Genomic DNA, 72,089 nt, shown 5'->3' with positions numbered 1-72,089 from the left:
CGTTGTGTACAGGTCCCCCTTTCTTTCTCTGTGTGATGTGAGCACACATTGTGTACAGGTCTCCCTGTCTTTCTCTGTGTGATGTGTGCACATGTTGTGTACAGGTCTCCCTCTCTCTGTGTGATGTGTGCACATGTTGTGTACAGGTCTCCCTATCTCTCTGTGTGTGATGTGTGCACACGTTGTGTACAGTTCCCCCCCTCTCTCTCTGTGTGTGATGTGTGCACACGTTGTGTACAGGTCTCCCTCTCTCTGTGTGATGTGTGCACACGTTGTGTACAGGTCTCCCTCTCTCTGTGTGATGTGTGCACATGTTGTGTACAGGTCTCCCTCTTTCTCTGTGTGATGTGTGCACATGTTGTGTACAGGTCTCCCTCTCTCTGTGTGATGTGTACACATGTTGTGTACAGGTCTCCCTATCTCTGTGTGATGTGTGCACACATGTTGTGTACAGGTCTCCCTCTCTCTCTCTGTGTGATGTGTGCACACGTTGTGTACAGGTCTCCCTCTCTCTGTGTGATGTGTGCACACGTTGTGTACAGGTCTCCCCCTCTCTGTGTGATGTGTGCACATGTTGTGTACAGGTCTCCCTCTCTCTGTGTGATGTGTGCACATGTTGTGTACAGGTCTCCCTCTCTCTGTGTGATGTGTGCACATGTTGTGTACAGGTCTCCCTATCTCTCTGTGTGTGATGTGTGCACACGTTGTGTACAGGTCTCCCTCTCTCTGTGTGATGTGTGCACATGTTGTGTACAGGTCTCCCTCTCTCTGTGTGATGTGTGCACATGTTGTGTACAGGTCTCCCTATCTCTCTGTGTGTGATGTGTGCACACGTTGTGTACAGTTCCCCCCCTCTCTCTCTCTGTGTGATGTGTGCACACGTTGTGTACAGGTCTCCCTCTCTCTGTGTGATGTGTGCACACGTTGTGTACAGGTCTCCCTCTCTCTGTGTGATGTGTGCACATGTTGTGTACAGGTCTCCCTCTCTCTGTGTGATGTGTACACATGTTGTGTACAGGTCTCCCTCTCTCTGTGTGATGTGTGCACACATGTTGTGTACAGGTCTCCCTCTCTCTGTGTGATGTGTGCACACATGTTGTGTACAGGTCTCCCTCTCTCTCTGTGTGTGATGTGTGCACACATGTTGTGTACAGGTCTCCCGCTGTCTGTGTGATGTGTGCACACGTTGTGTACAGGTCTCCCTCTCTCTGTGTGATGTGTGCACACGTTGTGCACAGGTCTCCCCCTCTCTCTGTGTGTGATGTGTGCACACGTTGTGTACAGGTCTCCCTCTCTCTGTGTGATGTGTGCACACGTTGTGTACAGGTCTCCCCCTCTCTCTGTGTGTGATGTGTGCACACGTTGTGTACAGGTCTCCCTCTCTCTGTGTGATGTGTGCACACGTTGTGTACAGGTCTCCCCCTCTCTCTGTGTGTGATGTGTGCACACGTTGTGTACAGGTCTCCCTCTGTCTGTGTGATGTGTGCACATGTTGTGTACAGGTCTCCCTCTCTCTGTGTGATGTGTGCACACGTTGTGTACAGGTCTCCCCCTCTCTCTGTGTGTGATGTGTGCACACGTTGTGTACAGTTCCCCCCCTCTCTCTCTGTGTGTGATGTGTGCACACGTTGTGTACAGGTCTCCCTCTGTCTGTGTGATGTGTGCACATGTTGTGTACAGGTCTCCCTCTCTCTGTGTGATGTGTGCACACGTTGTGTACAGGTCTCCCTCTCTCTGTGTGATGTGTGCACATGTTGTGTACAGGTCTCCCTCTTTCTCTGTGTGATGTGTGCACATGTTGTGTACAGGTCTTCTCCTCTGCTTTTCCTACCCATCAGAAAATATGGTGCCAAGAGCACCCTGATTTTCCATCTTACTATCTGGGAACCCAATGTGAGTCTGACTTCTTTTTTTCAATTTCAGTGTCAGAATTCCCACAGAAGGACTGGAACTGGCCTAGGTTATACCAGATGTCCAGGCTTCCCGGGTGGTCCAGTGGTAAAGAATCCGCCCGCCAATGCAGTAGATGCAGGAGACACGAGACACGGGTTCAATCTCTGGGTCAGGAGGATCCCCTAGAGGAGGAAATGGCACCCCATTTCAGTATTCCTGCCTGGAGAATCCCATGGGCAGAGAAGTCTGGAGGGCTACGGTCAGGCCATGCGGTCACAAAGAATGGGACGTGACTGACCCACTGAGCCCGCACGCTGAGCACTCAGTCCACAGAGAGCACTCTGCTGAGGATGGGGCAGTGCGTGTTTGCACCAGCTTGGGTGGGGCTCCGGTGCGTAAGGCAAGGTAACGTAACCACATTGGGGCAAACGGGAAGAGGTTAACGGCGCTGCCTCTCCTGGAGCCTGTGGATGAAGGAAGGGGTACATCCTGGGGGCAAACGGGTCCTAAGAGGTCAGTTCTGTAGGCCCCCACTTCACCATGGGCTCAGCTCTCGAATGACAGGGACATGTGGCCAGCCACAGGGAGGGATGTCGTGGTCTGACCTCATCTGCTCCCGAGACAGAGGGAACAACTCAGTTTGAATTAATTACAACTTTATTACTAGGAAGTCCCTCTTTACATTTCACCTGCTGTTGACCGAATTTTCTTTTGAGAACATGAAATATTCACCTCCTGACCATAGACTCAAAGACAGCTCCTAAGTGAGCCTATAATTTGTCCTCCATAATCAGGTGACTGTTGGTAGCAAGCATCCTGCTTAGTGATAGGGTTTTAGCAGAGAAGGAGACCCAGCCTGAGCTGACAAGGAGCGTGAAGTCTGGTCTCCAGGACAACAATAAAGAAAAATCAATGCCGTCCCCCAGTTCCCCAGGCCAGTTAGCATGAGGGCATCTGGGTATGTCTCTCTGTCCCCTTCTGGAGACCCCACTTTGTGGGAAGAACTCATACACACCCCACTCCTATTTCCACCCCACCATCCAGCAGCTGATATGCGGGTCCAGGGATTGAACCACACGTGGTCAGCCTGGACAAAGACCCTCTCTGCTTGCTGCCGTTCAGGTCGATGCCCAGGGGAGCCCTCTTTAGCTCCAAGCTTCCCAATCCTGGAAGTGGGAGCAGATGACAGAGAGTCTAGCAGGCTCCATATAAGTCCCTCTGCCCAGCAAGAGACTGAGTCTGCATTGCCCTTGACTGACCCTCAGCACTTCCTGAAAGGGTGCGCAGCCTGAAAACTAGGACACCGTGGGCCCCAGTCACGGGAATGGAAAGAGGCAGACAGACACTCCTGGTGATCAGAGGACCAGGCTTAGAAGGTCCTAAGCCAAACCTTGGGACCATCAGAAGTTTGGCTCCATCAGAAGCCAAACCACCAGAGCTCGGCAGCAGCTGCAACTGTTGAAAACCAGGACCAAGAAAGAAAAGTCCTGAGCATCTGGGGGGACCAGGGCACATGCGGGTGCCCCAGGCTTGAGGATCCGACGCTCTACTGTGGCCCAGCGACTCTGCCAGCGCTGGCAGTGACACAGGTCCAGAGACAGTTCCTAGCACCTAACCTAAACCATAACCCTAAACTCTCAGCTGGGTTGAAAACAAAATCTTTACTTTCTGGAGGGATGAAGAATGGAGGTGGGAGCTGGTATTATTTTTTTCACTCTCCTTGGAGTCTGAAACACTCCCCCCGGTGGCTCAGATGGTAAAGAATCTGCCTGCAATGCAGGAGACCGGGGTTCGATCCCTGGATTGGAAAGATCCCTTGAAGAAGGGAATGACAACTCAATCCAGTACTGTTGCCTGGAGAATTCCATGGATAGAGGTGCCTGGAGTGCTACAGTCCCTGGGGTCACAAAGAGTCAGACAACTAGGTTTTCAGTTCAGTTCAGTTGCTCAGTCTTGTCCGACTCTTTGCAAACCCATGGACTGCAGCACGCCAGGCTTCCCTGTCCATCACCAACTCTCAGAGTTTACGCAAACTCATGTCCGTTGAATCAGCGATGGCATCCAACATCTCATCCTCTGTCGTCGCCTTCTCCTCCTGCCTTCAATCTTTTCCAGCATCAGGGTCTTTTCCAATGAGTCAGTTGTTTGCATCAGGTGGGCAAAGTATTGGAGTTTCAGTTTCAGCATCAGTCCTTGCAATGAATATTCAGGACGGATTTCCTTTAGGATGGACTGGTTGGATCTCCTTGCAGTCCAAGAGATTCTCAAGAGTCTTCTCCAACACCACAGTTCAAAAGCATCAATTCTTCAGCACTTTCTTTATAGTCCAACTCTCACATCCATATGCAACTACTGGAAAAACCACAGCTTTGACTAGAGGGACCTTTGTTGGCAAAATAATGTCTCTGCTTTTCAATATGCTCTCTAGGTTGGTCATAACTTTTCTTCCAAGGAGCAAGCGACTTATAATTTCATGGCTGCAGTCGCCATCTGCAGTGATTTTAGAGCCCCAAAAATAAAGTCTGCCATTGTTTTTACTGTTTCCCCATTTATTTGCCAGGAAGTGATGGGACCGGATGCCACGATCTTAGTTTTCTGAATGTTGAATTTTAAGCCAGCTTTTTCACTGCCCTGTTTCACTTTCATCAAGAGGCTCTTTAGTTCTTCTTCGCTTTCTGCCATAGGGTGGTGTCGTCTGCGTACCTGAGGCTATGTTAGCGGGGACCGATCCCCAGAACCGCGGCCTGGCTGGGTTGGGGGCCGCGCCTGGGCCTTGCTCATAGTGAGCTCGGCGCGCCCTCTGGCGGCCACTGCGCTCACCGCGGCCCCGGGAAGCCGCTGGCCACTACATACAAATGGACTTCGCGTAGTTAAGCTGTCAGGTCTAATGTATTTATTTGACTCTGCTGTTAAAATGATTTCTCTACAGCACCGCGGTTATTTACGACTATTGTCAGTACAAGGCGATGAGAAGGCAGCCGCAGAACAAAACAGCAACAGCTGAAGGAAAGGTTCCGTCTGGGAGGGCGAGGGGGCTTGGTCGCAGCCTTCCTGCGGCTGCAGCGGCTGTGTGTGTTTCCTTAATCTGCAGTGGGGGGCCCGGGGGGCTCACTCACTCACCATGCAGGACACACTGCCCGCGGCCCGCAGCAGCCCCAGCGAGCGCTGGCGGAGGACCCTGGCCCAGAGAGGGCTGCCCTCCTGTCCGCCACAGGAGACGCGGTCGTAGAGACCGGCTGAATGGGGGCCAGACCGTCCCAGATTTTCTAAGCTCCTTGTTCAAACGAGGGTGAGTTTTTCGAGGGCTGCTGCGGGGGCCTGGATACCATGGGGTTTAGCATTTCCCACTGTCCGGGACCGTGTTTCTCCAAATGCGGTCCCCGAATCAGCTGCATCCATGTCACCTGGAAACTTATGAGCGATGCCAGTTCTCAGGTCCCACCCTTGACCTGTAGAATGGAAATTGTGGAGGAGGAGGCCGCCCTCTGTGCGGCCACGGGCCCTCTGGGTGGCTCTGATGGTGTTCAAGGCTGACCGCCACAGCCTTGGACACCTACCCCCTAGATAACTCTTGCAGTGTGTCCACAGAGGCACCTGGCCAGGGCACCCCACCCCAGGGCCTCCTCCTCACCCCGCTTTTAAAGGTCTCTAGCAGCCAGTCGGGTACTTCCCTGGTGGCTCAGATGATAAAGCGTCTGCCTACAACGCCGGAGACCTGGGTTCAGTCCCTGAGTCGGGAAGATCTCCTGGAGAAGGAAATGGCAACCCACTCCAGTATTCTTGCCTGGAAAATCCCATGGACAGAGGAGCCTGGTGGGCTACAGTCCATGGGGTCACAAAGAGTCGGACACGACTGAGCAACTTCACTCACTCACAGCCAGTTGGGCCCCCTCCTATCCTGGAGCTGATTTGGAAAAAAAGTCTGCTCCAACCTGCGCTAACCAGCCCTGCAACACGTGTGGTCGTAGAACGGCAGGGGAGGGTGTGTGAGTTAGTCTGCACTCAGATTCAGCTTTGTGATCTTAAAGAAATGAGTTATGTATGATAAAATGAGCATCATAATAATAGTCTTATAGAGTTACTATAAGGTTTGAATGAGTTAAGACAGTAATATTCTTAGAAGAGTAGCTGGCCCATAGAAAGTGTTCATAAATGCTAACTATTAATAAATATTTTTAATATCATCCTTCAGTTCCATCCATCTAAGCCTCAGACATCATTCAGGGCGAGCTGCGGTTCACAGATAGATCACTTGTTGTCAGAAGCCCTGTGTTTATATATGGCCTTTGCAGCGTATAAGCTGCAGCTCTTGGAGCAATGCACTTAGGTTCTCTGTGCCTCAAATTTCTCATCTAAAAATCAATACCTACCTCAAGTTTTCATATAAATTATCCTATTTACTTCTCGCACAAGCCTTTGCTCTAGAAAGAACAAATCTGTTACCATGCCAATTGTACGAATGAAACTGACCAGGACTCAGAGAGGTCAAGCCACGTGCCCAAGGTCACACAGGAAGTAGAAGATGGAATCAAGACAGGAATCCGTTTCCTCTGACTCTGAATTTTTATGAGGTAATGCACGTGAGAGTACTATACGCGTGAAAGTTATTATTATGGTTTTTTGGAAGCGCAATCAGAAGAAAAGCATCCCATTTTCTGAATATGAATTCAGGAAATTAAAATAACAAACCATAAAGTCCTTCTGGGAAAAAAAAATCAATAATACCAAAAAGAAATAAAACTGAAAAAAAAAAAAACAGAGCACAACATTCTGATATCAAGATTGAGCGTAAGCAGCAGACATAAATGGAGAAGAGACACCAGCATATTTCCCTTCTTGGCGAGATATGTCTGTGTTCATGAAAGGAGAGGGATTGACGGCGGGAGCTGAAGGTCTATTTATCCTGGGGACAGGCGGCCGTCTGTTTAGCATTTATATGGCACGTGTCTCTCAGCAGCATCTGGAACATGGGAGAATGGGTCATTGCTGGGTAGCAGAGGAGCAGCAAGGATGCTGACGGCGGAGCAGGAGGGGTCCTGGGGACGCCAGGAGGGTCTCAGCCCCACCCCTCCTCGGGAGTCCTCAGGCTCCCCGGCCACTGTGCTCTTAGCGGGGATGCCCACAGCTGCAGCCCTGGAGGAGGCAGCCCTCTAAACTCTCCTGCCGGGAGGAAAGAGCCCTCCCTGGGTGGTGATGGAAAGAGACCTGGGCAGCCCACGCTCAGGCGGACCACCTTACACACTCCTTCTCTCCATCCCTCCTTCCTCTCCTGCCCCGGACCTCCCACCAATTCCGTCTTCTCCCCCATCCTTTCTCAGTTTCTCGGCCTGGTTTCCAGCCCTGCTCCTCCTCTCCAGTCGTATTTCCCTGGGTTATCAACCACAGTCTCCACTTGGGGTATGCTGGGAACAGGTTGTGAGCCCAGGAGATGTTCAGCCCTGGCCTTGGATGCTAGCTCTGTTCCAGCTCTGAACTTGCAGAGTGTCCAACTCTTTGCAACCCCATTGACTGTAGCCTGCCAGGCCCCTCTGTCCATGGGATTCTCCAGGCAAGAATACTGGAGCGAGTTGCCATTTCCTCTTCCAGGGGATCTTCCCAACCCAGGGATCGAACCTGGGTCTCCTGTATTGGTAGGTGGATTCTTTACCATATGAGCCTCCAGGAAGCAAGTCTCTTAACTTTCCCACACCTGGGTTCCATCTCCAGCAGAACAGTGCAGGGCTCCTTGGAAGACAGAAATTTGTGAAATAACACTTTTGATAGATACATCTCCATGTTTTTAACTTTTCCAGAAATTTAAGGAATCTGTCTGTCTGGGGCAAAGACCAGGATTTTTTTTTTTTTAATAGAAAGAATGCAAAGAAAGAGTGAAGAATCTGCTCTTGTTATCAGAAGCAAGAATTTCCATCCCAACCAGTAAAGTGATTGTCCTGACAAATGAGTTTCAGAGATTTCTTGATGTCACGTTATAGCTAGAGTTCAGCCCAGGAGTCCAAGCCCTTAGAATTCTCCCCTAGCATGGAGGAAGCAACCCACTGACCTAAGGCAGCTAAGCCACGAGACTCCCTGCTCTCTGGAAGAAGGAGGTTATTTTCTAGAGGATCCGGGAAGGGATAAGAGAAAGAAGGTGGAGGGAGGACAGACGCGGGGAGGGAGGCAGGCTTGGGGTGCATCTGCCATCACGGTCTTGCGCCCTTATCTGCGGAGGGTTCTGGCCCTGGGAGATGAATCACAGGCTGGCCCCTTGGCTGGTGTTCAGTCGCTAAGTCATGTCTGACTCTTTTGCGACCCCGTGGGCTGTAGCTCGCCAGGCTCCTCTGCCCACACAGCCATATAAACGCAGACTTAGTAATGCAAAGGGGTGGGGGGCCATGAGCACCCCCTGCAGCTTAGCTTTTCCAGGACTCGTTGAGTTGCACTGATTATAGGAGGGATGCAGAAGCTCCCATAACGCCCCGTCCTCAGTCTCGCCAATGAGGCAGAGAAGACGGCCGAGCTGACACCCAGTGGGCGCCATAAGGCTCACTGTGATGAGCGGGGAGGGGAGCCTGGAGCAGAGACTGGCTGATGGGGAGATGTAGCTGAGAGAGAGACCAAGCTCTACGGTGCTAACCAGAGCTCGGGGTGGGGTGGGGGTCAGCTCTGAAGGGCTACTGGCCGTGATCAAACCCAGGCAATGACCTCAGCACCAGAGCCCGGCTCTGAGGTCACCAGGACCACATAAGTGCTTCTGTGCTCTGCCCCCCAATTGCCAAGCAAGCCTCTCCTCCTCACCCTCCAGGCGCCGTCTCAGAGAAGAGCAGCTGAGAATAAGGGATGAGGAATTGCAGCCCCTCCACACACCCCCAGTTCTGAGCATTCCCTTCAGGAAGTATTTCAATTAACAAAACAAAGCGCGTTTAACCATGGTAGCTGAAACAGCAATCTCTTTGTCACCGCTCAGGGGACAGGGGCTTGTAAGGATACAGACCACATTTTCTGGGTAGATGGGTCACAGCTGGGAGATCAGGATTCATCAGGCCACTCTACCTTTCCCCCATCGAGGCTGACTTCTCTGCTTTCGTGGTTTTACGGCGCCGGAGAGCCTTCATCTCGTCCGTCTAAGTCCCACCCAGCCTCAGTGTCCCAATCACAGCTCTCCTTCTCCAGGAGGACTCTCTGAGTCCTCCATCCCTCCTAGGGCGCCCCTTTAGTTTTTCCTTCTTTTACCTGCATCTCCATTTGCAGAGCCCAGACCAAATTCTCCTACACACCGGGCACTCAAGGATACCCATATGGCTAAGGCACACGGTGTTTGCTTCGAGGAGAAGTACGCCCAAAGTCTCATGGCACTTCGATAATGAGAGTTTAGGTTAACACAGTTGCTGAAGCTGTGTGCAAGATCGATCTTTAATAAAATACCGGTTGAATGAAAGAAGGACAGACAGCCTGATCGTGGATTCCTGTCCATCTCCTTTCCCTGTTTGTTCTCCCTGGCACGCACGCTCAGGGTTTCGGAAGCTCGCGCTCCCAGTGGAAGGGGGATGCCAAGCCTCTAAATTGCTTCTCAGGTTGCAGTGGGCATCGCCGAGTACACACCTACAAGGCCACCTTTCAGCCGCCCAGGGTCACGTTGGTCGGGGAGGCTGCCGGCCGGGGCGTGACCACAGCATATAATAACAGGTGCTATGGTTCGCAACCTCTGCCTTTCAGCTAAAGTTTTTTTTTTGTTGTTTTGTTTTTTATTGCTACTAAGCTCAAGATAACGATAAAGACTCATTTCACACGACTCCTCCCTGGTCTTTTAAAAATAAGTCCATCAGACCACCAGTAAGACCTGTTGGTTCTTTGGGAGAAAAAAAATCTCCTGGTTTCTTTTCTTCCCCTTTATCCTATAGTCATCACACAGGTCCATCTGTCCACCCTCAGAAGCATCTGTCAGGGTCCCCCAGCCTCCTGTTTAGATAAGACTCCTCCAACCCCAACATACGATCCTCCCTTTCAGTTCACTGGATATTTTTAATCACTTTTATCCCAATGGGCAGAATGGTGCCTCACCCCGAGTAAGCACGTAACAAATAGTTATTGAATAATAGCCTGAGTATTCATTGGAAAGACATACTGAAACTGAAACTCCAGTACTTTGGCCACCTGATGCCAAGAACTGACTCATTAGAAAAGACCCTGTTGCTGGGAAAGATTGAAGGTGGGAGGAGAAGGGGACGACAGAGGATGAGATAGTTGGATGGCATCACTGACTCAATGGACATGAGTTTGAGCCAACTCCAGGAGTTGGTGATGGACAGGGAGGCCTGGCGTGCTGTAGTTCATGGGGTCACAAAGAGTCGGACACGACTGAGCAACTGAACCGAACTTAATTTGGCACATTTTACCTAACATGTCAGGTGTAAATTACTCCACTGGAATTCAAGCCCTCTGAACCCATGTCCATCACCCCCATCCCATCCCCAACCTCCAATCTTCCTGCTCTGGAGCCAAACCCTAACCCAGGGCTCTGGATCTCTCATTGCTGAGAGAGGCAGGGGTTATTCTGAACTTAGGTGGGGGACCCCTTCATCCTGGCATCCGCTATGTTTGCGCCCAGGCTCCCTTTCTTCGACCCTCTTAATTTCGCATGCATGCATGCTAAGTTGCTTTAGTTCTTTCCGACTCTTTGCAACCCCGTGGACTGTAGCCCGCCAGGCTCCTCTGTCTATAGGATTCTCCAGGCAAGAATACTGGATTGGGTTGCCATTCCCTTCTCCAGGGGATCTTCCCAACCCAGGGATCAAACCCAGGTCTCCTGCATTGCAGACAGATTCTTTATCATCTGAGCCACCGGGGAACCAGAAGAGACACCCAAGGCGGAAGCCCTCTGACTGCCCGTCCCAGGCTGGCTCCTGCCTGCCTACAGAGCTCTCCACTCCACAGGTTTGCTGTGTTCTCTTGCCATTTCGTGTGCTACTCAATCGTGTTATCCTGATGACTGTGAAGGTTTCCTGAAGCCAGGGACTAGTTTGGGCTTTTTACAAATCCTCTTTTAAAATCCCTAATGCCTGTTTCACCCTCATCACAAGTCACAAGACAGCCACGCTTGCACCCACCCCCACAGCTGGTACACTCCATGCACACAGCAAGCGCTCAATAATTACTGAGGCCTGGGTGGCCTCTCTCTTGCTGTCTCCTGCGGTCAGTCCCCAGTGAATTTTCCAAAGTTCTTGCTAACTCCTTTCTGTGCCAGACTCAGGGTATTTAGTGAATATGGACAGGCAGAGGGCTAAGTTCAATGACCTTTTAGAAAGAACCTTCTCCATCCATGCTAATCAAATTGCCTTTAAATTTCTAGCAAGAAGACCCGAGGAAGGACGAGGAAAGGAGAGGAGAGCATTCTGGGGAACTCTGGCCTTCCGGCTGAAGCCCAAGGACAAATGCCCTTTGCCGCTTGCGATGCTCATTTTCTGCCATTGTCATACCAACGTGCTTGGGAGGCAGTGATGTTTGTCAGGAAATCTGTCCCTCTGAGAAACACTGGGCCAGCCTGTGGTGTGGAGGGGCCCAGATAGGAAAGAAACTGACTCCATCTGGGCCCTCATTATTAAGCTGGGGAAGCAAAATTTCCCCAGGTGAAAATGACCCAAGAACCTTCCTAACATAAAGCTTAAACTCTATTTAAAGTGTTGGTATCCGGATTTTTTTTTTTCACAATTCCAGAGAGTTAAAGTTAGTGTAAAAGTTGTATTGTGAAGGTAGGGGAGTGAATGTGAGCCTGGGTTTTTAAAATTCAGTGGAGTCTGTCTCTGGGATGGACCCCAGCTCTCTGCTTCACTCATCTCTCTCCCCACTTGGCAGCATCTTTGCAGGAATCTTTCTAGTCTCTGAGCTTCAGACTCCTCCTTGTCAAAAGAAAACATAGGATGAACTTCAAGAAAGTGCCTCCCAGGTCTGACCATGAATCTACGACTCCTTGACCTCCGAACAACCACAGTTTTATTCTCTGGGCAGCCTTTCCAGTCACACGCGGGACAAATGCTTCATCACACATCTCTCTGCTGGGGGATGGTTTTCATTCACAGAGAACGTGTTTCACACCTCCGGGAAAGGAAGCCGTAAAGGTGGGAACTCAGGCAGCAGCCAGGCAGACTGAAGAGCAATCTTTGGGGGCAGGGAGTCTTCCGAAGGGTCCGAAACCTCTGGTCACCTTCCGCCCTGCCCAGTGGGAGGGCTGTCCCCTGACTCGGGGATCAGGACAACTCCTAGAGCTCAGCTCTGAACCTCATTGGATGCTCTTAGTCCTCACATGTGTAAGTTCATGGTTACCACCTGCAAAGCTGGGCGGGTCACACAGGGTCCGCATCGGGGGTAGGTCTTGCTATGAAAAAGCACAGCTGTAACACAGACATAGGAGTGATGGTCATAATAGCTGTGGTGGAATCCTTCCTGGTGCCCAACGGGAAAGACTCCACGCTTCCAACGCCAGGGGCCCAAGTTAAATCCCTTGGGCCCAGGTTAAATCAGGAAACGAGATCCCACAAGCCACAAGGCAGATCAAAGATCCTGTGTATTGCACAGCCAAATAAATAAAATAAATTTTTTAAAAGTACCTATTGCGTCTGCAGACAGAGCAACCAGGTTCTCATGTATCAGACTTCAAGCAAATGTTGCTAACTTAATTGCTATACATCCAGTAGAGAGAGGGATCCTTAGTCTCCATTTAGAGATGAGGAAAGGGAGGCTCCGGAAGGGTAAGGAATTTTCCAAGGTCATTTGGGGGGGGAGGGCACCAGGATTGTTATTTGTCTATTGCCTGCAAATCCTGGGCTCCCCCGGAGCTCTCTGGCCAGGGGAGACCCTTGCAGAGGGAGGAGCGGGAGAAGGCTAGAAGTCCGAGGTGGCGGCCAGCGTGTGCAACCTGCATGTGCAACCTGCATGTGCAACCTGCAGCTTCTCTGTTCCCGCCGAATTGTCCTCTTCTCCGAGCAGGAAGGCTCGGGCCCCCGGACAGGCTCTTCCCAGCGAAGGAGTGCAGGCTAAGATGATTTTTTTTGTTAACGCGCGTGTATATTTTTGGAAATGTTCTGGCGTGTGAGTGTATAAAAGGCCGGGTCAGACAGCGCCCGGGGCTGCGGGGTCGGGAGGAGACCCGGCTCGTCAAAGAAAGCGGAGCAGCAGCTTCAGAGAGCGGTTTGATATGTCTCCCCCCTGATTTTGATCTTAAGAATGTCTGGAGCGCAGACAGCCACCAGCAGCTTGGGCCGACGGGGGCTCTAACCCGCAGGACCTCACTGCAAAGGCTTCTAGTTAACAGAAGGCTTTTGTGTGACGGGAAGTGAGGGAGCGCGTGAAAGACGGAAAAACACTGGGGTTGCGGGAGACAGCGGGTCGCAGTGGCCAGGCTTCGGAGTCGTCAGCGGAGAGACCCAGAGGGGCAGCGAGGTCTGTGTGACGCCGCCGGGAAGCTCGCTCCTCCGGCCGGCCGCGCACCGAGAGGGGCCCGGCGGCGCCCGGCCGGGTTTCTCCCTCCTGGACTGAGAAAGCAGAGGATGGAGCCACGCACCTCCCGATCTCTCAGCCCTTCCATCTTTGACCAGTGACCGGAGGGCCCTGGCGGGCTCCCAAAGGAGCCTGCTTCCCCAGGGCGGTCCTCACCCCCCGTTTCCCGCTTGCCCTGTCTGAGCAGTCTTTCATGAGTGCAGACAACAGAAATAGACATCAGGGTTCTCCAGACATCGTTTGCTCAGGCCGTGCACATAGGAGTGAGGTCGGAGGACACAGGTTAAGCTGAGTGACGCTGTTGGCACTCCCCCGCCCAGAAGAGCGCTCAGTCCCAGCCTCTTGGGGGGGAGTGGGGAGTGGCAGGTGGGGGTGGGGGGCCCTGGGGGGTGGGGGTTGGGGGGTTAGAGCTGCAGCAGCCCCACCTGCGTGGGACTTCCAGGGTGCTGAGTTTTGAGGCCTCTCTCCTCCCAAATCTTACCTTCCCTCTGCCTCTCCCACCCCTGCACACACACACACACACACACACACACACACACACACGAAAATCACATACACAAATATAAATGCACAGGGCCAAACACTCATTCAACAGCCCTGAAATTCAGCTCCAAACTCTCCTAGTCAAACATCTTCATAAAAGAAGAACATTTAAAAAAAAAGATACATTAAGAAAGGGACTTGAAGGAAACTATCACTAAAATATTAAGAATGGTTGTCTCTGGATGAAAGAAAAAAATGATTTTTCTTCTATTAATTTTGTTGTCATAAAATATTCATCACGAGAATATGTTTCTTTTCCAATCAATGGAGAATACTTAGAATTTTTTTAAAATGCAGCACATCTAACAAGGGTAATATGTGAAGAGCTTATCAAGTGTCTTGTATTTGAGAACTGTTTGAGAGAAAGGTCATATAAAATGATAAAGGTCTTATGCTCATAGGGCAGTAGAAATGTCCAGAAAGCTTAGAAGGTGCTGGAAAAGGTTCTAGAAGGACCACAAGGATAAATCTGTCTTTTTAAAATAAGTATCCTGGAGCCAATCCCTGTGCTTTAGTTTCTTGATCTGTAAAATGAAAGCATTGCATTGCAGGATGGTGAAGATCCTCTCCAGTTTGTCATGTGCCATAACTGTATTTCTTTTTTTTTTTTTTTGCCATAACTGTATTTCATCAGCCTTTCACGTCCCTGGAGTTCCCGCCTTCCCTTACCCCCTCTCTTCTCGCCTCCCTTCTACTTGGAGCTTGGAGGGCAGGGCTAAGTTCTTTAGATCCAAATCACAGCTCTCCTAGAACCATGGGCATCACAAGGAGAGAAGGGTTTATTTTTAATGATGCTGTGGATCTAGATGAAGTATCCAAAACTCATCCAGGCTACTTGCCTGCCCCTCTCTGATAAGGAGCCGAGACAATGGCAACACCTGTATTTCCTTCCCTTCTGTCATTCAGATACCTACACTAGCAGGTCTCTTACCAAAGGTTCATAATCTTTTTCTGATCTTAGAACCTAAAGAACCAAAACTATATTGATGAAATCCTAGATTTTAATATGGTTCGAAACAGGTTTCTAGCATGTTTTTTTTTTTTTCTGAGTTGTGTGATTCAAACCATGTTATTCAATCTCCTTGACCCTCCATTTTCTCTTATTGACAAATATAGATACTGATGACCTCAATGAAAATGTTGAACATGCGCTAAGAAGGCTAAAAAGGGTACTTTTTTTTTTTTTGCGTATGAAAGTTGTGAGATAGTCCCTCTTCCTAGTGACTTAATTCCCTCTTGGTTCCATAAAACCCCATTTCCTCTTGTCCTCACTTAGGCAGATGCTGAAACAGTGCACAGTCTCCCAGGCAAAAATCCTTTTATTTTTCCCGGGTTCAAGTCCCATGCATCAACATTAACACTCAGAACTAAGATTCCTGCAACCCCAAGAAACATCGCCCTAGAGATCTTTATCCTACCACTTAGTTACTTGTCTCTGTAAACTATCACACACACACACACACACACACACACACACAGCCCAGCCCTCAATCAAATCTACTCCTCTGGTGCAAGGTTGACTAAATATCTAAAGATGCGCCCTGACCTTTCACCACCAGCTAAGTGTCTTCCGATGTTGCCACTTTGATTATGATCCCTGCCTTCTCTTCCCATTATCTCAGATGCCAGCCCCATGAGACACATTAAATACATAATGCATTCTGACTTGCATCTGGGCTTCGCTGTCTGGTGTGGGGAGGTTACAGCAGAAGCATATGCCTCCTTCTTAAAATTCAATTATTCAAATTCAATTTCTTCCTCTGCTCCCAGTCCTCACCAGCACATAGTCTGGGACTTTTCATCAGATCACTCAAACTGCCAGCACCAAAGCCAGGAGTTTTTGGCTTCCATTCAATTTGATTCCACAGCCACGAATTATTGTTTTTTTACAATGCACCATTCTGGGCACTGCAGGTCCAAAGATGTAGAAAATGTAGTCAAAGAAGTAGATAAAGGGACTTACATGCATGTAACCCCATCAGTGCTTGACAAGGGCAATTATAGCATAAAAGATGAAGCAATGTAAGGGTGCAGAGGAGAAAGCAATTAATTATTTCTGTTTCTACAATGGGAGGAAGGGATCAGTCAGATAAGATCTGTTATCTACAATACGGGTGATGAAACACTATATTCTCATAAGAAAAAGAGATTAGAGTCAACCAAAGCAGAATTAGGGTGCCAAGCGTTGTTCTAAGCTCAGGGATGGGGTGGGGCGTGGGGGTGCCCCTAGTGAAAATAGAAAGAGAAACCGCTGCCTGCAAATAGCTGAGTCCTTTCTCCGTTTACGTTGCTTTCCTTGCCCCATGGCCATTGGTCTCACCCGTTTTACCGTCTGAAACCCCATTCAGCCTTCAAAGCTCCAATCCCACCTCTTTTGTGGATTCTCACTCCTAACAATTACTCCTCCAGTGTTATTTTGTTTTTGAATCTGCTATTTGCTCACATTATTTGGGATCCAGCTCTAATCAGTGACTTCCCGACACTGTAGCATGTCTGTCTTGAGAGCTGAAAGTCTATCTTAGTCATACTTGTATCCTTGTAATAACTCACAAATGCTTAGTGTCGTAGATGCTGTATAAATGTTCTTGGTGGTGAAAAGTCAAGTGGCAAATATAAACCCAGTGGAAAATATATAACAAAACATTAAGTATGCGTGTTTTTGGCTGGATTAAAATGGGAAGAATTTACTGTGATAAATACATGACCTGGTCAGGGAACTGAGGTCCCAGGGACTGCAGAGTGTAGGCTTCATTCTTTTACTTCATAGAACTCATCATAGTTTGTAAACACGTATACAGCAGTGTGTGGCTGCTGAGTGTCTGGCTCATCTCTTTGGCTTTAAGTAGCAGGAAGGCAAGTCCCATCTCTCTCATCACTGGCCCAGTACCTTCCTAATACAGATTGAGGTTGCAGTATTAAGGTGAAAATTGTAAATCACCACTTTCTGAAGAGCAGTGTGTCTCTATAGTGACTCGTAAACATGCACATTGCTTGACTTAGCAACTCTTTCTTGTAATTTACTTAAGGAAAAAACCATTAAGTTTTATGTACAGAGATTTTCACCACACCATGATAATCAACTAATTGTAAACACATTGTATGCCTCTAAAGATCCTCAGAATAATAACAGAGAAGTTAAATAAATTCATCAATTGTAACTATTTACTATGCAGCTGTTAGTAATAATCTTTTAAATCATATTTAATGGTTTGAAAAAATCATAATATATGGTTTAGTCAGGGCTGGATACATAATTTGCACAGCCTAGAATAATGAAAACGTGCGATCAATAAGCAGGATAAAAGTACCTTTTCTTTCTACCATGGTCTCTTGCTTGACTTGACATAGCATTTTTTTTTTTTTTTTTTGCTATTTAATGGTGTTCTAAAAGAAAAATTAAAAATCTAAATTATTAGCATAAATCTCACCATTCATCTTTCCATTACACAGTGCAAGTTTAAAATGATAATAATAAAACTGTTTAACTCACTTGCAGAATTACCAAAACCATACAATCTATATTCCGAAGTTTATACACACGTGTGTTTCTTTCTTGCCAGAACTGTGGCAGTGCTGCACAAAATGAGCTCACTTGTGTTTATTTCACTTCTTGGTACACGCACAGCCTACCCACATTCTCTGCTTTCGGCTCACTGGTGAGTCAGGAAGGACCGAAAGGAAAAAGAACAACGGGCTGCCCTGTTCTTGGTTTTCATTCATTCTTGGCATCAGTGATTGGCCAGTGGACGGAAGCTGCACGACTAAGAAAGAATGTAATAGGGTTTCTAGGTCATTCACCTTTCCTAGAAGGTCACTGTCTTCCAAGGTAGAGGCGAGTTCCGGTTCAAACGGAAAGCACGACCTTTCTCAACTGTCAATATTCCTACTGACTCAGAGATGCCTTGAGCCTAACGGGGTCCACGTGTCCATCTCACGGAAGTTCCGTGAGGTGTGGACCCACTGCACTCCTGTGCTCACGGAGCACAGTGAACACTCTCTGCAGAGAGGGCAGCAAGAACAAGAGTCACCCATGCCAGCCGGGTGCTCTCTGCTCACACGCGCCCCCCAGGACTCCACTCACAAACACAGCTTCAGAGACTAAATGATGGAGAAAGCCACGAGGGCAACAGCAGAGCATTAAGCCAAGCACAGGCTGTGTGCTCACGAAGCCCGCCCTGTGTTAAGTGTAAACAACCACAGTTTGGCCTCAGCTTTGCTCTGAACACACACACTCACATGAGTACAGAAAGTTTTAAAAGATTGGAAAGATCTGCACTGAAATATCAGTGTTAGCTATCTCCAGGGTTCATGAATGGCTTTTATGCTTATGTGTTTATGTTTTTGCTTTGGGTCCTGCTGTGTTTAATGCAGTAAGCCTGCCCTGTATCTGCAGTGTGTTTATAAGACTGCTGCCTAGAAAGGCACTCCTCTGCGCACCCGCAGTGGGCGGGATGTCAGGTGGGGGGACAGGCCCTGCTCGGGGTGCCCTCTCAGGGAGGCAGCCTGTCACCTTTCACCCCTTGGAAGCCCTCTGTCTCCCATTCCCAGCAGGATGGACAGCAAGCGTGCCAGACGGCAGGATGGCTTTGCAATCCGGTGGAGACAGCTTCATCCATTGTTAGTTCGGTTTAAGTACTCAAAGTGGTGTCACCGCCTCCTCTCTGCCAATAATGTCATCATTTGATATGGAAACGATGCATACTATTAGAACAGTAATTTGATTTTTAAATGGGCTTGGCAGCCAGCTTTCTCTGACAGAAGTCTTTATCTTGCTTTTCCAAACCCTTTCTTCTTGAGCCACAGTGAGAGAGTGGCAAGGATTAAGTTCAAGTGTGTGTTACATCTTCTCTATCCCTTTTTTATTTTTAATTTTTTTGATGGATGGAATGGGTTTGGCAAATATCCTAGCCTAGAAGAAGTCAGGAAGTGACCTCTGCTCAGATTTCACTCCCTGGAAAACTAGTTTATTCATCATTTGTATTCAAGGCACCTCACACAGCCTGAAATATAATAGGTGCTCAGTAAATAACTGTTAAATGAAAGAATCGATTATGTGGACACATAAATGAAGTGAGCAGTTATTCAGGTAGACTTTCTAACTAAAATTCTATGGGATTCTCCAGGTAAGAATACTGGAGTGGATAGCCATTCCCTTCTCCAGGGGATCGTCCTGGCCCAGGGATCAAACTCGGGTCTCCTGCATTGCAGGCGATTCTTTACCATCTGAACCACCAGGGAAGCCTGCCCCTATTGTTCAAACACTGCACTACTACTAGTGTGTTGTTCAAATACACTAATCTTCTATTTTATCCCCAAATGAAGTCATTTCCAGCCGGCAGAAAGATAAGCTGGTTAAGATAGAAAACGACATACTTACTAGTATTTGAACCATAGGGATAGACATTAGCTCAAAAATTTTCTACCAAGGTGCCTAGAAAGCCATCAAAAAGATTCATGCCTTTAGGAAATCATTTCTGTCTTTTTTAAGCAAACAAGTAGCACTCTTTCCCAACTTCTTCTATATAATTGACATGTAACAGTATGTAATTCAAAGGTGCACAATGTGTTGATTTGATACACTTACATATTGCAGAAAAATGAACACCATGGCATTAGCTAACACTTCCATCACATCATATAATTACCATGTCTTTTTGTGTTGAAAACATTTACGGTCTACTCCTCCAGCAGCTTTCAAGCACATAATGCAGTGTTACCATCTGCAGTCACCATGCTGTGCCTTAGATCCCCAGAACCTCTTTGTCCTACAACTGGAAGTTTGCAACCTTAGCATCTCCCCATTTAGCCCGCCCTCCAGCCCTGGCAAACGCCACTCTACTTTCTGTTTCTATGAGTTCATCTCTTTAGATTTCACAGAAAAATTAGATCATATCATATTTTTCTTTCCCTGTCTGACTTGTTTCACTTAGCACAACACCTTCAAGTTTCATCCATGATTTTGCAAAAGTCAGAATCTTCTTCTTTTCTGCAGCAGAGTTTTATATATATATATATATATATATATATATATATATATATATATATATATATATATATATACACACACACCCCCCACATTTTTATCCATTCATCTGTTCACAGCACCTAGGTTGCTTTCTCTTTTGAGAATAATCTGCCATGAACACAGGGGTGCATCTATCTCTTCAAGATTCCATTTTCATTGCCTTTGGATAAACGCAGAAGTGAGATTGCTGAGTCATACGGTAGTTTTATTTTTAATTTTTGAAGGTATCTTCACACTTTGGCTGCATCCATTTACATTGCCGCCGAGGAAACACAAGTGTTCCCTTTTTCCCACATCCTCACCGTTTGGGTTAAGTCATTTCTGAAGTCACCTTTTAGAATTCAGAAATCCACAAAAGAGGATGAAACATAATAACCTTCCATTCTTCAGTACGGTTTTGATTGATTATCAGTTAACTAGTGTTTATCAAACGAAATAGAGAGTTGGGATCTGTGGCTCTATTTGGACGGGAAGGAGCAGTGAGGCATCCCTTGCAGTGCAATAGAGGGGTGTTATCCAGGATAACAGGACAGTAACAGGGGTGCCCTGGGGCTAGAAAAGAGAAAGGGAACGTTCATAAGAAGATGAACGAGGGAAGAAAATATCGAGAGAAGGGAAACTACACACATTTCAGCTGGTCAGATTTTCCATTGGACTGACTCCCCTTCTCATTGATTGCTTTTCAAAGATGCTCTGGCACTATCTGGTCGTTCATCTAGATCCTGGTCTCTTTTTTAAAGAAGAATTTATTGACGTATAGTTGCTTTGCAATGTTGCGTTGGTTTCTGCTGTACAGAAAAGTGCATCGGGGATGGAGGTCCGAACACGTATTCTGCCTGTTTGCGATTTCCTTTCCATTTAGGTCGCCACAGGGCCCTGAGTACAGTTCCTGGTGCTGTCCAGGAGGTTCTCGTTAGTTACCTGTTTTAACTAATGAGATTGTCAGTCCCAATCTCCCAATTCTCCCCACTCCCTCCCCCCCACCCGTTGGTGTCTCTATGTTTGCTCTCTACTTCTGTGTCTCTATTTCTGCTTTGCAAATAGGTTCATCTGTTCCATTTTTCTAGATTTCACATATATATGTTAATATGCAATGCTTGTTTTTCTCTTTCTGACTTACTTCCAGATCCTGGCCTCTTAACTGAACTTAGCCCCCTTGACTCTAGATTCAGTGTCTGGCAGGACTGGGAGAGGGGATTGATAGTGGACTGGTTCAAGGATTCAATTCTTGCAGGGATTTATCCCGCAGCATTGAAATGAAGTCTTGCTAATTGATCCAGGCATTCAAAAAGAGGAATGAAGCTTGAGATATGACCCCAGAGATTTCTAGAATGAAACAAGGAGAATGAAACCATATGGAACAGAACCAAATGAAATGGATTGGAATTGAAAGGGGAGTTGTTGAATTTTTACCCAGAGAATGGATAATGTCAGCCATGTAAGAATTAAGTATCTGAGAATAAATCTTAGAAAAGAATCAAACATTTAAAGAAAGAAGATGAATAAGCTGTCTATAAGATTTAGGTTTAGAGAAATCTAGGTTATTAATGGATATTGGCCATGTGGAGATTAAATTAGGTTCTTCTCATTCGGTTTGTGTTTGTTTAATGCAGAGATTGGCGGGGCACTATTACTAAGGCTTCATGATAAACAGAAGCTTTAATCCCAAGAAACAAGGCACCCATCTCCTTGTGACCAGGTCCCTGCCAAGCCTAGTTCAGCATCTAAAGTTGTGAGAGATGGGGGAAAAAAATGAGAAGAATATAAACACCACGATGTAATTTTATTTCTTGTTTAATCATGGAAAGGTTGCTTTACTATCCTTCCTTTCACATTGTGAGCCTTCAGGGAAGAGTAAGAAATTTTCAACCTGCTTACCCAAGTCATTATCAGAGTAGATTAGAGCTGGGTGCCTTGCATGCAAATGGGCCAACTTGACAAAAAAAAATAAATTGGAGTTTAGATAGCAACAAATAAACTGGATTGAAGGCTCATTTCAGTGCCTTGCCCTTGCACCAACAGAGCTGAAACTAGGACAGAGTTATTGAATTGCTTAGCTGTCCTCCCTGTCCTGCAGGCCTGATTATACAGGACTCTTCTCTCTTCACCTCTCCTATACCACACGCATGCACGTGCGTGCACACACACACACACATACATGCACACACACACATACATGCATACACACACACACACACACACACACACACACGCACGCACCAGCACACACACTCTGTCTACTTCAAGCTAATGGTTATCATCACCCCACAGATGTCATATTATCAAAGGACTCTGCCTATGTCTTCAGGACACAGCCAGTCATCACAGGTTACTTGCGGGAAAAAGTCATCTCTTAGTCACTTCTCACCTGTGTGTCTTTCAGAAAATACCCCCCAGCTTTTATTTTTGGGATACATTAGTCCAGCCACTCTGGACCACTCTACTTAGCTCATTCCCTCATCTCCCACCTCTCCCCAACTCGATGTCTGTATCTCAGAAGAGAGCTAGCTACAAAATATTAAAGTCAGTGCAATTCATCTTTGAGTTATCCGGTCAGTCTCACCCTTTACCTTTCCTTGGTGTCCTCCTAAGTCATTCAGCAGCCTCACGCCTCCCCCTCCAGACTCCCATCAAAACCTACTTCTAGAAAAGACTCACATTTGTCACTTACCCTTTGGTATGATTGTATTCTTATTGAAGACATTTGGGCTTCAAGCCCAACAAGAAGTCTTCCCTTGGTGCCCCAACAAGGATCCTTCTAGTGTTAATGAGGAAACGGGGAAGAGAGGTTCCCTGCGGCTCTGAAACAACATCTCTCGAAGCACTGCTTCTCAAAGTGTGATCTGAGGACTCTGGGCATCAGACTCACCTAAGGCAATGATGAGACATGCGGTCTGCTTCAGTGCTTCCTCCCCAGAGACCACCACACACGACCTGCTGGAGTGAGCCCAGAAACCTATGTCTTTAATAAAGCGGCCCCATGATTCTGAAGCCTCACCAAGTTTATGAATTTTTGACGCTGAGACAATCAACGTAAAACACGACGCCTGCCCAGCAGCTTAGCTTCCTTGGTGATCGTCCAGGGCCACCGCTACTCTCCAGGTGAGAAATCAGCCCAGAGCCACTGTATGCTCACCATAGATCATCCCACTATTAGCAGAAACAAAAATGTTTTCAAACAAGCTTCCCTGGCTCCAAAACCGGGACATGTCCCCTGCACTTCAGAGTAGGTTTAGGAAAGAGTGATATAAACCAAGGCCCTGCTCATATAAAGTGAGTGTGGAAATTGCCTAAACAGACAACATCTTTCAGACATTCTTCAAAGTATAGCTCATCACATGTTCAAGTATTCAGTAAAACACTTCTTCGAACTGACATGGAGACTCGTGGCAGAAATTCTAATTTTTCACTCAGTTTTGAGACACTCGGCAAAAACCTCCAGCTCCTGGTCCTTTTCCTCCAGTGACCACATCACATTAGACCTCAATCTTTGAGCCTCTTGATTTCAGAAATTCATCGCCTTCAACTGCAGAGGCATATTTGGTCAGGCCATTGGGAGGTAGCTGCCAGAATATAATCAGTTTTGAAAAAAAGAAACTGCATGAACTTCCCAGGTACAGAAATGAAGATTACAGGCTCTGAAGGAGGTTCTTTCAAGCCAGAAGAGGCCCAAATGAGCTCAACAAGTAGAGGAAGATTTCGGAAGCAAAGATCACGGCAGTGATGCTACCAAGGTCATGTCAAAACGACAACTAGTGATGGGAGTGAGCTATTTTTTAATACCAAGATACTGGTCTCTCATAATAAGAAAGGACATCTTAAAAACACTTGGTTCAATCCTCCTTCTGAGGCTTGACTCTCCTGACTCAGCTCTTCCAAGAGACCACATAGGAACTCCCATGGACTACGTCTCAAAACGATGGATCTTATGCTTGGATCTTCTAACTTTTAGGTAGTTTATCCTTTTATGGAACTGAAACCAGACCTGATCCACCTGAGGAAAACAGAAAACAAGAACAGAAGAGCAGATACCAAACTGATGTAATGCTCACAGGGGAAGAGTTAAGAAAAGGAAAAGACCTTTCCTTTACTAATGGGATAACGAATGATGGAGCAGATTTGGGAGATTTTGTTTTCTGTAATATGCAGAGAGAGTTTTCCACCCCTAAAGGTTTTACTCCTTGCTAATTCTAACCATTCCCCAGAGGGCAATTTCCTTTAGCTAAATAAGGTTCCTCAGGTGTAATGAACTGTAAAAGAGATAAATAGGCTCTTGTTTCCTTGTGAAACTATCACAGAGGAAGAGCAGTTGAAGCATCTTGCTTTCTTTAGCTCGGGGAAAGTGGAGCGGAGGCTCTCCAACAAGGGGCAGGCTTTGAAGTCCAACTCCGGGGTACCAGCCTTCATGGCAACAGGAAGGATGCAGGGAGACAGAGGATGAACTCCTCACCGACATTCCTCCTATGCTCAAGAGATTCTAACACAGTCCAGGAACTCTTGAAAGAGACCACTCGATCATTAAAGCATCTCTCATTTCAAGGATAAGTGTTCTGTGAGATAATATTAACTCACCAGATCTGTCATTTCAGAGAAACGTGGCCCATTTATAAATGAGTGACGAACTCCATGCAGGATTCAGTGACCTCTGGGAGTTGTCTACCGAAGTGTGGGCTCCACTGATATTTCTTCAAAGATGGGAAAACCTAATTTCTCTTAAAAAAATCTAGCTGATCTCCCATAGCTGGCCTGAGAAGCCTGGACTGAGGCCCTGGGCTTTTCATCTGGGCGAAGCTGGCAGGCGCAGTAGGAACAGTTATCCTTTGTAGGAAGATTATGAGAATAAATTCTCTCTCATGGCCCTAACAAATCTATATGGGGAATAGGTACACAAACACCTGCTTTAGAAAGGATTAAGGTATTTATAGCAGGTCTTCCTGAGCCTGGGAAATAGAACAGTACCTGTGAACAAGTGGAAACCAAAAAACATTATTAAGCTAAAAACATATTCAGATTTGCTTCCCTATGTTTAAATCATTCAATAAAATGAAAACAGCTCCCACCCCTCATACCACCACCTTATTTTGATTCTAATACAAAATGAGCTGTGTTTCCACAACACCAAGCCTTTGAAAGAAGGGTGAATAATTCAGTCTAACATCTGGATGCCAGTCAACAAGGTTGCCAAAAATCTGAATATTCTGAATGATCTGGATCACTAGCCATTTTCCCCTCTTTATTTCTCCAGACTCCCTAAAATGATACCTAGTGAAATTACATTTAAAATCTAACTCTAAAGCATCCTACACATATAAAGTGCAGCCATTATTGAGGGCTCATTGCTCTAAAAAATTGGTATGAATCCTTTTAGAAACATTTTGAGTAAAGAAACACCTTCTTGACCATAAATCAATACTAAAACTGTGTATTTCCTCACCATCACCTCTCCCACATTGAATGTTATAGGAGAAACTTAGGAAAACAGGAGAGAAAAAACAATAAATGATATTATCATGTTGCTTTGAAACGAGAACTGGTAGCATGGGGCAAGGGGGTGAACAGATGGGAAAGAAATGTTCCCGGAGAGGATGATTTTTGTTTAAATAAGTTCATAATACGTGAAATGAACGATGGAAACTGACAGGGGAAGTGGAGGATCATTGTTTGAATAGCATCAATATAAACACAGATGCAAAAGCAATTGGCCTGGGAGACGGAAGAGCCTAGTCTGAATAATGTTGTATACCAATAAAAGCCATAAAAGGGGGAAAAATATATAGAGTAGGCAATTATTTCTGTGATGCTTGAAGATGTACATTTCTACAGATATCAAGGGGAAAAGTAAATATGCCTCAGCGATTCCTTAGTTGGCTATTTTTGCCACAGTTTGTAATTCTTCCAGGTTTCACCAAATCACACCTTGCCTGTCTGCCTGACTGTATGCTAAGCAGTCCTCTATCTTAGGATGAAAGCAAGCGTATAGGGGTCAGTCCTGGGAAATATAAAATACAGAGATGTGAAAGGTGCAAAGGTTCCGCCACCTGCCAGCCCTGGCTGACATCCGGTCCGGTTAGTGAGGAGCACAAGATGTTCAGAGCGGGCAGAGAACTGGGCAGTGGCCCTTCCTCCACTCACCGGCCCGCCCACCCTTCTCGTGCTCTGGGGAGCCTCTCACTGCCCTGTGCCTTCTAGAACAAAACGTGTTGGTTATGTAGTCATATTTATCAAATATATCAGTAGGAAGGAGCGACGACTCCCCATTGGCCCTTCTTCGTATTCCAATAGTCCGTGCAAAAATCTTTGATTGTATCCGTACCAGTTTGTACTGAGCACGATATGCCTGGCAGGCACTGTGGAAAGTACATTATCTGCATCATCTCATTTGATCTTCTCAACAACTTATGATGCAGGCTGATTATCCCCCCCCCAACCCATTTTACAGATGGGAAAAACAAGGCAAAGAGACATTTAATAAGTTGGCCAAAATAAGGGAGCTATTAAGGAGAGTCAGATGCTGGTTTCCTGAAGTTTATAGCCAGCTGCCTTGACTCAATAGTCATAATTGATCTTATAAGCATGATGTTATTAGGAGGGATGTGGGCAAAGTTCACACTAACCTCAGTCTTCTTTTCAGAGGTGCCTGAAATGTCATCATTAATAATTCAACATCTTGTATTATACATTTCTTTCTTCTTGCAGGGCTCATTTTGCAAGGGACTGAAGTCTTTAAAAAGTGCATTCATCTGCTTTCTTCCATGACAATTAAGACTCCAAAAAACCTGGGAGATGTAAACCCCAGAGGGCGAATTACAAGGAAGAAGAAGAAAAGAGAAGGCACCAACTTCATTGTGATCCATGGGTAAGTCTTGTGAGGAGGAAAGAAAGTAAACAATATAGGAAAGATTTTGATTACACTTTGTCTGGGGACTTCCCTGGTGGTCCAGTGGTGGAGATTCCAGGCTTCCAGTGTAAGGGACATGCATTCAATACCTGGTTGGAGAACTAAGATCCCACAGCCAAAACAAAACCAAAAAAGAAAAAAAAAGAGAGTTTATGTCTAATTCCCAAATAAAAGACACTGGCATGGTTGTAACCAAGCAGGACCCTGTGGGGCCTTTCTAGAACAGACTCGTCCCCCATGTTCTCTGCTGTAGCTCCTCTCTGAAGTACCCACATGATAGCGTGTGAGTCCTCACTCACTTCAGTTGTGTCCGACTCTTTGCCACCCCATGGACTGTAACCTGCCAGGCTCCTCCGTCCATAGGATTCTCCAGTCAAGAATACTGGAGTGGGTTGCGATGCCCTCCTCCAGGGGATCTTCCCAACTCAGGGATCGAACCCACGTCTCCGGCATTTCCTGCATTGCAAGCAGATTCTTTACCCACTGAGCTACCTGGGAAGCCCAGCTACATGAGAGTATCTGATACTTATCTCCTGAGCTGTTTTGCAGACAATAAAGCCATCACCAAATGGAAGAAAGTAACTACTTGATGATTATGGGCAGGTAGCCCCCAGATGTTCTGGTCCCTAAGGGTTAATGATGCCAGTTGCCCTGTGATCTCAGCATCGCTCAATCAGAGGTCTGTGCGTGAGCGGATCACATGGCCTGGGCTGCCACTCTCTCTCCTTGGCTCTAACATTACACTGCTGAAACCCTTCAGGGAGCTCAGAGTTTGGGGCGGTGGGTGCATGAGCCACCTGTTCTCCCGGCATGGCCCTGCAATAAACCCTTCTCTGCTCCAGACTCTGATGCTTTGGTTGGTTTGGCTTCACTGTGCATTGCGCACAAACCGCATTTGGTAACATGGTCAGTAGCAAGAAGCTAGGGAATGCCTTTCCTCAGAGACATTTAAGGTGAAAGACCTCTCTTGGATGAGTTGAAGAGCATCTTGCCGGAAGACAGAAGATGGGCAAAACAGATGGTCTTCAGAAGGGGCTCCTCGTGCCGGTATCCCGCGCGCTATCCTACCGTGATTGTCTGTCCACCTGGAGCTTTATGAGTCAGACCCAGCCCACCTCATCTTATTTCTATTGTGTGGACAGAAGCAGCTTTTCTCTGTGAGGAGGGTCACTGGGGAAAAGCAATTCTCTTGCGAGAAAGAATAAGCAGAAAGGAAGGGGTAAAGTGCTTTGTTGTTTACTGAAAGGTGCAGAGGCGTCATAAAGATGACAAGCAACAGTCTCTTCACTAGGGTGAGAACACTTCTGGTTGATCCGATGTGTGTCTGTCCTGGCAGCCTTGTCTGAAGAGAGCAAACTGCATTCACCTGCTCATAAGGTACTCCGGTAAAGGAATTGCCTTCTTCCAAATCGAAGTATTATTTTCTTTCACCAATCGCAATTTATAGTTCAATGAACAACGATTGGATTTTATTTGAAATCTTTTTTTTTTTTTTTGGTTCTTTGAAACCTCTTAGATGGTGCAGCTCTCAGCCCCAACCCCCCGAGCATATAGACTTATTTGCCAAGTGAAGCCAGAGATTTGCGATACAAAACAAATCAGAGAAGCTTTTTCTTCCCCTGCCTTACAGGAAATGTGCCCGAGACTGCAAGTCCCTTAGGCAAGATGAATTAACTGCATGGCTGTCTGAATCCCACCTCATGGAGTGCTCAGCCGCTTCTCAGCACTTCTCTGCCTTTGTGCCATGGGTTCGGGCTGGTCTCTTTGCTGGAACACTAGTGACTCCATATATTCCAAGTTCCCAGCCTGACATGATAAAGTGTGTTTGAGTAACGATTTGAGATGTTACCTCGCATATTGTTTTCTTTTTTGTTATATTTATTATCTTTTATTGAAGCATAGTTGATTTACAATGGGTTGATTTCAGATGTATAGAAAAGTGATTTTATATATGTATATATATATGTTCTTTTTCAGATTCTTTTCCATTATAGGTTATAACAAGATGTTGAATATAGTTTACTGAGCTACAGAATAAGTTCTTTCTTTTTCATCTATTTGATATACCGTAGCATGCATATGTTAATCCCAAACTCTTAATTTATCCCCCCTTTCCTTTTTTGTAGCCATAAGCTTATTTTCTATCTCTGTGAGTTTGTTTCTGTTTTGTAAGTAAGTTCATTTGTATCATTTTTTTCATATTCTACATATAAGTGATATATCATATGGTATTTGTCTAATTTATTTCATGTGACAGTCTCTAGGTTCATTTGTGTAGCTGCCAATGACATTATTTCACTCTTTTTTATGGCTGAGTAATACATGCCTATACATACGGCTCGCCTGGTGGCTCAGTGATAAAGAACACGGCAGCCAGTGCAGGAGACACAGGCCTCTGGGTCGGGAAGATCCCCAGGAGAAGGATATGGCCCCCACTCCAGTATTCTTGCCTGAGAAATCCCATGGACAGAGGAGCCTGGTGGGCTATAGTCCATGGGGCTGCAAAGAATCCGACGTGATTGACTAAACAACATCAAATACACACACATACACACACACACACACACACACATGCATATGACACGTCTTCTTGTCTTCTTTATCCATTCATCTGTTGATGGACACTTAGGTTGCTTCCATATCTTGCCTATTGTAAATAGAGCTGCTATGAACCCTGGGATGCATGTATCTTTCCAAACTCAATTTTTCATCTTTTACCGATATAGGGCATATTATTTTCTTTATTCCTTTGTAAACACTACTGTTCCTCCTGTTGACAAGGGGTCACATTTAACCCCAGAGCCAGAGAACACGGATGCCACCTTGTCAGCTTCGAAGATGAAGTGCAGAGATTCTGCTGTAAGACAGAAGACGTAAGAAAAGGATGCTCCTGAGTACGACCGTCTCTACTGCAGAGCCCACCCCCTCAAGATGGGGAGAGGGAGAAAAGAGGCGGAGAAGATCCGGGAAGAAAGATGTGGGTCTATCTTTGTGTCATCCCCTAAATACCGCCGGATATTTTGGAAGAGAGGACTGGAACAAGAGATACAGCCTTCCGCCTCCTTTCCAGAAACCCCTGTGGCTTTGGACAAGTGAACGATAAATCAGAGAGGCTGTGCAGGGGTGTGTCAGAAGACAGCAAAGACCGACCCCTCACAGCCCCTTGGCCTTTTTGCCGTCAAAAAGTGATTCAGATGTAAGTGATCCCAAGCTAGGAAGGGCGGATGGAGAACAGGAGCCTGGAGTTCTGAAGGAAAATAAAGAATAGCCCTTAGGAACCCCGATGGTGGAGGCTATAGCAAAACCAAAAATATTTCGGTGAATGAGAATGAATGATTAATGTTTACAGTGGGGTGTGAAGAAGGCTCCCGAAAGAAAGGACCCGCCGTTCACATTATACACGAAAGGATAATAGTTTAGAAGAAAGCAGGCTGAATCTGGGAAATGAGTAGCCCCGGCCCAGACTACACCACAGTGGAGACCATTGCAAAACCACCCTCCTTCCCAGTTAAAAATCAGCGCCAAGGAAGAGGGAGAGGAGAAAGCTGAAAGGGAGGACGTTTTCGAACCTAGATCGTAGCCCTGTTTGCTGGAGAAGTTGCTCCATAGGACCAAGTGTACTTGCAGATGATGTATTAAGTTTTCACATCAAGTGGACTGAGGGCTCAGATTCAGAACATTAAATTGGTTTTAAGGAAAATGAAGAAATTTATTTTTGTTCACCTGAGCCTGTGTCTCTGAAAACTCATATCCAACAAACAGGTTATGCTCCATGGAGAGGCTTATATCACATATTGTCAGGAAAGGGTGTGACTAAGGATGTATCAGTAAAATCACATGAGCTCCCATCATTAGCACTTAAACCCAGCACCTCCGTGAGCCCTGAAGGAATCTGAGTTGCTCAAATAAACTCTTCCACTCTGAGCAATGATTGCTATGAGAGATAAAAGTTTTAGCCTCAGCTCAGCTAACTGCAAGGCATCATCTCATTAGGATTCTTCCCCCCAATTAATTATGCAGATGGGCTATTGATTATTAATTAGAACATTTAGTGATGCTATTAAGAACTTAGAAGATAAATCTTTTTGACTTGTATTTAACTGGTAGATTATATAAGCAATAAAGAATACATGAGCAATAGCTGCATAATTACATTTTATGAATAGCAGAAACCTGTAAGGGATGTGGGGAGACTTAATTGACATTTAACAAGATAACTACAGCAAATTAATTAGGAATTATCTGCTAAAATATGAATTAACTTCTGATAATATTTTAACCAGCTACTCTGTGATGCTAGCATCTTCTTATTGTTGCTAAATATCTAAATAAAATATCCTGCTGGTTAAGATGAGAGTGCTAATTTGTCTTCCAAATAATCAATCATGTTTTATTGAGATTTATTGTGTAATCAGGACATATTAGAGAACAAAGGAAGTATAGCTATAGTTCCCACCATCGTGAGACGCACAGCATGTTGAAGGGAAAGAAGTCATCACAGTGAAATGGTAGGAACAAGAATTTGAGTGGGATCTCTCATCCTGACCCACTTTACCTCTTTAAGCCTCCGTTTTCTCAACTATAAAGTGGGAATGATAACACCTAACTTGAAATTTGTTGTGTAAATGCCTGTTTCAGGGCCGGTTCTTAGGAACCTTTCAATAAATATTAGCTTCATTCTAATCTGTGTGTGATCCTGAGAAGAGAACGCAACCAGGAAAAGCCATTCTTATGGGCAAAAGGACATGTGCCCCAGTTATTCAGTGAAGCTGTGTTTGTAAACCCCTAAACACTGAAACAATCTAATAATGCTCATCAAGCACGTAATAGTCAAACAGTGACAGGTTCTTACCACAGAGTAGTACCCACCAGACAGCTCGTCCAGGTGGGCTAACGTGCAGAGATGCCTAGTGATTTTACAGAACACTTGTGAGTAAAGTGTACACTTGTATGATGCCATTTATATTAAAATGGCCACATGCAATATAAACATTACAAAGCTCTGTGGGTACATATATATGGATATAAAAACACCAGAAATATCTGGAAGTATACACCCCATATATTAAACCACTTCTCATCTATATAACGGGGAAAGAACCATGATTGGAGTAAGTGATCAAGGGGACCTTAGCCATCTCTAAGAAATTTCATTTTTAAAGAGTTTATAGAATTAGGAGTGTAGATTACCATACACACACTACTATTAAAATAGGTAAACAGCAAGGACCCGCTATGCAACACAGGGAGCTCTACTCAATATCTTGCAATAATCTAGAAAAGAAGAGAATCTGAAAAATAATGCATACATATGTACGTAAAACTGAATCTTTGCTGTATACTTGAAACTAACACAACATTGTAAATTAACAATATCGCAATAAAAAGAAAGATAGAATCTGTACATCATATCACTTGTGTAATTAAATTTTAAATTACGTTTTAAATGAGATGAGAACCCACACGCGTTTTAGAGGGCTTTGTGGGCTACAAAGGATGGGGAGATGTAGCAGGAGGGAGGAAGGTGGCGAACACTCACTGTGTTCCCGCCGGGGCTTCTGACACGACGCTCGTTATGCACCCTGGGCAACACAGCATAGGTGGGGCCAGAGAGCAATCAGGCAGACTGAAGCAGGAAATAAAGGGAAATGACCGAGCAGATTACAAGGGACATAATACGGAAACCGGGCAGGCGGCTTGGTACCTGGGAAAAGACTGTGAAGTATCTGCGGGGTCTGGAGCAGAGTTGGGGGGCAAGACCCAAGGGGCATTTTAACACATTTATTTGATGAAAGATAATGAGAAACATAAAGTCCCCGCAGATCATTGAAGGCATCTAGGTTGGCAGTGTTAACACCTGAACAGAAATGGTGAGGATAGGGCAAATTTGAGAGACATTTAGAAGCAAATCATGATAGAAGTTGATGAATTGGAGGGATAAGTTAGAGAGAGTTTCCAGCTGTCCAGCCTAGCAGCCTGGGGGTCGGGGGGATGTTACCTCAGACAGGAATGTGGTTTGGGGGCAGAGGCAACTTTAATGATGAAAATAAAAGGGTTCAGTTTTCAATGCAGAAATCTAGATGGTAGTGGGACATCAAAGAGGAAAAGCCCTCTCGATGCGTTGCATGCTTATTGAGTGTGATATTCTAGTTTCTTTCTGAGAACATCAGCCAAGGCCATGAGTCTGGACAAACTCCCCAGGGATGTGAGTGAAACAACGTGAGGAGGAAGAAAACAGAGAGTCAAGAACTTGGGGGAGGAGGTAATCACACGAGAAGAGGAAGAGGGACGCTCACTCATTCAGAAGTTCAGGGTCCCTCCTGGGTCTCCCCCACAGATCATATTTACCAGGAGCGTGCATGCCTGCTGAGTCACTTCAGTCATGCCCGACTCTTTGAGACCCCATGGACTGTAGTCCACCAGGCTCCTCTGTTCATGGGGTTCTCCAGGCAAGAATACTGGAGTGGGTTGCCATGCCCTCCTCCAGGGGATCTTCCCGACCCAGGGATTGAACACAGGTCTCATGTCTCCTGCAATAGCAGGCAGGTCCTTTATCATTAGGCTGACCTACCAAGCACAGGCATCTCTAAGCGAACATCACATCCACACCAAGAGACCACTCTCTTAGGACCAGCCCCAACCACTCGTGTTCTAGTCTCTTTTTATAATCTTGGACCCTCTGTTGTCCGAAATACAATTAAAAATGGCAGAAACTTCTTTGTTGGGAAAAAAATCAGAAATTATTTTTTAAGCTAAGGAAGGACAGAAATTATTTTTTAAACTAAGGAAGGACAGAAGTAGCCTGTCAGTCAAGAAAGGAACATGGTCTAAGAGTCCATCCTAAGAAGGGCTCTCCCTGGCAATCAGCATTCCACTCTGCTTTCAGGTTTGAATAACCTGAGCTTCCCTAGAGAAGTAACTGCTGTCCTCACCGGCTGAGCCTCTCCAGGGAGGGCCCCGTCGTCTCCTGCAGAAACGCTGACTGAAGGGCTGAACCTCTGCGCTGGTCTGCTGTCCTGTCGCTCCCATTGACGGGGCCTCATTGACGAGCTCAGAAACAGCGCACTGCCCATGCACAGATGGACATCTCTACATCAAGACCCTCTCTCGCATTCATTCTGACCTCACAACACCTCTTTCCAGAAGGAAAAATGAGGAGAATTATTTGTTTTTCCCTCTCAAGGTGTTTTTTTTTTTCTTTGAAAAAAGAACAGGCTATTTTACCAAAATTCCTTGGTAATTTACTGAAGAGAAGCAATTAAGGTCTAGAATAATGCACACTCATAGACTCAGTGCTAAGAATTGAATCTGCATCATCTCATTTATAACTATCCCCATTATAAAGATGAGGACACTGAGGCTTCCTAGGACAAAGAGGCACAATGCTCAGTGTTGGCTGACACCCCTGGGAAGGGAACTAGAAAACCCTACTCACTAAGGCTAGCACTGCAGCCCAGCTTATCTGACACCAGGCCTCTCCTGGTTTAACCGGCGCCCTGCATGGGCCGGACCTGGGTCATTTTGTTCTTTAATTTAGAGGCTTCCATTTAGTTGATCTGCTGGGTTAGTCAGGGTGCTCCAGAGAAACAGAACCAATAGACGTGCATATGTAAATGTAGACAGACATTAAAAGAAACAATTTCAAATTTAAAATGTAGAATTTTATGAGATAATGCCATTTGCAGCAACGTGGATGGACCTAGAGGTGATCATGCTGAGTGAAGTGAGTGACAAACACCATAAGATATCACTTACATGTGGGATCCAAAATACAATACAAATGAACTTATTCAGAGAACAGACACAGATTCAGAGACACAGAAAACAAACTTACAGCTACCACAGGGGAGAGTGGCCAGGGGAGGGATAAATTAAGAATTTGGGATTAGCAGATACAAACTACAATATATAAAACACGTAAACAACAAGGACCTACTGTATAGCACAGGGGATTATATTCAATATCCTATAATAGTATAACAGAAAAGAATATGAAAAAGAATATATATGTGTGTGTAACTGAATCATTTTACTGTACATCAGAAACTAAAACAAGATTGGATTAATAATCAACTATACTTCTGTAAAATAAATTTTAAAATAAAGTGTCAAGTTTTAGGTAATGGTTGGGCACCTAAGTGGAAACATCCATATATGCATGGATATGGATATGTATACATGTTATAAATCTATCTTCCTATTTATATCTATACATTGCACTGAATTGGCTCACAGGAGGACGCAACAAGGAGGCTAAGAAGTCCTAAAATCTGCCGTTGAGAAGCTGAAGATCCAGGAGAGCTGATAGTCTGTTTCCAGTCTAAAGCCAGCAGGCTTGAGACCTCAGAGGAGACTGTTTGAATTTGAGGCCCAAAGCAATAAGACCCCGATGTCCCAGCTCAAAGGTAGGCAGGCAGGAGAAGTCCCCCCTTGCTCACAGAAAGATCAGCCTTTTTGTTCCAACCAGGTCTTCAAAGAATGGATGAGCCTCACCTGTACTGTTATTTAGGAAGGGCAATCTGGTTTGCTCAGTTCAAATGTTAATCTCACTCCAGAAACATCCTGGCAGACACACCCAGAGTACTGTTTGACCAGACGTCTGGGCACCCTGTGGGCCAGCCAAGCTGATACACGTAATAAACCATCACACTTGTGTTGCTTCTTAGAATTTCTTTGATGGATAGAGGTGCAAAGTTTTTTCCTGATCCCCTCTCTCTGAATGTTTCCTCCTGGAAAGAAAGGTGATGATGGGAAGACAGAGAAAGTGACTTGCCCCCTTCCTGGGCACCCTGCTCCCAGAAGTGGTCCAGCGGAGTGTATATGGTCCTCCTTCATGGGCAGTCCTGTCCTGGATAGGGGTGCTGGGCTACATGATCAACAATCTTCCAACTCTCGGATTCTGTGCGTCTGATTAGTTTGCTCTTTCTGGGCCCCTTTTTTTCCTCATCTTATGGAAATGAAGAAAGCTTCAGAGCTCAGTGAGGGTGAGACATTAGTTGTAGCCATTCAACTTCCTCCCCAAATCAGTAGGGTCTTTCCCTAAGTCTACAGAAGGGTTCAGTGTCAGAGACCACAGCCTGGGCAATCAGTCAGAATAACGTGAAAGTGTTAGTCACTCAGTTGTGTCCAACTCTTTGCAACCCCATGGGCTGTAGCCCGCCAGGCTCCTCTGTCCATGGGATTCTCCAGGCAAGAATACTGAAGAGGGTTGCCATTCCCTCCTCCAGGGGATCTCCCCGACCCAGGAATCGAGCCCAGGTCTCCTGCACTGTAGGTGGATTTTTTTTTACCATCTGAGTTACCAGGGAAGCTCTATCAGAGTTGGGGTCAAATTAAAGGTCTGCAGCTACTAGTAGGTGACCTTGGGCAAATTAGTAAGATTCACCCTCTGTAAGATTCATAGGAGTGTTGCAAAGATGAACATGTTAAGGTACAAACAGCATTTCTGATGATGCCTGTTCTGTGGTCAGCATCCAAGAGATTGTTTTTGAGAAGGTGAGAAAACAGGCCATTTCACTGGTATCCCTGCCTACATCCAACAATCAAGCCAGGAGGTCTTTGTCGCCACCAAGTGGCCACCAATCACACTACACCACCCAGGCCAACCTACTCAAAAGAGACCAGGGAAAGGGGTTCCTAAAAAAAGGAGGCAAACGACGCGGGAAAAGATGATGTACGCTGCGGCTACCAGCTCCATCCCCTGAAGTTTGGTTTCCAGGGTCCTGCTGCTCGGATCCTGCTGCTCGGGGAACTGTCCCCGCGACATGGACGCCTGTGCACCAGATGATTTTTTTTTTGGTCCTAAATTGGAAAGTTCATTTTATTAGTTTTCAATAATCTGTTTACAAGATGAGTAAAATGGCCAGAAAGGTGGGTAGAGAGATAAGCATGTGTTCAGACTGGATGCAAGCGCTGTGAGTGACTCTGATTGCCTGGAGCCCCACACCGGGGTTTTCAACGAAATCCAGGCCAAAGTGCCTTTGGCACAGTGTGTTGAAGGTTTTAGCAAACCCAAGCAGAGAGCGATCTTCAAATCCACCTCGCCTCCTCTCCTCCCTGTCTCCCAAGCTCCACAGAGATATCCTTTAGGAAAAATAGTTAGGCGGGCTCCTTCCATTTCTCCAAATGTCAAAGTGAAGTCCAACAGGAAGCAATTAACAGATGTCTGCCCAGCAGAGAGTGTGGGAGTTCCAGGCTGAAATGAGTGCAGGCAGATCTTAGCATATCACAGGGTGGCCCCATTTACTCCCCATTACCTGGCTAAAAATAGCCTCTCCCTTTCTCAGCTTTCTGTCTTTATTAGCATCAGCCCCAACCGTTAGCTCTTTCCCCTTGAAAGCTTCCTTAAACAAGTGGCAAGTGAGAAAACTAAATTCCGACCCTGCTCAGGTAAAAATTTCTCCGGGGAATTTCTAGCCTCTCCCTAGAATGGATGGTGCCAGGGCACCACCACCCAATATTCCCGACCATTCATCCCGGGCCCCCACCAAGCCTGCTCCAGGAGCTGGGAAAACAACCAAACTCTCCCTTAGGGGATGAGATTATATGTGGTTTTACAGCAAGAGCTTATTTGTGGCATTAAATGAGCAAATCATAAAGCATCAAAAATGATTAATTTCTCACTGGGCTGTCAGCGAGCTGTCACCAAGTGACAGGTCTGTCATAAGTGTCATTTATAATGTCACGAGTCTATTCCCCCATCAACGTCATTAAACAATTACACTTGGTTTGGAAAGAAGGAAGGGGGAGGGCAGGGGGCCGCACGGAGAGCCGTGTGTAAGGCTTAAGCAATTATATTCTTTGCTGTTCCTGGGTGGCAATCCCTGCCAACAATTAAATCTTACTTGATTTGTTCATTTAGGCAAATTATCAATTATTTGGAGGCGTCAGCCTGGGTAATTTTTTCCTCTCCACTGGCAGCAGCCACCGTGCCCTGGCAGGATTGATATCAACAGGATGGAGACAGAGCTTTAATAATTAGCCCCTTCAGCCCGGGATCCGGCAGCTGTACTGTTTTCTGTGCTCACATTGGTGTGTTTCCTTTGTTAGAGCTTGGCATATGGGTGAGACCGCTGATTCTGTGCGCTGTTTAAATAAAGATCGCTCTTCCAATAAGACGGCTCTTCTGGCCTTTCTTTGTAGAAGTTTGGTGAATGTAAGCTGTGATGCAGCCTCCCATCCTTTCCTCTTTTCCACCTTTTTTTTTACGGTTTGTTGGGCCACACTGTTAGACTCCCGGTCTGTCCCCGGCCGTCTCCCAGTGTCTGTGAGAGTAGCATCTGTGCCGATGGCTACGTTCCCCAGGATGGCTGTAAAAACGACCCTTTCTGATTACTGTGTAACATCAGTAGAGAAAGATGCTGTCGGGAAGTGGGGAGAAGGCTGGAGTGGGCGAGTCTGTAAGACCAGAGCTTGTGAGGATTTAAAAAAAAAGGACAGAGGGTACTCTGGAACTCTATAAAGGAATTCCCTTCTGGAATGGGGCGTCTGGGCTCTGCCTGGAAAGGGCAAGTTTCCTTAAGGAGCAACAAGAAGCAGGCCAGGGAGGCCCTGAGCCAGTGATCAGAGAAGAGAGGCTTATACCAAACGTGGTCTGGGCACCTGTCACATCAGCCTTGAGGCCTCATGTGCCTGCCTGCCTGCTAAGTTGCTTCAGTCATGTCTGACTCTTTGAGACCCTATGGACTGCAGCCCGCCAGGCTCCTCTGTCCATGGGATTCTCCAGGCAAGAGTACTGGAGTGGGTTGCCATGCTCTCCTCCAGGGGGTCTTCCTGACCCAGGGATGGAACCTTCGTCTTCTCACTCTCTCTTGCATTGGCAGGTGGGTTCTTTACCTCCAAGCCACTGGGGGAAGCCCGAGGCCTCATGTAAATCAGACCTATTCCTGGTGGATTCCAGAACATGGTACATGACTGCCCTGGATTCAGTGTTTTATGAATTTGGCTTCTTTTTGGCACCTCGGGTGGACATCTGCTATTTTTGCCTGCCAGTATTTTTCCCTTATGTAAAGAAGACCCCTGTTTTTTCAAGCAGGCCCATTCCTTGCCCACTCTCAGACCATGTGCTTTAGGTGGGGTTAACTCCCTCCTGACCCTGGAGGTGAGCCCCTGGTGAAGGCACTCCAGGGAGAGCATCCTGTCTCCCTGGCCACAGGCATTAGTCTGGATTGGAAAGATGGGTCCAACCAATCCAGTGGGAGCCCACGGGGAATGTATTTCCTGGTACTAAAGAGATGGAGTTTGAGTCTGGAAATGCTGGGGTACTCCTGCCACCGCAAGAGAAGAATATGCCTGAGAATGAGGCCAGACCAGAGAAGGGCAGAAGCGGGAAGGGGCACACCAGGTGTCACTGGAGAATCTCGTCCTGTGGGCCTGAAGTCAACGTGCCCTCAGACAGCTTAACTGGATTGACCAATAAACTTTTTCACCGAAGCTTCCTCACGGTGGGCTTCTCATACCTGCCACCAAGAGAACTCTGACTAATCCAAACTTTTCTGTCCTCAGTCCTCCGATTTCCTCTTTTATGTGTACATCCATTCTATCTGTGAGGGATTTCCCCTGATAGCTCAGTTGGTAAAGAAGCCGCCTGCAATACAGGAAACCCCGGTTCGATTCCTGGGTCAGGAAGATCCCCTGGAGAAGGGAAAGGCTACCCACTCCAGTATTCTAGCCTGGAGAATTTCATGGACTGATCTATGGGGTCACAAAGAGTCGGACACGACTGAGCAACTTTCACTTTCATTCTATCTGTAAGCTTCTGTTTCTGTCTCCCAATAACTGATATAAGGGTTTCCATTTGTTTTTATAGTGTAGCTTCACTTTGATTTGGTAAAGGGTCCAAATTCACCATCCCTGCCTGTTGACCCCGTGGTGGAGGAGGCTTTGGGGTGGGAAGTGACATCCAACTGGCTGTTTGAAACCCCATCCCAGCATTCAGAAGCTTTCTCACTTGCTGGCTGGACTGAAGCCAACTCTTTGAATTCAACTGAGCATGACTAAGACGCTGTAAGTAGTATTCAAGTGTCCCTTTCAATCTTAGCAATAGTGAAAGAAAGGAAGAAAGAAGTGAAGGAAGTAAAGGAAAGAGAGAGAAAAAGAGTCAGGAAGGATGGAAAGAAGAAAGAGAAAAGGAAGGGAGAAAGAAAGAGAAAGGAAGAAAGGAGAGGGATGGTGGAGCAGGGCATGAACCTGTCTCTTGTCCCCACATCCCACATAAGCACGTCATGATGACATGCTGCCCCCTCCTGGGACATAAGCACTTAAGACCCTTCAAATCAGTCTACTGAAAACAGTGCGAGAGTCTGACCAAGCTATCCTCTTAAGCATTGCTCAGCTTGAATCAACTGTGTTTACAGGTTCTCTTCTGAGATTTTCTTCCCCATCACTGTTGCTGTTCAGCCACTAAGTTATGTCCAACTCTTTGTGACCCCATGGACTGTAACACACCAGGCTTCCCTGTCCTTCACCATCTCCTGGAGTTTGCTCAAATTCATTTGCATTGAGTCAGGGACGCCATCCAACCATCTCATTCTCTGTTGCCCCCTTCTCCTCCTGCCTTCAATCTTTCCCAGTATTAGGGTCTTTTTCAGTGTCAGTTCTTTGCATCAGGTGGCCAAAGGATTGAAGTTTCAACTTCAGCATTAGTCCTTCCAATGAATTTTCAGAGCTGATTTCCTTTAGGATGGACTGGTTTGATCTTGCAGTCCAAGGGACTCTCAAGTCTTTTCCAGGACCACAGTTGGAAAGCATCAATTCTTTAGCACTCAGCTTTCTTCCCCTGTTTATCCCCATTCACTGAATATCAATTTCCCTTCACCCACACTTCTTTAATTCTCCTGCTCTGCCAACATCATACCATCTCCAGCATCACACCATTGCCACCCCACCCTGCCACAGGCTCCAGGGAGTCTCCAGCCCTTGTAAGATGGCATTTATAAAACCACAGAGAGGGTGATATTTCACAGAGAGGATGCTGTGCCTACACGGCAGGGGTGAGTGTAAAGATACCCACCTGGGGTGGAGAGGGTTATTCGTCACATCTTCCATGGTCTTTGGATGGGGTCTATTGGCTGCCAAAGAGAAGCCTGACAAAAAGTGAAAAATGGAGTCCATCAGGTGCCTGCTGTGTCCACAACACTCCTCGTGCCAATGATGTGCTGCTGAATTGACAGGCTCTCTGGATGAATCGATTGGGCCTTTTGTCATCTCGTTGACTCAGAAACAGTTCTCCCTTGAGCTCTTTAGTTTGCAAAAGATAAATACACACTTTCCTGAAAGAATAATATGTAGAATAAACATGTGAGACGTCTAGTTGCATTTTGCAAGCAAAATCAGAGCAAAAAAAGGAGAGAGACGGAGAAAGATAGGTGTAGCAAGAGGGAAGGAGAGAGAGAGAGAAAGGGCACCTGGCGGCAATTCTGCCTGGACCACTCAGCTGCATTGTGTTGGAAGGTGGGTTTGCCCTGCCCCGGCAGCTACAGTTGGGGCCCAGGTGTTTCCGGAACATTGAAGGGATTCTGTGGTTGATATCAGAACTAATGTCAGGAGAAAAAAATCTAAATTACATTTAAAAGGAATCTACCTTTTTATCTTTTAACCTTAGGCCTTCCCCAGCCATGCAGAAAAATCAATCTTGCCTAATCCACTGACCAAGAGAAAGAGAAAAGAACAGACGAGAACCTTGCATTAAACAGTTGCTTGATGCTTAAAGAGGTATCAGAGGGAAGGAGATCCAAGGGCTCACCAGCAGGAGCACCAGTTCAAAGGGCTGAATTTGGAACAGCTTATCCATAGCCCATGGCTGGTCATTAGCCAGAGACAAAGGATACATTGCATTTTAGCTTATTGATTTTTAAACCAACTGCAAAGCATGGCTTTGCTGAGGGCATGCTTTCTCAATTATCTCTTTGCTGAGAGCTGGAAAAACTGATTTCTTTTCTGTCCTAGATAGAATATAGCCAACTATATGACCATTATGGAAGCCTTAACTGGAGGAATCAGAATTGAGTTATTGCTACGTGTGATATAATAAAGAATATATCTGTTCTTTGTCCCCAGTTTCCTGGCAGAGAACTTCAAATTTCCAGAGTGGTGGGAGTGTTTCTGTGTTTCATAAGGAGTCTCTTTGACCCGAATTGATGCTAAAGCGGTAAATTCTTGATGAGCACTTCAATAGTTTCAAGAGACAGGCTGGCCACTCCAGGAAGACCAAGTACATGATTAGAGAATTGGAACTTACAGGCTCACACCCCCAACTCCAGGGAGAGAGGAGAGACTGGAGATTAACTTCAATCATGTGATTAATTATTCCATCAATCATGTCTACTTAATGAAACCTCAAATAAAAACTCTGGACACTGAAGCTCAGGGGAGTTTCCTGTTTGGTGAATGTATTCAGGTTGGTGAAGAGGAGGGATGTTCACCCCGTCTCCATAGGAGCAGATGCTCTTAAGTCTAGTTCTATGCATCATCTAGCTGTTCAGTTACATCCTTTATAATAACATGGTAATCATACTCATAGTTCTTTTCTGAGTTCTGTGATACCCTAGAGAAATATTGAAACTCAGGGGGTGTTTTAGGGGGTTTCAGCCTTAGGGAGGCTTTAAATTTGTGGTAAATTTGTAGTCCGACTTAAATTGGCCTCTGAAGTAAGGAAAGTCTTGTCAAGGACCTTGCCCTTTAATTCATGGGATCTGACACTAACTCCATGTGTTTTAAGCATCATAACTGATTTGAATTTTAGGACACTCAGTGTTAGAAAACTGGTGTCAGAAAGCATCATCTGTTGAGTATTCCCAATTTAAAGAATCACAAAAGGGACCATGAGGTATAAAAACACATGGTCTCCGAAGTCTAGAGAGATGGTGATCACCTTATATTTCACAACAATGGGGAAACTGGTGGTTATTGCACTTAGCACAATATCCTCAAGGTTCATTCATGTTGTAACATGTCAGAATTGCCTTCTTTTTCAAGGCTGAATAGGATTCCATTGTATGTATATATTACATTTTATTTTCCCATTCATCCACTCATGGACACATAGGTTGCCTCCACTGGTTATCGTGAATAATGCTGTTATGAACATGGGCATACAGACGTTTGTTCAAGTATCTGCTTTCAGGTCTTTCACTGTATCGTATGGTCACTCTGTTTAGTGTTTTGAGGAACCACGGGGTTGTTTTCTACTGTGGCCCCATAATTTTTCTTCTAAAATTATGTTTTTTTATTTGTATTTAGAACTGGTAATATAGTCGTATGCCACAAAGCACAAAATTAATCATGAAATAGCTACTTTTCACTCCTGTCTGCAAGCCGTTTACTCCCCCTCCTGAAGGCAGCCCGTGTTACTACTCATCACTGCGCAACTATAGGGCCTCCAAGTACCCCAACATCCAAGCAAATTCAAGATCTAGCCTGAGGCTGGCTCTTCTAACAGAAAGCTTTTAAAACTATCTGCAGTCTGCTCAGAGAAAGAGTTAATGGAAAGCAGAACTTTGAAATGCACTATACATAATGAATAACAAATACCCCTTAAGATGAATATTACTAAAGCACCAACATGTTATTATCCAAAACGTATGAAGTGTCTTCTTTCTGTTTTTTCTGGCTCTTAACACTACATTGAAAGCATTACCTAATGCCCACTCTAAAGGATTAGATCCCTCAGAAAGAAAAGAGTCAACATGCATAACACATCTCACCACCATCCTGCATCTCTTCCATTTGGGTTCACAGTTAGACCTTCTCTGGTTTAAGAGAAGGAGCATTTGCAAAATGGCTCTTGGGGCTTAATTGGTATTTCTTTCTTTTGCCTGCCGGCATAATCCAGGAGAAAAGACTGCAAAGCAATTTAAGAACATTAGCATTGTTCCTAAATACCCACATCCAAGGTTAGTGAAGACAACTGGAAAAAAACCCCAAAGAGCACCTAGGGAGATTAAGGGAGGTTTTGAAGCAGAACACATGATTCTAATGAACTTGGGCTCTGCCTCACGGAAGAAGAATCTATCTAAATACATTAGGGCCAACGGAGCAGACGGGAGGCAGCTACCTCAATATGAGAGATGCTGTTCTCAGTAAGTTGTGAAACTGCAAATAGATGTGGGTGGGCTCGCGGAGTCTCTGCAGGGCGCTAATTAGGCTCTCCATGCTGTTGGCGAGAGCGCCATTGCAGCCAGCGTTCAGAGCCACAGCACGTGCGGTCCAGCCTTCCTACTTGACATCCCTTCGGCGCCATCGTGGCAGAGGCCTCTGCTTGGTTCCCTCCTCTCAACTGAGCAGATGAATTAATTTGCTTGGAGACTGGAGAAGGGTTTTTAGAAAGAAGAGAACCCCTGATAGGTTAGTACCAGACATGAATAATTTTTCAGTTTTTGACTTCAATACAATCATGACCTAAATGCTCAGTTGTACAGAGCCAGTGTAATCATATTTTAACACTATGCATGGATAACGAACAACGATAAATAAGAATGTCAATTTTAAACAGATCTGAACTTTGAGATTGCAAAGCGTGTCCCTTATAAAACATTGAACCCTGTTGAGGTTCTGGGTGAAGGGACAGCAGGACTTCTGACGGCGAGTTCTCTTGAGCAGAGCCAGGTGAAAGGTCACAGGTCAAGGGCCAAGTCCTCCACCCGGTTGCACTCACTTCAGACACCAACCACAGATTTCAAGGTCCCCAGCCCGCCCTCACTTCTGACCAGCTGGCTACAAATTCAGGGTTTCCCACTGTCCCCTCAAGTTCAGTAATATGATAGAACAGCACGCAGAACTCTGGAAAGCACTCTTCTTACGATTACCGTTGTGTAATAGCAAAAGGATACAAATTAGAAACAGCCAAAGGGAGACCCATACCGCAGTGTCCGGGAGGGTGCCAAAGCAAAGCTTCCTTTGTCCTCTCCCTGGGAAGTCAGCATATGCCGCTCTCTCCACGTTGACATGTGGCAGTGTAGAGTACTGCCCACCAAGGAAGCTCACCAAACATCTGTGTCCGTAGGCCGCATTTGGACTTCACTGCACAGGCATGACTGATTAAGTCACTGGTCATGTGACTCCACCTCTAGCCCCCTTCCCCTCTCCGGGGGTTGGTCTGGTATTATGGCAGATCAGAGCCCCAACCCTCTAAATACATAATTAGTCTTTCTGCCACTGCCAGCTCCCAGCCTAAATATTTCCTTTGTGCTGTGCTAAGGCATTCAGTCATGTTAGACTCTGTGCAACCCCAGAGACTGTGGCCCGCCAGGCTCCTCCATCCATGGGACTCTCCAGGCAAGAATACAGGAGTGGGCTGCGGTGCCCTCCTCCAGGGGATCTTCCCAACCCAGAGATCAAACCAGAGTCTCTTACATCTCCTGCCTTGGCAGGTGGGTTATTTACCACTAGCGTCACTTGGAAAGCCTGAAAATATTTTCCTCAGCATAAATGATAACCTAAAATTTAGTATATACAATTAGCATATAACCTATTTCCTTAGCATAAATTACCTAGTAAACATAACCTATCCTAGTAAACATAAGCAAAGATGAGTAACAAAGACATTCCTATTACCTGGGAAATTCCAAATTTTAGAGGCTACCTCCCAGAAACTGGGGACAAAGGCCAGTGAAACTCGTTATTAGTCAGGCTAAGGTGGGTGGAGGGCAGTTAAGGGGCAGAAGGAGGTGATAATGCAATCCAGGAAGCAAAAACTCAGGTTTTAGTTAGATTTCATTATACCGTCTTAAGCAAGTCACTTAATCATCTTGGGTCTTAGGTCTCATTCTCTTCACTCATAACAATAATTACTGATATCATTTAATGATTGCTTACTATGCACCAGATGCGATGCCAAGAACTTTGCCCACTCAATTTCATTTATTCTTTACAATGAGCTGGCAAATTTTGTCATCTTATTATCTCTATTTTGTAAAGGGTGGAGAGGCTACTGAGCTCTCAAGAGGTTAAATAGCTTGTTGCAATAAGTGGAGGGGCTGGCCCCCAACACAGATGGGAGTCCAAGTTTCCTCTTCCTGGGTTCCCTTGTTAACACTGAACTGACAACACTTTCCTTGGCTTTCAGGCATATTGGGGAAATGAATGAGGCTGATATGAATTATTATAACCTGAAAGAGAAGAACCTGATAATTCAGGGTTATAAGATTACCGTTATTATGATGTCACTGATTATTACTATTAGCAGTATTATCTTTATAGTTTATATGACTCTGACTACTTACTACAAAAACAGTTTCCACTTCCCATGACAGTTTCTGTTATAAGGAACTCTTTCAGAGAGAAGGCAGGTCTTTGAATTATATTATGCAAAATTCCATGTCCTTCCCCAAAGATGTCTTAAATATGACACCTACTATGTGCCATTGTGCTTGCAATGGCAAGGAACAGAAAGATACATAAGACCTAGGCTCTGCCAATAAGTCAAGGGTGCAGAGAATAACACCACCCTGGGTAGACTCTGTCACGTGCTCCAGAAAACACAGGACATCCTCTGCTGGTTCAGAGGAGACAGAGAAAGAGCACATAAGCTTCAAGGGATCAAGAAGGATTTTATATCCAAATTCTGAAAGGTTAATGGAATTTTGAGACACTTGGAAAGGGGCAGGGAGGGGGAGGAGGCAGGGGAAGGGAGCCTGGTATTAAAATCAAGAGGCTCAACTCAAAATGTTCCCAGGGATTAATGACGACATGATTAGTGGTAACATATTACCATAGGGTGAGCACAAAATTCAAAGTCAAAATTCTGGCTTCATCACATATTAGTTTTGTGATGTTGGGCAGAGCTCTAGCTCCTCCAGTACCACTTTGCCCATTAAAAACTAAATGAAGGTTAAATAAGACTTCAGATCTTAAGACTTTTGTTGAAATATATTGAAAAACTTACATCCTATGACCTAAATGATATTAAACAAATATTCAATTAAGTTCAAGTTCTGTCTCTCAGTCGTGTCTGACTCTTTCCGACCTCATGGACTGCAGTATGCTAGGCTTCCCTGTCCATCATCTACCCCCGGATTTTGCTCAAACTTATGTCCATTGCATCGGTGATGCCATCCAACCATCTCATCCTCTGTCATCCCTTTATCCTCCTGTCTTCAATATTTCCCAGCATCAGAGTCTTTTCCAATGAGTCAGTTCTTCACATCAGGTGACCAAAGTATTGGACCTTCAGCCTCAGCATCAGTCCTTTCAATGAATATTCAGGACTGGTTTTCTTTAGGATTGACTGGTTTGATTTCCTTGCAGTCCAAGGGACTCTCAAGAGTCTTCTCCAACACCACAGTTCAAAAGAATCAACTCTTTGGTGCTCAGCTTTCTTTATGGTTCAACTCTCAGATCCATACATGACTACTGGAAAAACTTCGCTTTTTCGTCCAACCATCTCATCCTCTGTCATCCCCTTCTCCCCCTGCCTGTTTCAAAAATAGCAAACATTAACTCCAAGAAAAAGTAAAAGCATTCATCTGGAATTTTCAGTGAGAATAAGCATGGAATGTGGTTAAGAATTTGTCATTGAAAAGTATTTGAGGGAGGCGGGAGGGGGGTTCAGGATGGGGAACACATGTAAATCCATGGCTGATTCATGTCAGTGTATGGCAAAAACCACTACAATATTGTAAAGTAATTAGCCTCCAACTAATAAAAAATAAAGGAAAAAAAGAAAAGAAAAGTATTTGAGCAGGTTTACCGTCCCCAGTGTCTCAGATGGTAATGAATCCACCCGCAATGCTGGAGACTGAGGTCCGATCCCTGGGTGGGGAAGATCCCCTGCAGGAGGGCATGGCAACCCACCCCAGCCTGGAGAATCCCCAGGGACAGAGGAGCCTGGTGGGCTACAGTTCATGGGGTCACAAAGAGTCGAGCACAACGGAGTGACCAAGCGCAGCACAGCGGCTCAGAGAACAGCTCAGAGACTAAAGACGGCACCTGGATCCACGGGCCCCGCCTGGAAGCACAACGGGGTGAAGGGTTCTGCGCAGGGCCCTGTCCTGGGCACTTGGAGCACGTCTGTCAGTAACCCTGACAGTCTGTGTAATCCTCTTCCTCCTTCTCAGTTTACCTAATGTTGTCCTCAGAAGCAGAGGCAAGAAGAAATGTGATTCCTCATTAGGCCAGAACCAGAGAGTGGGAAGAAACAGCTGTCACTCTCAAGTTCCTAAAACTTGCACGTACAATTAATTTTCTATTAAGTAGAGACTCCAAAGAGATTTAGCTTAAGTCTGACTGTAAAACTTTAATCAAATCATTTTAATTAATTCATATAGGTGTGCTTTGATAGCATGGAGCTAGAACCTAAATATCTTTATTTGTAACACCAGGATTAGCTGTTTTAAATTAGTTTATTACAAAATATTCCGGCATTAAAAAAAAAAGAAGGGGAGATACTGTAATGAATGTTGATGTATTCTTCATCCATATTCAACAACTGTCACCATTTTACCATGCTTGCTGGATCTATCATTTTTTCTCATCATTTTTCATGGTACAGGTTTCCACTGTTTATATCTACTTTTGTATCTTTTAGATACACATAAAAGCTTTAGAGATATAACTTATGGACATTTTGTTAGGTTTATGTCTAGATATTTTTTCTCCTTTGCTTTTATAAATGGAGTTGTCTCTTCCATTAAAATTTCTAATTTGTCATTGCTTGTATAATTATTGATTTATAACAGTCGATTTTATATCCTGCTGTTTTGCTAAATTCAGTTATTGTTTAGTTTGTTTCAATGGCTCTGAGTTTTACAAATATGTAATATCTTCATTACTGTAACTTCTAGAAATTCTACCATTTTGCTTTGTATTTTCCCTTTGACTCAAGAGTCTTTTAGAGAGATTTTTGATAATTTGCTAATTATTTCTGGCTTGATTGCATTTTTTGGTCAAAAAGACTTGCTTATTATTTCTGTTTTCTAAAATTAGCTGAAGTTTTTCTCTGTGTTTTTAAAATGGTAAATGTTAGTAAACCACCCAAAAGGAAATGAATTATAAGTATATTTTATTGTTGGGATACAGAGCTAAATATTCAGTTAGTGGACTACATTAATGATTTTTTTAGGTCTTGCATATTAATGATTTTCAATCCCTTTTTCTTGAAAGAGATTTGATTAAAAAAATCTCATGTTAATAATTTGACTTATGGTGTCGGTTCACTCTTATTTTTTCTGTTCGTTTTTGTTTCATCCTTTATTCTCCATTATTTAGTCTGTGATTTTAGGCTTTATTTTATAACAATATTTTATCATTTATTAATACTATTCTCCTACATTCTTCCCAGGGTTACTATTCAGTAGGTCACATGTGGGTCTTGTGAATCTGCACTTTAATAAGCAATTCCTAGAGAAAACTAACCAGGACTTTAAAAAAAATACGTGTTTATTTTATCTGTTTATTTTTGGTTGTGCTGGGTCTTCGTTGCAGCACGGGCTTTCTCCAGCTGCTGTGAAAAGGACTACTCTTCCTCTGTGCACAGGCGTCTCATTGCAGGGGCTTCTTGTTGCAGAACACAGGCTCTAGAGCACGTGGGTTCAGTAATTGTAGAGCACGGTCTCAGCTGCTCCTCAGCATGTGGAATCTTCCAGGCCAGGACTCAAACCCCTGTTCCCTGCCTTGGCAGATGGATTCTTTTTTTTTTTTTTTTTTTCATTTCTTTTTATTAGCTGGAGGCTAATTACTTTACAATATTGTAGTGGTTTTTGCCATACATTGACATGAATGGCACTCCTTCTTTTATCTCCTAAATTTTCTATTTATAAAAGGTCCAATTTTACTTTCTGCACAGATATTAGTAATTGTAAACTGTACTCTTTAAATCTATAAATTTCTCTCTTTCAGTATTTGTTGGCGTGAAAGCTCTATTTCCTTTTTTTTTTTCTTTTAGTTTCTTTTTGGCTGTGCCGAGTCTTTGTTGCTGCCTGCCAGCTCTCTCTAGTTATGGAGAGTAGGAGGCTACTCTCCGGTTGTAGTGAATGGACTTCTCATTGCTGTGACTTCTCTTGCAGAACACCAGTTCTAGTGCCTCGGGCTCGGTGGTTGAGGTGTGTGGGCTTAGTTGCCCCCTCCCACCCGCCCAGCATGTGGGATCTTCCTGGACCAGGGATTGAATCCACGTCCCCTGCATTGGCAGGCAGATTCTTAACCACTGGACCAGGGGAGTCCTGCAAGTTCTTTTCTGTTATACAGACCATGTCCTTCCCTTTCTTTTTATTTTCTACTGGTATATCTTCATCTACAGTTTCATTCTTAACCATTCTGATTCACCTTTTTTTTCTTAGTATGTCTCATATAACAGCATGGATTTTGATTTACTAAGATCAGAAAAAATTTTTCTTTTAATTGGTGAGAAAAGCCCATTTGCATTTATTAATATAATCAATACTTTTCCTTAGTTTAGTCCCATAGTTTATTTGCTTGCTCTTTTTTGTTGAATCATGTGAAATTGTTACTAGACTACTGCTTATGACCTACAAAAATGCTAGTTTCATGTTTCAATCAACTATGTACCTATTTTGATGTCTGTAAATAGACATGATGCATACACAAAGTCCTTTGTGATTACTTTTGTTTATTTTGACATTTAGAAAATTTCTTATTTCTGTTTCAATGGTTATCATTATTTACTACTTATTCCTTATATGAGACTTCCCTGGTGGCTCAGTGGTCAAGAATCCACCTGTCAATGCAGGATGTCGGTTCGATATCTGGGTCGGGAAGAGCCCCTGGAGAAGGACATGGCAACCCACTCCAGTATTCTTACCTGGGAAATCCTATGGACAGAGAAGTCTAGCAGGCTAGAGTCTCAGTTCAGTTCAGTTCAGTTCATTCACTCAGTCATGTCCAACTTTTTGGACCCCATGAACCGCAGCACACCAGGCCTCCCTGTCCATCACCAACTCCCGGAGTCCACCCAAACCCATGTCCATTGAGTCTATGGGGTCACAAAAGAGTCAGACATGACTTAGAAACCAAACAACAACAACAATTTCTTGTATAATAGACTCATTTCTTCTCTCCTTCCCTTTTCTTTTCCCCGTGATCCAATTTAAGTCACTTGTATTAATTTAATGATAATTTTTAAATGGTAAGAAAGCTCAAGATTTAACCACTTGAATTGTCAGCCTGAATTAATATCCTCTTGCTGTTGTGTGTGTTATGTCACTTCGTCGTGTCCAACTCGGCGACCCCGTGGACTGTAGCCTGCCAGGCTCCTCTGTCCATGGAATTCTCCAGGCAAGAGTACTGGAGTGTGTTGCCATTTCTTCCTCTTATTCCCACCTAATACACACCGGGCAATCTGTAAAAATTGTTCTTTTCCTCCTTTCTCCTGCCATTTTTGCTAGTTTAGTTCTTTGACACTGTTTAAGAATATGTCCCTAGTATACTGTTTCTTCAACTTACCCTCCAACTGTTAATTGCTGTCCTACAGCTAAATGTATTTCTCACTTATGCTTGAGAACTTATAGTGAATCTTCTAGAACCTTTGATTGATTATGTGAAGCTCATTCTGTAGTAAATTTCTGAGGAAATGCCTTGAAGATAACACCTCATGAAAACTTGCATGTTCATAACTCTAGACTTCATACTCGTAGCTTGTACAATCTCTGAGTATTTGTGCCTGTAAACTATTTCTCTTGTTTTCTAGCAAATAAACATTGCTGTGGAGAAGTCTGATTTCAATCTGATTTTCTTTCCCTGAAAATGACTTCTACTTTCTGTTTAGATCCCCAAAGGGTTTTCTTCTCCTCTTTACAGCCCAGTCTTTTTACTAGAATTCCCATGATTTTGATGTTGGTGTTGGTATTCTCTTGGTGGTACAGATTTATTTTTCCAGTTAAAATATACAGACAGATTTTAAGCTTCTTCTATTTCATGACACTTTCCTTTATTGTGTCCATCCTTGCATGGAATGTTGCCTTGATATCTCCAATTTTCTTGACGAGATCTCTAGTCTTTCTCATTCTATTGTTTTCCTCTATTTCTTTGCACTGTTCATTTAATAAGGCCCTCTTCATGGATCACAGCCTTGTCATGGTGAAGGGGTTTGCGTAACTCAATGAACCATCCAGGCAGGGCCACCCAAGACGGAGGGGTTGGAGTGAAGAATTCTGATAAAACATGGTCCACTCGGGGAGGAAATGGCAAACCACACCAGCATTCTTACTGCGAGAACCCCATGAACAGAATGCAAAGACAAAAAGATATGACACTGAAAGATGAGTCCCTCAGGTTGGAAGAGAGGAGGGCAGTTACTAGTAGCTTCAGAAAGAATGAAGTGACTGGGCTAAAGTGGAATCAGTTCTCAGTTGTGAATGTGTCATCTGGTGGTGAAAGTAAATTTAGTAATCACTGCAGATGGTGACCGCAGCCATGAAATTAAAAGACGCTTGCTCTTTGGGAGAAAAGCTATGATAAACCTAGACAGCATAGTAAAAAGCAGAGACATTGCCTTGTCAACAAAGGTCCATCTAGTCAAGGCTATGGTTTTTCCAGTAGTCATGTATGGATGTGAGAGTTGGACTGTGAAGAAAGCTGAGCATCAAAGAATTGATGCTTTTGAACTATGGTGTTGGAGAAGACTCGTGAGAGTCCCTTGGAATGCAAGGAGATCCAACCAGTCCATCCTAAAGGAAATCAGTCCTGAATATTCATTGGAAGGACTGATGTTGAAGCTGAAACTCCAATATTTTGGCCACCTGATGCAAAGAATTGACTCATTGGAAAAGACCCTGGTGCTAGGAAAGAATGAAGGTGGGAGGAGAAGGGGACAACAGAGGTTGAGATGGTTGGATGACATCACTGACTCGATGGACATGAATCTGAGCAAGCTCTGGGAGTTGGTGACGGACAGGGAAGCCTGGTGTGCTGCAGTCCATGGGGTGGCAAAGAGTCAGACATGACTGAGCAACTGAACTGAACTGAACTGAACCATGTATAATTCACACCTATTTTCTTACACTATCTCGATTTTCTGTTTGGTTTTCAGGAGGATTTTGGAAAGATTCAGAAACTGCACTGCCATCATGATCTCATCAGGACTGAAATGCAAGATCAATTATTGTTTGATAGAATGTGGAAGGACGAAGCTTCCACAAATCCTTCATAAAATCTTATTGTAGAATATGAGTTCCCTGAAAAGATCAGACTTCAATCATCTCATTTAATAGAAAAGTCAGTTGAGGCTCAGAAAGTGAAAATGACTTTCTCAAAGCCAGATTAAAAAGTAACAAAGTGAAGGATGAAGCATTATTTTCATAGAACCTGGGTTTTAGAAGGGAACTCCGAGGTCATGTGGTCCATCTTCCTACTCAAGAAGTAGAAGCAGCCAATTGGAAGAAAAGCAGCCAATATCCTCTTGAATACTCTAAAGAACCAAGGTACTAACTCAACACATTCTCACATGATGAACACAGACTTTTATCTTTTCATTTTCTTCCCTTTTTACTTTGAAAAGTCTAAGCTGAGACAGACAAGGATGAGTTGATAGTGGTGCTACTGCTCTTGCAGCCTATTTCTTCTCAGTTTAGAAACTGCCTTGGAAGCACCTCTGGGTTGATTCACAGTGTGAGCTGAAAACAATCCTCAAGTTCATCTAGTCTGATGTGATGCATTAGTCTCTGCTTAAACATACCTCGCAGCTCATTTTATCACCAGTTGTTCAGGAGTTCTTCCTTAAGTGAGATGATGCGCATGAGAATATATGTGGATTATGCAAGATTACATAAATTTAAGAGATGCTTAGAATTTCTTGTATTGAATGGAATTTTCTTTCCTGTAACTTCTAAACTTTGTTCTTGGTTCTGTCCTCTGAAGTTATGCAGAATAAGTCCCATCACTCTTATGCTTTATAATCCTTGCAATATTGGAAGACAACTATTGGATTCTTTCTTCATGGATAAGTCTTTTGTGTGAGTGCGCATTGTGTGTTTCATGATTATAAATGCAACCAGCACCAATCTCTCTTGTGGCATTGCACTCAGTCTTCTCAACAATCTATTTAACCTCCTGTGACTGAGCACACTCCCGCCTATCATTTTTCTCTTGAAGTGCCAAAAATAAAGAGTGAGAATAAACTTTCTTCATCTGGGCATCACACTCCTATCAGCACAGCCTAGTTCAGCTCAGTCGCTCAGTCGTGTCTGACTCTTTGCGACCCCATGAATCGCTGCATGCCAGGCCTCCCTGTCCATCACCAACTCCTGGAGTTTACTCAAACTCATGTCCATTGAGTCAGTGATGCCATCCAACCATCTCATCCTCTGTCATCCCCTTTTACTCCTGCCCCCAATCTTTCCCAGCATCAGGGTCTTTTCCAATGAGTCAGCTCTTCGCATCAGGTGGCCAAGGTATTGGAGTTTCAGCTTCAGCATCAGTCCTTCCAATGAACACCCAGGACTGATCTCCTTGAGGATGGACTGGTTGGATCTCCTTGCAGTCCAAGGGACGCTCAAGAGTCTTCAACAACGCAGTTCAAAAGCATCAATTCTTTGGTGTTCAGCTTTCTTTATAGTCCAACTCTCACTTCCATACACAACGACTGGAAAAATCATAGCCTTCACCAGATGAACCTTTGTCAGCAAAGCAATGTCTCTGCTTTTTAATATGCTGTCTAGGTTGATTTTGGGTCTCTTATTATACCTGATCCAAGTTCAGCTTGCAGTCAATTATTAGCACTTTGTTTTTTTCTCACAGACTTCTAGTAAAGCAGTTTTTCCACTTTTCAAGTGCAGGCACTTGATATTTTTGGTCCTAGATGCAAAACAACAGCTTGGTAAACATCTATACAATTATTCCAGAATTCCACTTGGTTTATTAAATCTGAAAACTTTGACTATTTTAGAGCATCAAGGTTCTGTCTCAGATGGTTCATACCTTCTTAGGATTTCATTCTTTTTGAGCTGTGTTTCTTCTATTCTTTTCAATTTTAAGGAAATATTCCTAAATAAAGAAGACACAAGGAAGCTAGAAGAACAATCCTTTTTTTATACTCTTAGTAATAGTTTCCTATCACTTTCTCTAACTCCTTGGACACCCCTTGCTGTTGTTTAGTCTCTAAGTTGTGTCTGACTCCCTGTGAGCCTATGGACTGTGACCCTCCAGGGTTCCCTGTCCATGGGATTTTCCAGGCAAAAATATATCTCCAGGGTATCTTCCTGGATCAGGGACTGAACCTGCATCTCCTGCACTGGCAGGAGGGTTCTTTATCACTGAGCATTTGCTGGACACCACTGCTGAGTCCTTTTACCACTTTCTGCAGCTGTATACCATTGAGCATCCAAGCAGAGGTGCAACCTGCCCTCGTTCTTCTACTTTGGGGTTGGGGCGGAGAGAGGGAGACAGAAAGAAAAGGAGAAAGACCTACTCACCCTTATTTAAGGGACAGATACCTGCTGTCAGTATGGCTTGACCTACATTCCCCTTCCATTTGCTACCAGGACAATACCATTATGGTCCTCTAGCATCCTGCATTTTCTTATCAATGAGATGTGAATATTTCATGATAACCTGAATTTCCTTTGATCTTAGACCATTCATAACGTTATAGCTGATTTCTTTATCACTCCCATATTTGCCTTATCTATTGAGCCTGTTCATTAAGGACGATTCTTATGATTGTAAGTGTATGTTTAGGGGTCAAGAGGTCAATAGGTTCAACCTCAAAGTGAGTTTTCAAACACTGACCAATCCATTATACCAAGGGCTAACAAGACCACTGGTGAAAGCCTTGAAAATAAACATACCTCAGAGCAAACTCTTTTAGAGAGAAAGGTTAAGTAAAGTTTTTAAGTTCATTCTTATCATTCCTTCTGATAGTGCCCAAGTACTTTGTCTTAGGTTGTGTTTTTATGTTGATAAGGAAGAGAGTGGAGGTTTCGAGGTGGAAAAGGAAATAGGGCTAAGAAATGGGATCAAGAATATAACATACACACTGCCATTAAACTGCTCTATGAGCTAGAATTCAGACACTATATTTCCACTTCCAGAATTGTGATGAACATCATGAAGTCAGTAAATGTTACCAAGACAGATGTACATATTTTCATTTCATTCACTATCGATTGAGTTCTTCCACGCATCCACTTACCTACATTCCAGTTTAAGAAATAGAACAACTCCTTGGCTCATATAGCTGTCTTTGTGCCATCAACAATCTCATCCATTTTCCTATTCTCTTATAGACCACTTTCCTGTATTTTCTGCTTACAAATCTATTATTTTTATTCATTTATTTTGTGACATATCATTATGTCTAAAGACAACATGTTTATTTTTGCTTGTTTCTAAACTCTATGTAAGTGGAATACCGCTGTATGTTTCTGAACCTTGATTTTTTTTGCTGTTCAATTTCATATCTCTGAGATTTATCCATGTTACTGTATATTGCTATAGTTCACTTATTTTCACTGTTGTATAGCATTCTATTTATTTAGCAATATATCTATTTTTTGTTGATGGATATTTTGGTTGCTTCTAATACTTTGCTATCACATGGTGGGAAAGTATGAACATTCTTATGCCCATATCCTGGTGGTACATACCAGAATTTCTCTAGGTATTTATTAAGGAATGGTGTTGTTAGATTAACAGGTATGTATATTCTCAGGTTAACTAGATAATATCAGTTTTTCCAAACCATTAAGGCCAATTTTCACTTTTGCATGCTATGTATAAAAGTTCTGGTAGAAATTGCATTTTTGCAAAATTTGGTATTACTGAACTTTTATACTTTTCTAAATGTATTGAATGTGAGAGATTTCATTATGGTTTCAATTAGAATTTTACTAACAAGGAGATAGATCTTTTAAAATTTGGTGCTTCTGAGAAGTGATTGCCCATTTTTCTACTGGATTATTAATATTTGTCTTCTTATAAATTACTTATTTTTATGGATGCTTGTGGGCTTCCCAGGTGGTGCAGTGGTGAAGAGTCCACCAGCCAGGGCAGGAGACACAAGAGATGCGGGTTCAGTCCTTGGGTTGGGAAGATCCCCCTGGAGTAGGAAACGGCAACCCACTCCAGTGTTCTTGCATGGAAAATTCCGTAGACAGAGGAGCCTGGTGGGCTACAGCCCATGGGGTTGCAAAGAGTCAGACACGACAAAGCGCGTGTGCATGCGCACACACCCACGCACATACACACCCAGACATTTGTACCGCTCCTGAGATGTTCTTTACAGATTCTGGATACTAATCCTTTGTCAATTACATGTGTTAAAGTTTCTTCACCAAATTTATATCTTGTGTCCTTAACTTTCTTTATGTTACCCTTTTAAAAGACAAATTTCTTAATTTTAATCTAGCTTCACTGGATGGTCTACGTGTGAGACAATATATTTCCCCAGTCTGATAAGTAAATATTTTAAATTTTGATACCTAAGTTACCAGTTACGTTATTTTATAATTGCTGCTTCAATGTTCATCCAACAAAAAATTTTAACCCCAGTGCAAATTTAGCTTTTAATTTTATCTCTATGAGTTTATTGCCGTGTATGGCAAAGTAAGGGTTTGAGGCTCATTTTTTCTCATATAGATATTCAGTTGTCCTAGGACAATTGTTAAAAATGTTCCTTTTCCCACTGACTTGCTTCATTTTCTTTGTCAAAAATCAATTAATACTATAATTATGGGTATATTTTGAATTCTCTTGGTAGTTATATGTCTTCAAGTATTTTTTCAGCCTTATTCTTTACCTCTTCTTCTGGGCTCCCAATTACACATGTATTAGATTGCTTAATATTGCCATACGGGTGTCTGAAGCTTTGTTCTTTTTAGTCACTATTTTTCTACTTCTCAGGCTGTGTAATTTCTATTGTTCTAGTTTTATTCTGGCTGACTCCTCTGCCATCTCCAATCAGCTGTTAAACTCGTTCAGTGAATTTTTCATTTCAGTTATGGTAGTTTTCAGCTCTAGAATTTCCATTCTGTTCTTTTTTTAAATAGGTTTTAGTTTTCTGATTATATTTCCCATCTGTTCATCAGGAATGCTGTTATTGTTTAGTTACTAAGTCAAGCCTAACTCTTTTGTGACCCCCATGGACTGTAACCCACCGGGCTCCTCTGTCCACGGGATTTCCCAGGTAAGAATGCTCAGTGGGTTGCCATTTCCTTCTCTAGGGGATCATTCAGACCCAAGGATAGAACCCACGTCTCCCTGCATTGGCAAGCAGATTCTTTACCATTGACCCACCAGGAATTTTCCTCTAAATCCTTGGGCATGTTCTCAGTAGCTACTTCAAAGCCTCTGTCTCCTCATTGCAGCATCTGCATTGCCTTGAAGTTGGAGTCTATTAACTTATTTTGTGTATGGATCACACTTTTCTATTTTTTCACATGTCTATTGATAATTAATTTATATTGGGCATTATAAAATTGAATAGGATCTGGATTCTGTTATTTTCCCTCGAAGAATGATTTCTTTTACCTTAGTTGGACCCCAGCTCCAACTTTTGTCTTTCCTGCAGTGAACCAAAGCCTCAGTGTTTCCTCCTTTCTTTCAGCTTCCATCATTTCTGTTTGTTTCTTTGTCCTTGCCACACCTCCTTCTGGAGTCCACCCTATGCAGAGAGCTAATGTTCATCCAAGGATGTCAGTGAGTTATACATGCGACCTCTCTATGGATCCCTACCATCTAGGATTCCTCACCTTATCATCCACCTTTTTGTTTTTTACCAGTTTCCAGTTCTGTTCGTTAACACATTAAGCCAGTAAAGCTGTGGCTTTCTGCCAATGACTTACTACTTGTGCTATGCTTAGTCACTCAGTTGTGTCCGACTCTTGCGACCCCATAGACTGTAGCCTGCCAAGCTCCTCTATCATGGGATTCTCCAGGCAAGAATACTGGAGTGGGTTGCCATTCCCTTCTCCAGTCCAACTCTTTAGACTATAGCCCTCCAGGCTGCTCTGTCCATGGAATTTTCTAGGCAAGACTACTGGAGTGGGTTGCCATTCCCTTCTGCACTTTACTAGCCATAGTCATAAACTAGAATATTTAATTCATAGTTCATTTATCAAGGGTTGACCCCTGACTGGCATCTTTCTGTTTTTGGTAACTCATGTTTATCCAAAAAGTTGGATAATTCTATTCTTTTTTCATATTTTGTAATTGTTATTTGAGAAAAGGTGAGATTAACCAAGCTATTCTACTGTTCCTAGAAGCTGGAACAAGCTTTTTAAAATTAAACTTTCCAAATGTTGTTGCTGGATATAGAAATGATATTAATTTTTGTATATTGATTTTATATTCAACATCCCTACTTAACTCTCTTTTTTATTAAAATGAATTAGGTCATTGTAGGTTTTCTACATATAAATCATGTAATTGTGGGAAATAATAGACTTTTTAAAATTTCTTTTTATTTATTTTACTTTGTATTATGTTTCTTAGCTTTCTGCTCAAGCTAGGATAGTCAGTACAATGTTTAAAAAAGTGTTGAGACTGAACACCCTTATTTATCTTCTTAAGAATATTTTCAAGATTTCATCACTAAAATATTACATTTAACTATTTGTTTGTTTTTTGGCTGCTTTGTGAGGCATGCGGACTCCTAATTCCCCAACCAAGCATCAAACCTGAGCCCCCTGCAGTGGAAGTGTGGATTCTTAGCCGCTGGACCTCTGGGAAGTTCCTAAAATATTATATTTAACTGTTATAGAAATTTCCTTCTTTTGCTTACTTGTAAGAGTTTTCAAATAATAATAGATACATGCATAATTCTATAAAACACTTTTCACATCTATTGAAATAACCATATTACTTTTTCATATTTTCCTTTAATTTAATCCATTGAATTATAATAATTGGTAGCCTAATGTTGAACCAGTCCATCCTGAAGGAGATAAGTCCTGGGTGTTCATTGGAAGGACTGATGCTGAAGCTGAAACTCCAATACTTTGGCCACCTCATGTGAAGAGTTGACTCATTGGAAAAGACTGGTGCTGGGAGGGATTGGGGGCAGGAGGAGAAGGGGACGACAGAGGATGAGATGGCTGGATGGCATCACCGACTCGATGGGCAAGAGTTTGAGTAATCTTCCGGAGTTTGTGATGGACAGGGAGGCCTGGCGTGCTGCGATTCATGGGGTCGCAAAGAGTCGGACATGACTGAGCGACTGAACTGAACTGAACTGAATGTTGAACTAATCTTATTGCAGAAATATAACCCAATTTGGCCATCACATACCCTTTTCAGTGCATCACTAGATGATACTTGCTATTATTTTGTTCAGGACTTTTGCATGCATGTTTGGGAGAGATACTGAACTATAATAATCATTTCTTCTACTGTTATTCAGTTATTGGTATCAACATTTTGCTAGGTTCGTAAGTGAGAAGGAGAGTGTTCCCTTTTTACTGTATTTTGCAATAGTTTAGGTACCAGAGAAATATGTCTTCTTTGAATGGTACAATTTGGAATAAAGGAAAAAAAAAAAACTTCCTGGGACTTGGTGCCATTTTTAGAAGATTTTACTACAAATTCAGTAATTTTGTTATAGCTAGTCAGCTTTTTTTTTTTCTTAACTCAGAATTGATAGCTTATTTGAGGGTGCTTTGTCCATTTCATCCTTTTCAATCTTATTGTCATTGAATTGATTATAGTATCCTCTTTGTATCCTTTTTATCTCTGTAGCAGTCATAGTCTTAACTTCTTTTCCATTTCTAATATTTCTGATTTGAGCTCTCTCTCTTTTGGATTGGTTAATCTCACCATGGGCTTCCTGGACAGCTCAGCTGGTAAAGAGTCCACCTGCAATGCAGGAGACCCCGGTTCGATTCCTAGGTCAGGAAGTTTCCCTGGAGAAGGGATAGGCTACCCACTATAGTATTCTTGCCTGGAGAATCCCCATGGACAGAGAAACCTGGTGGGCTGCAGTTAATGGGGTTGCAAATGGTCAGACACGACTGAGCGACTAAGCACACACAATCTCACCATAGTTGTGTTAATTGTGTTAGTCTTTTCAAAGAACAAATATTTGCTGTTGTTATTATATCTTTGGAATTTTTTACATGCGTTGATGTTGCTTTATCATTTTCATTTCCTCCTGCTCTTTCCTTTGGGTTTATTTTGTTGTCCTTTTTTCTAAAGTTGGATGTTCATCTTATGCATTTCCACCCATTTTTTTCTTTACCAACATAAGCAATTAAGGCTAAAAAATTTTAACTCTATACTTTTTGAAATGAAGTCTATAAATATTTTCAGACCCCATGCTTTCCTGTTTTCCCCTTACCTTATGGATCACTCTCTCCTTCTCTCCTTTGCTGGTTTTTCTTTTAGTGATCTCTGAAAGGCAGAGTGCTCCGACGCTCAGTAATTGGACCTCTTCTGTTCTTTATCTTCACGCATTCCTTTGACAATTTAATGCTAGGTTATACGTATATATATAATTACTATATTATACTATATAAAAATATATACCTTACGAAACATCACTATGAACAAAGTTAGTGGAGGTGATGGAATTCCAGTTGAGCTTTTTCAAATCCTAAAAGATGATGCTGTGAAAGTGCTGAACTCAATATGCCAGCAAATTTGGAAAACTCAGCAGTGGCCACAAGACTGAAAAAGGTCAGTTTTCATTCCAATCCCAAAGAAAGGCAATGCAAAAGAATGTTCAAACTACCACACAATTGCACTCATCTCACACGCTAGTAAAGTAATGCTCAAAATTCTCCAAGCCAGGCTTCAACAATACTTGAACAGTGAACTTCAAGATGTTCAAGCTGATTTTAGAAAAGGCAGAGGAACCAGAGATCAAATTGCCAACATCTTCTGGATCATCAAAAAGGCAAGAAAGTTCCAGAAAAAACATCTATTTCTGCTTTATTGACTATACCAAAGCCTTTGACTGTGTGGATCACAATAAACTGTGGAAAATTCAGAAAGAGATGGGAATGTCAGACTACCTGACCAGCCTGTTGAAAAACCTGTATGCAGGTCAGGAAGCAACAGTTAGGACTGGACATGGAACAACAAACTGGTTCCAAATAGCAAAAGGAGTACGTCGAGGCTGTATACTGTCACCGTGCTTATGTAACTTATATGCAGAGTACATCATGGCATCAAGATTGCCGGGAGAAATATCAATAACCTCAGATATGCAGATGACACTACCCTTATGGCAGAAAGTGAAGAAGAACCAAAGAGCTTCTTGATGAAAGTGAAAGAGGAGAGTGAAAAAGTTGGCTTAAATCTCAACATTCAGAAAACTAATTTTTTGGCGCTCAGCTTTCCTCACAGTCCAGTACCATCACTTCATGGCAAATAGATGGGGAAACAGTGGTTTACTTTATTTTGGGGGGCTCCAAAATCACTGCAGATGGTGATTGTAGCCATGATATTAAAAGATGCATACTCCTTGGAAGGAAAGTCATGACCAACCTAGACAGAATATTAAAAAGCAGAGACGTTATTTTGCCAACAAAAGTCCATCTAGTCAAGGCTATGGTTTATCCAGTAGTCATGTATGGATGTGAGAGTTGGACTATAAAGAAAGCTGAGTGCTGAAGAATTGATGCTTTTGAACTGTGGTGTTGGAGAAGACTCTTGAAAATCCCTTGGACTGCCAGGATATCCAACCAGTCCATCCTAAAGGAGATCAGTCCTGAGTGTTTATTGGAAGGACTGATGCTGAAGCTGAAACTCCAATACTTTGGCCACCTGTTGTGAAGAACTGACTCATTTGAAAAGACCCTGATGCTGGGAAAGATTGAAGGCAGGACGAGAAGGGGATGACAGAGGATGAGATGGTTAGATGGCATCACCGACTCAATGGATACGAGTTTGAGTAAACTCCAGGAGTTGGTGATGGACAGGGAGATCTGGCATACTGCAGTCCATGGGGTTGCAAAGAGTCAGACAAGACTGAGAAACTGAACTGAACTGAAATATATACCATATATTATATTATTATACAAGGTGTTTTATATATATATATATATATATATTATAATATATATATTACTAACTCCAAAATTTTTGTCTGTAGCTAAATACCTGTCTTGAAATCCCTACTTATATATGCATCCAAGGACTCTACTTGGATGTCTTATAAAACTTTATATAAGTTTTATAGTTACTATAGGTCTAATTTTTGTCCAGAAAATAGTCATTCCACTTCTTTCCATCATGGGAGTATATACTTCCCTATCCCTTTGTTGCTGGGTGTAGCCATGTGAGTTGACTTGTCCAATGGAAGGTTAGCAAATGTGACATGAAGAAAGGCTTAAGGCTTAAGCAAACGTGACATGTTTGTGCAGTGGGATTTGTTTGCTTGGGTTTTTGGCATTGTCATGGGAAGAACACGCCCTGGGTAGCCCACCAGTTCCAAGATAAAGTGGTATATAGCGTAGCGGCTGACCCACAGGTCTGCAGCTTGAAGCAAAGCCATCAGAGCCAGTATTATTGTTGTTTAGTTGCTAAGTCACATCCAACTCTTTGTGACCCCATGGAATGTAGTGCACCGGGCTCCTCTGTCCATGGGATTTCCCCGGCAAGAACACTGGAGTAGGTTGCCATTTCCTTCTCCACATAGCCAACGTGACAGTATGCAGTCTGAAGCAGAGCATCCAAGCTGACCTGAAAGGTCAATAGCAAAATAATAAAGGGTTGTTATTATATGCCACTGAACTTGAGGGTGGTTTATTATATAGCAAAAGCCAACTGATACAGAAATTTGTACCTAGAAATGGGTGCTTATGCTAGCAGAAACCTAAAATATATGGACCTGACTCAGAAAACTCTTCACTGGAGCGGAAGAAATGGAGACCTGTGCTGTGTGGTGGTAAAACATTTGGTAAACTGCCTCCTGTGACCATTAGGAAGACAGAATATGTACCTAATGAACTGGTTGAGTGAGTAATATCAAGGCAAAATGTGGAAATATAACCTGGCTTCTCCCGACTATATTTAAGGAGATATTACAGGAGACGTATAAATTCAGGTTAAGTATTAGCTTGGGTTCAAACAGAATTAAAAGGAAACAGAAAGTCAAAAAGTCCATAACCTGCAGCCTTGAAAAATAAAACTCTTTCTCACCAAATCAAAGATTCAAGGAAGAAACAAATATCTCATTAGCTCCTGCAGGTCAATCCCCACTGGCTGTCCCCCAGTCTTTTAAGCTTCTGAAGGCTAAGAACTGCTGTCTAGCCCTATCACTTTGGGGTCCCATCATTTTCATTGCATTAATAAGCCAAGTTTTGTGACAGCCTCTTTTGTTGACAGCCTGACCTGCACGGGAGAAATGCCACTGAGTGTTTCTGAGGGGAGCGTTAGCCCCCTCCCCTGCTTCAGGACAGTCTTGGAGGGAGTGTCCTCTTGGCCCTCTCAGGGAAAATATTCTCCTGGTGTGCATTCTGGCCTCTGATAATGCATCCACTTCAGTGCACTTACTTCTGAAAGCCTGAGCCTCCTCAAGTATTCCTTGTTGTTCAGTCACTAAGTTGCGTTTGACTCTTTGCAACCCCGTGGACTGCAGCACGCCAGGCTTCCCTGTCCATCACTATCTTTCAGAGCTTACTCAAACTCATGTTCATTGAGTTGGTGATGCCATCCAACCATCTCATCCTCTGTCGTCCCCTTCTCCTCCTGCCTTCAATCTTTCCCAGCATCAGGGTCTTTTCCAATGAGTCAGTTCTTCACATCAGGTGGCCAAAGTATTGGAGTTTCAGCTTCAGCATCAGTCCTTCCAATGAATGTTCAGGACTGGTCTCCTTTAGGATGGACTGGTTGGATCTCCTTGCAGTCCAAGGGACTCTCAAGAGTCTTCTCCAACACCACAGTTTGAAAGCATCAGTTCTTCAGTGCTCAGCTTTCTTTATAGTCCAACTCTCACATTCATATGTGACTACTGGAAAAACCATAACTTTGATTAGATGGACCTTTGTTGGCAAAGTAATGTCTCCGCTTTTTAATATGCTGTCTAGGTTTGTCATAGCTTTTCTTCCAAGGAGCAAGCATCTTTTAATATCATGGCTGCAGTCACCATCTGCAGTGATTCTGGAGCCCAAGAAAATCAAATTTCCCATTGTTTCCATTTTTTCTTATACCATCTTTAACAGCAACTCAGGAACTTCCATTCTTCTCAGCATAAGCTATCATTTTCTATAGGTATCTAAGTTTCATTATAACAATGAGTTTGTCTCAAGCCCTCAAATCTTTTCCAGGATGTAAAACCATATTCTGAGAGTATGCCCCAAGTTGGTGAACATTTCTTTTCCAATCTTACGTTCCAGCCCCTGAGCACATTCAATAGTCATCTCCATGGCTTCCTCTGACTTCGGCCAAGAAGCGCTGTCTGATTTTTGCATCTTCTCTGGGATATAGTCTCTTCCCTTCCCTATAAGGCTCAGTGCTTATCCAGTGTGTTGTGCTGGGATTTAACCCCGATAGTTGGCCTGGAAACTGGGAATGGGAGTCCAGGTAACTCCTTACATGGGTGCCTGTTGCTTTGTGGAAGGAAGCCCTCTGCAGTGTCTTCCAAAACAGGAAAAGTGCCAGCTCTTACTAGGTAGAATAGTTCACTTCTCCATGCTTCAAAGGTTCAAGAGTCTACAGGGGTACAGTAGACATCCACCCAGATGTCCCTGAAACCATACTTAAGGGTTCCAAAGGTTTTCCCAACTAGGGCCTTCCTTACCTGAGCCTTGGCTGAGGAGTCAACATCATAAGTTCTGTGACCCTACCTACCAGAACCTGCATTTGCTCCTTAGCTGAACCTTACCATCCGCTCTAGGAAATAGTGACTTTTCTAAGTTACCAAAAGGCTCTCTGGTCAACACACTTATATTTCAGCTGTTTGTCAACTACTCTTAGTTTTTCATTTCCCCCTGTAGGCAGTTAAGGCAACTTAGTAACAGCCAGCCAACTCCATTGTCCTGTTACATTGTTCCCTTCTGCCTTTCTAACGCCTGAATCATCACACCAAGAAGCGTATTCCTTCCAGTGGGACGTTTTTCAGAGTTATAAGTAGTGGGAGTTCAACCAATTGAACTACCATTTTATGGCAGGAACTGTCTGTGAACCACGTACTACTCTGGTTGAGACCCTTTGGACAGTCAGATGGTGATCAGGGATCCATTCTCAAACTCCATCCTAATGCCTGACTCTTTTTGACCATCTCCAGGAATGACTGTGTCAGCTTGGGTTTTCAAAGACACCTAGATGGAGTCAAAAACACAAGAGATTTATTTGGGACTACACCTCTGAAAGATACTGGAACAGGGAACCAGGAATAAGCAAAGATGAAGGTCCATCACCACTGAAAGGAGAGAGGGAAGGAAGGAAGATTAGGCAGGAAGAGACTCAGACTGCAGCGCAGCTCTGACCATCCCCCTGTTGGGCAGTAAAGGCTAGATTATTACTTTACCCACACACATACCCCTGTGTGATTGGCTGCGAGGCTGGGGGACACACCACAACAGACTCCAAAACACTGCAACTGGAGAGCGTTGGCTCACTGCACTCAATGTGGAGGCTTCTCTCCTGAAAGGAGATCCATGGTTGCTGTAATCCTCTAGAGGAAGAGGCCCAGAAGGCTTTCCAGGTCATACCTATGGAGGAAAAATTACATCAGCTCTGCTACGTTTATTGCAGGACCACTGTGTGCCAATAGTCTGTAAGTTCATGGTTATACAAAAATGACAATATCACCTGCATTGTGACTCATAGTTTGCAGAGGACTCAGACACATAAAATAATAACTGGGGTACAAAGTTGAGATCAGTACAGTCTACATAAACCCAAAGTTCTTTAGGAACATAAGTGGGAGATTGATTTCTTCTGCCTTGGCCAGTTAGGGGAGGCTTCACAGAGGTGGGCCATTAAAAGAAGAGCAAGTGCTGACTGCCTGGCAGGTCGTGGGGCCAGGGTACTGCAGGCTGAGGTAGCTATGTCCTCAGCAGACCTAAAGTTCACTGGACCATAGCAGTAGCCCAGTGACTACGTGCTGAAATAAGCAGGGTATTTAAAGTGGGAGTCTTTAGGTGGCCAGATACAGAAATTAGCTCAAATAAAAAGAGGTTTTATGGAGGACCTAGAAATCTCATTCTATCCAAAACCGAAAAATTTCAAAATAAATACAGCTGGGTCCTCTGGGAATTATCACTGGGTACTGGAAAAGCTTCCAAACTGCAATAATTTCTCTCTGCATCTCGGTGCCCCAAAACAGCCACAGGCCTCCACTTTCCATACACCTGTAAAATGGAGTATTTCCTGCCATGTCAATAAACAAGGATGTCATAGACATCAGGGGTTCTGGCCCTCCAAAGGTGAATTTCTGAACCCAGGAAGAACAATGTCTGTTATCCAGTAGCCAACAAGCTGTTGCCACAAGCTGCTATCTCACTCCTTACAGTGAGCAAGGAAACAGAATGTGAATAATTAAATCACAGGATGCTGGTCCCAGGTGGCTGAGATGCATGTGAAAGGAATGATTTCAGTAAGCCCAGACTCTTGTATCTTCTCATACACAGAAAAGCACTAAATTCCTTGAGATATCTGGTTTTCCTTGCGTGCATGCATGCTAAGTAATTTTAGTCGTGTCTGACTCTTTGTGACCCTATGGACTGTAGCCCACCAGGCTCCTCTGTCCATGGGATTCTCCAGGCAGGAATACTGGAGTGGGTTGTCATGCCCTCCTCCAGGGGAATCTTCCCAACCCAGGAGTCGAACCCACATCTCTTACATCTCCTGCATTGGCAGGCGGGTTCTTTACTACTAGCGCCATTTGGTTTTCCTTAATCAACAATAATTTTTTGATGTTCAGTCTACCTGCCCCTTGTTGCAAGCTTCTATATAATCTGACTCCTCCCACTGTCTCCTCCGAACAGTTCTCTCAGGGTTTCTTGAGATGCTGTCTCCCAGGCTTGAAGTCCTAAAAATTCTCACCCAAGAAAACATATTAATAACTCTCAACTTCTTTGTAGTTCAGCCGCTCAGTTGTGTCCAACTCTTTGCAACCCCAGGGACCTCCACTTCTAGGTTGTGACTATTTTTGAAGTTGACACACCCCTGCTCCATCTCCTCTCAGCAAACAGGGTCCATCACTTACTACCTGTCCAAGACTCGAACCCAGTCACCTCCATTCCCTGGTCTATATGACCTTCCAACTCCAACACTCTCCACCAACCGACCACCGTCTCCAGAACCCTGTGTCTCTTTGTATAGTGATGCCTGCAACATTCTTTGACATGCATGAGAAATAAGATGTATTAAGGGATCACTAGAAGAATGTTGAGATGCATAGATAATTGAGAAAACAAGTGAAATGTTAAGTATAGAATTCAGTGGTAGGCTTATAGATATTTAATGTATAATTCTTTAAACTTTTCTTAAAGTTTGACATGTTTCATAATAAAGTGATGAGGGAAACCCCAATTCCCAAAACAATGAATCTGATTGGCCCAGATTTTGAAAGTTCCAGGCCAGGGAATGAGTAGCCTGGCTATCTCTTGTCAGGAATTTGTTGCTGGCTCAATCAGCCATGACCAAGGGGGCAAGAAGTCACAAGAGACCGAAGGCAGCTCCCTCGAGGGGTTGTATGCTAGGCTGATACTGTGAAACACGCCTCCACCGCAGGTTTAAAGGAGACAAGGGAACAATAAATGTTTGGAACTAGATTTTTACTGTATTCAAGATGAAAACACTGTATCTTTGTATGTAAAACTCTGGGAGCCAAGGGAAAAAGCAAAGAACTCTACAGTTATTCCAAGTGCTACTCAGAAAAGGAAGCATCTGCCCTTCCTTCTTCCTCTGCCCTTCCCTCCCCCACAAATCCCATCACTCAGAGGGAATACATCTCCAGCCCTGGCAACAGGCAGATCGTTTTCATTTGCCAGGAAGTAGTGAGCCTTGACTTAAGGGACCTCCTAGGTAAGGAAGAGAATGAGATACAAGCAAGGCCAGAGTGAGGAGAAAGGGTGGCAGGAAGCAGAAGAAACATGCGGGATAAAACAGTTTCTATCCAGTGACAAACTATAGTTGGTGAACTCAGAAGTTTTCTGCCTTAATAAACAAGCAGAAGAAGTGCAAGAAGTGGACATATAACTTTATGACCTGTGAAATTGAATCGCCTCTTCCAGATTTTTACCTTTTGGTGGACAATGAGGAACTTTGTCATCTCAGGCAAGGATGGGTCATAAAAGCCACTGGAAGGGGGAGAAATCAGGCCTGTCTGATTAGAATCCAGGAGGCCTTGGTTTTCAGGAAAGGCTTTATATATCTGAGCATCACCGAATGGAAGCCACAAGCTTTGTGAATTACAATGTGTCTCAGACTCTAGAGTCCGTGTCTCATCCATTGTAAACACTAGTGAAAGGCAAGGCCACCCCCTTAAATCAGCAGCCTGAGAGAGAAAGCCAAACAGCTGGGCAAGGAAGACCAGTGGGGAGCCCCCCAGGCCATGGCAGCTGAGCCATGTCCGTAGCTGATTAGAATCTGGGGGTCCCTCTGAGTAGACTTTCCTTCACTCACCTGACCTGCCCCAGGCTATATTTGGTAACACAGCTTACTAAATGAACACAGTTCATTCTACAAAAAAGGAAATACACCATTCCCCCCCCATCTTCTTTCTGTCCAGCTAGAAAAAGGATGAGAAGAGCAAGGTGGGTGGGAAAGATGCCATTCTTGTATGGTCTTGCCAGACTGTGATGTAGAATTTCAAGCTCTGAATTATTCAGTTCTACTTAATTTATTTCCTGAATATTGAATCCATCCTCTTTTCTCCTTTACCTCTTCTCTGTTCTTGCCAACACTGTCTTAGCGTCTCAGTTGGACTGTAGTGTTTGAACAACTATTTTTCCTGCTCTAGTATGGCCTTCCTTCAACCCAGATTCCATTAGCTACTCGGAGGAGATTTCTGAAAGCAGGAGCTGGTGAAGGTACTGCCCCGGTCAGTGGATTCCATTTTCCTAAAGTGCTGGTCGACTTGTCATTCATGGTCTTCTGTAACCTCTTCATGGAAACCTTCCAGAATCCTTCGAATAGGTCCAGTTCCCTTCCCCTGTGCTCCCCAAGTCCCCTGGGCATACTGACATTGCAAGATGCAACCACAGATGTTTTGCTCTTGCTTTGTATAATTTCCATATTTGTTAAAGGGGAAAACTCAATATTTTTTCTCCTATGGTGGAAGGATCTGATAAGATTAAAGCAACTGATGGAGCCAAGTCAAGGTCTTGACCTGGACTCATTATGGATGGAACTAAAGCTGTGTAACTATCTGAAACCTCTTCTCCATTCCTAGCCAAACAATCAAATCAAGCCTGTTTAGTTACTGCCCTCAGGCAATGGGCTTGGGTAGAATTTGGTTTCCTTGGGACTGAAAGTTCAACTGGAAATCCTATCCAAGTCCAAACTGTAGAGCAATTTAATCCAGTCTCGAAAAAATTGGAAAGGATAGGACTGAAGAATTCATAGCAAGGGAGACCAAGACCTGAGGGGCCAAAAGCTGGAATCAAAAGCATGAATGAGGAACAAATGTGACAGGATCCAACCAGGCGGTGACCTGAACAATGGGCTCAAAAGCCAAGTGGTAATTTACGTGTAAGTGATCACACGGCAGTTGCACCATGGAGGCATCTTAGAGAACTACAACAGAGTAAACAGGACTTTTGGAGGAGCAAACTATTTCAGGATCTTGCATTGAGGATGCCACTTCAAAAGAAATATTGGGTTAGCCAAAAAGTGCATTCAGTTTTAAGTAAAAATAAAAGACACATTTTTCATTTTCATGAAGAAATTTATTGAACCATATATTCACCAACCTAACGAACTTTTTTGGCCAACCCAATACATTTATCATGAAATTTGTGAAGCTTAAGCTTCCGGTCCTTCATTTGCATGGGTCCCTTTTAATGCCATGCATGTAATCTTTTATTTGTAATGTTAAGTACCTTTTCTTGTATTAGCTTTAGGCCCCACAAAAGCTGGGTTACTCTACCTTTGAGCATTGCCAAGTTAACTAATGTAATAAGGTTAGCCAAAGTTCTCTGTCTGGAGTAGTTACTCTCCATTAGAATAACTCCCAGGGTAGGAGTCAATAACCCCTCAGCTGAAACCGCCAGCACAAAGGAAGAGAACCAAGAAGAACCTCGGGATCTAGAAAACCCTTTCCAACCATGAAAAGCAAGTGCTTCCTAAGAGTAACAGTCACCAAATAACTCATCAAACAGCTTCAGTTGATCATCAGAGCTCATAGAACATGACAGGAGGGATTATTTATATGAAAAAAAAGGGATCCAACCAAGAAAGTGACTGTGTATGCACACGGGTGTGGGAGAAAAAGAAGAGAAAAGGGAAGAAGGGAGAGGTGTGATGCAAAAAGCAAGAAAGTAAATTAAGAAATAGAAACACAGTGAAAACATACGGAAATAGGTGGCTCAGAGGGGAAAAGATAAAAGGATGGTGTCAATTTAATTTTGTTTTATTTAAAGCTTCGTTTTATTGGGCTTCCCTAGTAGCTCAGCTGGTAAATAATCTGCCTGCAATGCAAAAGACCCTGGTTCAATTCCTGGGTTGAGAAGATCTGCTGGAGAAGGGATAGGCTACCCACTCCAGCATTCTTGGGCTTCCCTGGTGGCTCAGCTGGTAAAGAATCCACCTGCAATGGGGGAAACCTGGGTTCAATCCCTGGGTTAGGAAGATCTCCTGGAGAAGGGAACAGCTGTGCCATCTAGAATTCTGACCTGGAGCGTTCCCTGGACTGTATAGCTTATGGGGTTGCAAAAAGTCAGACACAACTGAGTGACTTTCACTTTCACATATATATATTTTTTTAATTTTCAATATTTATTTATTTGGCTGCTCTGGGTCTTAGTTGCAGCATGTGGAACATAATTCCCTGACCAGGGATAGAACCCAAGCCTCCCTGTATCAGGAGCATGGAGTCTTAGCCACTGGACTACCAGGGAAGCCCCTCAACTTAATTTTAAAACAAAGAACATACCTGCCAAGTAAATTTCTCCCTTTCTTCAGTGACAAGCCAGGTAGAATAAAAACCGATGTCTAAAATGTTTACAGGGAAGGAAGAGTAAAACTTATAATCATTCAGTAGCAGAACAAAAACTTCTTGCCAGTCTGGGTCCCTGGGTCACTGCCAGACATGTGGGATGGTGGCAGGCTGGAAAGAGAACCCAACCCAAGGCAGGTGTGTGTATGTGTATGTGTGCGCATGCACGTGTGTGTATGTGTGTGTGTCTATGTGTGCGTGTGTGTGTGTAAAATCAGGCTACAGTATAATCACAGCCCCATGGCTACCTTACATGTATGATTTGAGAT

The sequence above is a fragment of the Cervus elaphus genome, chromosome 14 (assembly GCF_910594005.1).
Source record: "Cervus elaphus chromosome 14, mCerEla1.1, whole genome shotgun sequence".
Classification (NCBI taxonomy): Eukaryota; Metazoa; Chordata; class Mammalia; order Artiodactyla; family Cervidae; genus Cervus; species Cervus elaphus.
The sequence above is the reverse complement of the archived record's forward strand: the minus strand, read 5'-3'. Positions refer to the sequence as shown.